General features: G+C 38.8%; 5 protein-coding genes and 2 long non-coding RNA genes across 9 annotated transcripts in view; 5 read left to right on the top strand and 2 right to left on the bottom strand.

The window, feature by feature from the left end:
• Window positions 1-1,954, bottom strand: part of LOC108270238 (syndecan-1) — an 11,707-nt gene extending 9,753 nt beyond the window's left edge. The window contains exon 1 of the mRNA XM_017476710.3: window positions 1,769-1,954. Within this exon, the coding sequence (XP_017332199.1) occupies window positions 1,769-1,834 (66 nt within the window). The 5' untranslated portion in view covers window positions 1,835-1,954. The remainder of the gene's footprint in view (window positions 1-1,768) is intronic.
• A 3,201-nt stretch (window positions 1,955-5,155) lies between these two features.
• On the top strand, window positions 5,156-7,976 carry LOC128633604 (uncharacterized). The gene is made up of 4 exons (XR_008397038.1): window positions 5,156-5,341; window positions 6,064-6,182; window positions 7,076-7,125; window positions 7,856-7,976. It is a non-coding gene; the product is annotated as an uncharacterized LOC128633604 (long non-coding RNA).
• Window positions 7,977-21,794: 13,818 nt separating this feature from the next.
• LOC108269470 (b(0,+)-type amino acid transporter 1) lies at window positions 21,795-33,032 on the top strand. Of its 2 annotated transcripts, none has more exons than XM_017475382.3 (6): window positions 21,795-22,568; window positions 30,174-30,307; window positions 30,407-30,536; window positions 31,639-31,763; window positions 32,175-32,262; window positions 32,460-33,032. In XM_017475382.3, exons 1-6 carry the CDS (start codon window positions 21,870-21,872, stop codon window positions 32,688-32,690), a joined length of 1,407 nt encoding a protein of 468 aa, XP_017330871.1. In that variant the 5' UTR covers window positions 21,795-21,869; the 3' UTR covers window positions 32,691-33,032. The 2 variants fall into 2 exon arrangements, with proteins under 2 accessions (XP_017330871.1, XP_017330872.1); XM_017475383.3 differs by lacking the exon at window positions 21,795-22,568 and adding an exon at window positions 25,118-29,256.
• A 674-nt stretch (window positions 33,033-33,706) lies between these two features.
• Window positions 33,707-37,319, top strand: LOC108270314 (b(0,+)-type amino acid transporter 1). The gene is made up of 6 exons (XM_017476879.3): window positions 33,707-34,481; window positions 34,739-34,872; window positions 34,998-35,127; window positions 35,279-35,403; window positions 35,823-35,910; window positions 36,920-37,319. Exons 1-6 carry the CDS (start codon window positions 33,738-33,740, stop codon window positions 37,148-37,150), a joined length of 1,452 nt encoding a protein of 483 aa, XP_017332368.1. The 5' UTR covers window positions 33,707-33,737; the 3' UTR covers window positions 37,151-37,319.
• Window positions 37,320-37,842: 523 nt separating this feature from the next.
• LOC108270315 (b(0,+)-type amino acid transporter 1) lies at window positions 37,843-44,527 on the top strand. Of its 2 annotated transcripts, none has more exons than XM_047157793.2 (6): window positions 37,843-39,440; window positions 39,836-39,969; window positions 40,087-40,216; window positions 40,469-40,593; window positions 41,025-41,112; window positions 42,910-44,527. In XM_047157793.2, the coding sequence occupies exons 1-6, from the start codon at window positions 38,730-38,732 to the stop codon at window positions 42,997-42,999; spliced, it is 1,278 nt and encodes a 425-aa protein (XP_047013749.1). In that variant the 5' UTR covers window positions 37,843-38,729; the 3' UTR covers window positions 43,000-44,527. The 2 variants fall into 2 exon arrangements, with proteins under 2 accessions (XP_047013749.1, XP_017332369.1); XM_017476880.3 differs by having other exon boundaries at window positions 42,750-44,527.
• Window positions 44,528-44,667: 140 nt separating this feature from the next.
• Window positions 44,668-46,450, top strand: LOC108270316 (rho-related GTP-binding protein RhoB). The gene has a single exon (XM_017476882.3). It carries the CDS (start codon window positions 44,811-44,813, stop codon window positions 45,399-45,401), a length of 591 nt encoding a protein of 196 aa, XP_017332371.1. The 5' UTR covers window positions 44,668-44,810; the 3' UTR covers window positions 45,402-46,450.
• Window positions 46,451-48,005: 1,555 nt separating this feature from the next.
• LOC128633573 (uncharacterized) lies at window positions 48,006-68,876 on the bottom strand. The gene is made up of 2 exons (XR_008396992.1): window positions 67,720-68,876; window positions 48,006-48,130 (listed from the first exon to the last, which is right to left on the bottom strand). It is a non-coding gene; the product is annotated as an uncharacterized LOC128633573 (long non-coding RNA).
• Window positions 68,877-72,089: the final 3,213 nt, after the last annotated feature.

Genomic DNA, 72,089 nt, shown 5'->3' with positions numbered 1-72,089 from the left:
AGACAAGTTATTATGAGACAGACGAAAGAGCAAAATCATAATGAGAGAGAAAAAAAAACAGCTATAGATAAAAAGAAAGAAAGAAGAGAGAGAGAAGAAAAAAAAAAAAAGACCACAGTGGTAGAAGTACCTGTCCTTGAGAGCAAATGGGTGTATGATCTTCACTTGCAAACCTTCTCATTTCGTACCAGAGAGCCTCATGAAAAGTTTCTCTTTTTTTTAAAAAACAGGCTCTGTTTTCATAGCAACTAAGAAAAAAACAATCCTAGAGGCCAAGAAAACCAAACATGCTGAGCGGGCATGACAGACAAGAGGAACTAATGGCCTGGATAATGGAGTGCCTGGGTGTGTTCAGTTTGTCTTTATGTTCCTTAATGTTTGCTGCAGATAAAACCTGGTGGCCTGCTCGTTGTTAAAATACACTTCACCCAACTACTGTACGTCATAAAACAGCTGCTAATCCCGGATCTCAGGAAATGGTCATGTAAAACAAGAGACAAAAGGTAGTTCCTGTGTTTTTTCCCTGATAAGCACAACCTAAAAAGTACCAACCCCTCATACACTATTGTAGAGGGTTTACAAAGACATACAATTTACATAGTCACTCTGATGAAGCTTGGAGACTTACAGTAGTTTTCTATAGAGTCCTGTATATTCCTTATGCTTTTGCCATCATACCAACCCTGTAATTCATGAATTGCATGTCCCAGTCTTGTATTCTCTGGACACATGATATTTAAGACAACCCCAAGTGTAAATATGGGACAACGTTACAAAAGGCAGAAATCTCTGCACTTCTTGAATTCAATACAGTAACCGAAGAAGGGGAGCAACCAAAAATGGGCTGTAATTCTAAAAATAGCTGTAAGCTCGTGCTTAGCATAATTACATTCTCCGGCAACCATGGTGGGACAATATGGCAAAGCAATTTGTTTAAAATCTCAACAGAGCAGACGCGGAGTGAAAATCCATTTACATCTACAAGTAAGAGAAGGAGCAGTCTAATTAAGGCTTGGCTGAAAGCAATAACCATCCATAAAAGCCCCCAAGCCATTCAAACCTTCCACTTGCAGCATTCCTGATTGAGAAGTCATGCGCAAATGCTTGCAAGGTGAGAGCAGTGCAGTTTACCACACAAGGAAAAGACATCCGAGATTGCAATCAAACTGCTTTCCTCTGGTACTGAATCTCAGCTTTTCCCCATGAAGATATGAGATAACACAGGAATCTAACATGCATATAAAAGATCTGATATCCAGGTTCTTAAAGTGATCAGGAAAGAGGATTGGGAGGTTTAGGCTCATGGCATTCAGAGGCTGAAAAGATCACATGTAAAGATGTGAAACAATGAAGAAGTGCAGGTTTGTTTTCTGAGCGCGTGGCCTAACTGACCTGCGCGTGCCTACTGCTCTTCCTAATACACTTACTTACCTGTTCAGAGTAAACACGGGTAGTTTCGCGAATACAAAATAAAACTAAAATTGTTTCTAACACAGAAATTACGAGTGGCCCGCCCGGTTCAAGTTTTCGAGTTGTTCTTATTACTTTTCACTGTTTAATGAAAAAAAAAAGACAGAAAGAAAAAAGGGCAGAACAATTCCCAGCGTCACAACACTGAGCTCGAGCGCTGAACCATGCTGTATGTGCCACGTGTGAAAACAACGCATCACAGACAACAATGCCACGCAAAAGAGGAAATCTGTAACAAGAGATGGTTCAGACTCCGTGTAAATGCCGAACGCGTCGCTTTAATTCACTTACAACTTACCGACTGAGCAACAGGTATCCACAAGCAGAGGCACACAACAAGCGCGGTTACACGGCGAAGCCTCATTTTCACACAGCGACAGCGTGTTTTCACGTCGATTCGCGGAGAGACTGAACTTCTAGTACGAACAGAGTTACACTCAGAAAGTATCAAACACCGACAAGAGCACTAATAAAGCGCAGGCTCGATGAGGGAGACGCAAGACTCCGCCCACCTTCCCACTCACCCAAGGTGAGTGCGGATATGGCTCCGCCCACTGACAAATATGGTCACATCCTCAAACACTGTATACTGTATTGTATTTGCATTTATATTTATGGCATTTTGCTTATCATGTGCGACTTATAGAAGTGCTTTGTCGTCTCTATCAAAACATATCCTCATGCTTGTTCATTAGGTCAGAGCTAAGTTTTACACTGTGAGATTACATGAGTCTTTTAAGATTTTTACTTGCCACAATGCAGGATGTGTGTGTGATTATAAGATGATCCTGTAATGATAGACCTGCTGTTAAAGACCTGATGTCATCAGTCTCATCAGTCAGAACGACTGGGCTGAACATTTCTGAACAGTTCTTCAAAGTGATCTAGGAAGATCATGAGATCATGTGTATTAGCATGTGTATTAGCATGTTTTGTTTATGTTTTGCCATTGCCACTAGTGTGTTTGTAGATATATCATAAATTGCACCTAATCCAATCCCTAGAAGATTACAAAATTACTGCAGACTTTCCGCAGATTTGGGCGAAGACGCTTCATGTAACTTCATCACAACACGCGTTCAGGCAAAGCCCTCTCTGATTCATGTGCGTCGAACATGAGTAGAGCTAAAAGGCCTCATTTACCAACAAACATCACTGGGTAAGGCCGTGCAAAACAATTTCGGGCAATTGCAATTTTGTCAATTCAAGTAGTTTTCTGTATAAAGAAAAAAGCAGCAAGTTGCATAACAAATTTTGAAAAATGCCACAGCAAAATCAAGCGTTTTTGGCTGCAACAATAATAATAATAATAAAAAAACTCTGGATAAATATAGGACAGAACACATTTTGGGCTAAACTAACCCATCAGGTTTTTCAACCCAAAGACAATGGGTTACTTTTATTTCATAAATGGGTTAATATTTTCAGGGTTATTTTTACCCTTTGAAAATGTCAAATATATCACATTATGAACAAATGTGTCAACATGGTATCTCCTTTATTTATACACAAGAAGGTATTCAGAAATGTATTGCTAGAGCTGCTACAGTGGTGTTTATATATAGACTTTGAAGTAAATGATTCAAATAAGTCATATATTTAAGACAAAAACATCAGATTTTGATCAAAGGAGGCATTTAAAATATCCAAAAAAAAACAAGTAACCAACTTACGATCCAGTGGGCATTACAGACAAGTAAGCCAAAGCTAACGAAGATAGCGGTGCATTTAGTGTCATGTAAACTGGATTGTTATCGCACTTTTTTTTTTTTTTTTAAGTGTACAGTAATGGTTTTATGGATAAATATTTCTCCAAATAAATCTAACAGTCTGTCCGTGTATAAACCACTACCTCCACCTTAGGCGAATTCAAATAGTCCGTGCTGAGTTGTTGAATGCTGAGTGGAGCATTGGGCACAAGGCTGGGTACACCCTGGACAGATTGCCAATCCATCGCAGGGAACAATCACATACACATTCACACACCCATTCACACCCAGACACTTTTTTCACAATCATGCATGTCTTTGGACTGGGAGAGGAAACTGGAATATCCAGAGGAAACCCCCGCAGCACACTCATTGCAGGCTCATTGCATGGCTAGAAAAAATAGCCCAGCATTTTTTTTTACGTGTACAGACATATGTACAGACATACATATGCTACATTTAATCTATGGTAAATTTTTCAAATTTGTACTGCTGCTTCATCTGCTTATTATAGACTACTCTCCTATGTCTACAGATGACTGCTCAGACACTAAACACTGCACACACCTACTATTTATTTGACTGCTTTTTGCACTCTTGTTCACACACTGTGACTTATCTTCTTATGTATACAGGTGCATCTCAAAAAATCTGAATATCGTGGGAAAATCTTTTCCCATAATTTAATTAAAAAAGTGGAACTTTCATATATTCTAGATTCATTACAAATAAAGTGAAATATTTAAAGCCTTTTTTGTTTTAATCTTGATTATTACGATTTACAGCTCATGGAAATCAATAATCCAGTATCTCAAAATATTAGAATAAAGAACTTTATCCATCCATCTTCTCTACTGATTATCCTTCCTTCAGGGTCACAGCGAAACCTGGAGCCTATCCCAGGGAGCATCAGGCACAAGGTGGGGTACACCTAGACAGGGTGCCAATCCATCACAGGGCACATTCACACACTATGGACATGCAAATCAGCCTACCATACATGTCTTTGGACTGGGGAGGAAACCGGAGTACCCGGAGGAAACCCCCCCCCCAGCACGGGGAGAACACGCAAACTCTGCACACACACAGCCCCGGTGGGAATCGAGCTCCCGACCCTGGAGGAGTGAGGCGAACGTGCTAACCACTAAGCCACCGTGCACCTAATAAAGAATTTATAATCGACCTTCTGAAAAGTGCACTCAATACTTGGTCAGGGCTTCTTTTGCACGAATTACTGCCATAGGCGGATTAATCATATAGTCAATTGGGAACGTGCCCAGGGGCACCAAGACTTCGGGGGGCACCAACTTAATCACCAATACAAAATTCAAAGTCTAAAAATGTACGTAAGCACTAGCCTATTTCTTTAAGACTTGAGTCCCGCATCTGCGCCGAGTGAGCGCGCTGCGCATGACACGAGACACGTGATTGCGCGAAAACGTGATTCTTGGGCAGAGCACCAAAAAAGCCGAGAGGTAATGGATAAGCGGCAGCATCTAAGTGGCAGTGCCGAATGAAAAATAAAAAAAGATAAAGAAAGAATACAGTTGCTTAAAAATACTTGATAACAGAGAGTTCTATTATTTTTTGGCGTTCTGCTCTATAAAGACAACAAGGTGTCATGTTGGTTTTATTAAAGTTGCTTTAAGTGCATTAAATAACCTTATTAAATGTGTTTGTGTCAGCTTTTATATGAAATTCTTGAATATAACAAAACAATTCAGTTAGAATAATAAGAAACGTAATGTTTTAAAAATAAAAATCTGATGCAAATTATTGACAAAATGAAATGATACTTTTAAATATGAAACCAAAATCGCCAGTAGGTGGGGTCAAGTCATGAGTCATGAGATGAGTGAATCACTGAATCATGAATTATTCATTGAACTCATTGGTTCAAAATGCTGATTCACTTTGGAACAAAGAATGTTCTTTTATTGCGTGCGGGGAGGGGAGGGGGTGGTTATTGCCCAGGGGCACCATCCATATGAAGTCCTAATACGCCTATAATTACTGCATCAGTGCAGCGTGGCATGGAGGCAATCAGCCTGTGGCACTGCTGAGTTGTTCTGGAAGCCCAGGTTGCTTTGATAGCAGCCTTCAGCTCATCTGTATTGTTGGGTTTGATGTCTCTCATAGATTCTCTATGGGGTTCAGGTCAGGTGAGTTGGCTGGTCAATCAAGCACAGTAATACCATGGTCAGCAAACCAGTTACTAGTAGTTTTGGCACTGTGGGCAGGTAACAGGTCCTGCTGGAAAAGGAAATCAGCATTTCCATAAAGCTTGTAAGCAGACGGAAGCAGGAAGTTCTCAAAAATCTCCTGGTAGACGCTGCATTGACTCCCGAGTTGAGAAAACACAGTGGACCAACACCAGCAGATGACATGGCACCCCAAATCATCACTGACTGTGGAAATTTCACACTGGACTTCAACCAACTTGGATTCTGTGCCTCTCCACTCTTCCTCCAGACTCTGGGACCTTGATTTCCAAATGAAACGCAAAATTTACTTTCATCTGAAAAGAGGACTTTGGACCACTGAGCAGTGGTCCAGTTCTTCTTCTCCTTAGCCCGTGTAAGGCGCTTCTGACGTCTCTGGTTCAGGATGAGGACGAGACTTGACACTAGGAATGCGACACTGAGACATTTCTGTATTATAAATTCTTTATTCTAATATTTTGAGGTACTGGATTTTCGATTCCATGGGTTGTATGCCGTAATCATCATGAATAAAAACAAAGGCTTGAAATATTTCATTTATTTATGTTATGAATCTAGAATATTTAAAGTTCCACTTTTTGAATTAAATTATGGGAAAAAAATGAACTTTTCCATGATATTCAAAATTTTTGAGATGCATCTGTTTATTTTCTATTGCACAGTTGTAGAGTACCTGAGGCTCACAACAAGCATTTGAATATACAACTGCCCCTGACATTTTGTGCACATGACAAATAGACCTGAAACTATTGGTGGCTTTAAGATGAGCATCATAGCAGAGGTAAGAATCTGAGATTATAATGATAAATTTCTGACACTGCAAGAACGTTGTCATCTCCTGTCTTTGATTGCAGTGGTACTAAATCAGCCACAACTGAACACATCACATTCTGGGTTCTAAGATCAATGACTAGAGAATTCTTTTATGACATGTGATGCGACAGCAAAATAAGGCCAAAAGTCATACAGTGTAAAGTTGGCTTTAGACGAAGATTGTAGAACATTTTAGGAGGCACTTATGCAGAAATCTAGATAACTCCAAACAGTTTAAAATCTTTTTTTAAGTTTTTATCTGCATAGCTTCTTGACATCACTTAATGGTTAGCAGGTTAGTGGTGACAAATAAAATGGATGGGTAATCCCATTAAATTACCTTAATTATGGAACATAAATGTTGTTTGACGATACTAACCTGTATAAGCAGCAATATCTAATATAAGCTTTAAACATTAGAAAAGACTCCTCTATAAAGGTTTTAAAATCCCTTTACTGTTGCAGTTCAGTGCCATGATAACTAAAGTGATGTTTTACTCATTCAAAACTATATATTAGAATATATAACACTGAAACATCAATAATAATGTAATGCTTTTTAATCTTCTATTATGTTAGTGCTGTTAGAGATGAAAAAAATATTTATTAGTTCCAAAGATTCCAAGGAAGATTGTAATCTGACTGACTGAGGACGTGACTCTTGCTATCCAACCAACAATCATAACTGTATATATGAGAGTGCCAGGACTCTGGGTTAGGTATTCTGACTGTTAGATTGGTAGATTGTTTGATTTGATAAATTTGATATGATTTTTTTAGTATGAATTCAAAAATGAAAATTTCAGATTTGAGGTACTTTATTCAGCAGACAGATTGATTTGATTTTTTTTTTTTTTACAGGAAAGATATTTTGCAGTGTTAATGGCTAGAAACATGATATACTTGTACTGGTAGGTGGTTTCAAATCTAATTATGGATTTCTAGATATGTGACATTAAGGAATAAATCTAATTTGTACTGTTGGGTGAACAAACTCATACATATACAGGTACTTATCCAATGCATGGCCCGTATTTCACTACTGCTACAATGGATAATAAAAACAGGGGTGAGTTTCCCAAAAGCATCGCAGAACAAATGTCATTCTTAATGGTCGCATTTCAATGAACACTCTCCCTCCCAATTAGGATGACCTTAACTTTGTTATGCTTATGGGAAACTCAGCCCTGATCATAATTCATGTGTGCTATTTTATTTTCATAACACTCAAATGCTCATTGGCATATCACTGCTGGCTCCTCTCCTGCACGCACAGATCTTGGCACAGAAGTGCCAGTAATGGCTGACAAAACTAGCAAAAACTCTGCATCTGGCCTTCTTTTGGTCTCTAGCTGAGTTTTCTTACTCTGTTCAGCACTTTGGTCAGCTTTTCTGTGTTTAAATGTGTTATATAAATAAAATTATTTAATTACTTTTCTAATCATGAACATCATTTAGAGTAAATGATGATGACGTAAATGATGTCTTTGAGATGAAGGCTAATTTACTACTGTAATGGAATGACTCACAAACACTGTGTCTTTTATTACTGTTCATAAAATATAGATCATGGTGTTATTGATTCTTTCACAGCAGAGGTCCATATACAGTGATTAACATACACGTATCTCATGCCAACAGGAATGTCAAGTGTCAAGCAAAATTGCACTTGAGCAATATCTGAACTGGGGTTTGTAGCCGTGGTTTCAGGAGCAGTGGACACTTCCCCTTCCCTTTGGAGGTGACAAAAGAGAAAGCAAATGTGCTGCCAAGAGCTACAAGGCACAGTTATCTAGTGCAGATAAACATGGTGCAAAGTACAATTCAGCAATATAAAATAATAAAGAGAATCCCAATACTGTGCAACACACAACTTTGAGTAGTGCCATAATTTAAGGTGTAAAAGAATCTTCACTGCACTGCCAGAGCTAAATGACACTGTAAGAGCACAGTACATACAATTCAAGGATAAAAATAAAATGAAAAGGAGAGAAGCTAAATATCACACAACATGCAACCAAATGTAACAGTCACATACTAAGGCATAAAGCATCAGGGAACATACAGAGCATGTGAGTGTATTAGAATCACAGTTGGTAGCTTGTTCCACCATTAAGAAAAGTATTTGGATGGAGTCCTCAAGTAATGGCAACCACAGACATCATTTGCAGACAGTAGTGGACAGGATGGAATATGGACATAGGGTTGAATTGTGTATGCTATTCCAGTGACGTCCCTGAAGACAAGTATGAATGTTTTGTGTGTTTGTGTGCTGCATGAAATAAGATTGTGGTATATTTTAGGAGTCTGTCAGCCAGCTGTGTTCATGTGAGGTTGTGGCATCTGACACATTCCTCCCCTCTATGAGTAATCATCTTATCTGGTGACTGTGGTTAAGCTTTTTGGCTGAAAAACATTATGAGGCACCTTATTAAAGCATAGTTTGCTGGTACATACCACGTTTTCAACTAAATGGCTTGAAGAGTGATTGCAGAACTGTAATCTGAGGGAGAACTTTGAGAACTTGGGCTGGAGTTCTGACTGGCTTCTGTGCTTCTGCTGAGAGCTAGACAGGCAGGCCCCCTGAAGAGTCTTGGGTAGGAATTGTTGAATAGTAGGGAGGAGACATAAAGGTGGTGGGTGCAGCCAATTCAACACAAGAAGAAAAAGAAAGAGAGAGAGATTGGAATTAATAGGAAGTGAACTGGGAGGAAGGTGAAGTTTCTGATATGGTATTTTCACAAACTTCAGTTGTTTCCTAACTCATTCATTTAGAAGAGTGGCAGGAGGGAGAGGAGGAAGGGGAAATGACTTTGAGAACTTCGGCTAGAGTTCTTGGCAGGTTCTGCTTTACGCTAGCCAGATCCCCAAAGAACTCCAAAGTAAACAACTATATTGCAATGCTGTACTGTGCAGGTCTTTTTCAGAGGTCTTATATTTTGGTCAAAATGTAGCTGTATTGTGTCTAGAACAGTGGTCTTGGAACCCCCAGGGCTCCATGAGGCAGAGTCAGTGTTCCATTTTTTGTTACAGTGGTGGAAATCCCAGACATTATCAAAGTTTCTATCTGCAAAAAGATGGAAAACCCCTGGTATCCTGGAAGTGTGATTTGGAAATCCTTGCAGGAGGTGTGAAGAGACCCAGTGAGGAAGTTAATTGTAACCAGATAGACTCATCAAGGGGAAGGGTAAAAGCCAGGACCTGAGTGGTTGCATAGGAAGTGCATTAAGGTCAAAAATGGTGGGCTGTCCTTATAGACAATGTGAGTGGTTGATCTATTATCAGTATCTAACTTGCTTAGCATACTCTCAGTGCAAAGCATATTTATCAAAGGAAACTAGATAAAAGACAAAAACATACACTGGCATTACACTGCTTGGAGAAAATTTGTATTTATATGTTTATTCGTTGTTTTTTATAAGGATTTTTCTGTTCATCTGTATGAGGAGTTCATCTGTTCGGATCCCCTGAACTTCTTACACTAACAGTGAATTAAACCTCCAGTCATGTTGGTTTTTACTTCTGCCACATCAGAATCTCTTGAACACCAATATTCCTGTAAAAATCACCACTTAAAACTACTTGAAAGTCCAACATCTTTACTACTCTCTCTGTTGGTCAAGAGAATCTCAGATTTTAAAGCATCTGATAGTAAAATATGTTTTTTTTCTTAATCATTTTAGTCCAAAATTGCACCCACAATGGCCAACTCAAAGAAGAGTTATCCAACCACTTAAACCCATGACTGAGTTATTTCCTACTTAGTGCCACTATCATTACTGCATCCATATACTGTATTATTTCACTCACTAGTCTGTTTATTTTCTCCTTAGTATTTGGAACAGTGCTGCAGTACAGTAACAGACCATTTCTGCCCAATGAATTGAGTTACGATTGAAGGCATTTCAAGATAAACTCAGCAAGGCTCCGGGTTAAGCATAATTACCACCTGACAATCCAATGAAGAATGTTGCTGAACGAAGACTTTTACAAGGCTTCGTATTTTTCGTGGAACTTGTAGGAAATGATGATTGCACAGCTGAAGTCATATCATTTCCCATGTAGCCGGACGAAATCAGTGTCTTTTCCCTATGTGGTCAGCATGATTACACACTGCATCATCGTTTATGGTATGGGTTCCTGTCTGGAAGTTTCTGCTGACTGGACTGTAAATGTGGAATGAATTTTGTGCTCTTTGTCTGAACAAAATAGTTAGTACAGAAAGCAGAATCCATTCTTGATTTAAGTAACAGGTAAAGTAGATACTCTATAACATATATTCACAATTCTGAATAATATTCCAAGGTACAACATTAAAAAAAAAAAAAATGACCACAGAATAGGCATGCACATATGTTTGGAGACACAGAAAAAAGGCGGTTTTACGCTACACATCTATAAGTCTTGCATGTGTCAGTGTGACAATAATTGTGGTGAAGAGGCTTTCATATTGCTCCATGATTCCCACAGGTTGCTGCCATGTGGCTTTGGGTTTTCATTCTTAATGAGGGATCCTGCACAAGATTTGCTGGAATGTAATTGGGAGCAGCTGGCTGTTGATCTGATGTCTGCGTCTGCCTCATGCCACACTAAAGCTCTGTCAGCTCAGTGATGTGGGGCTTGATATGACTCTGAGCCAAAATTCCATTGAAGCATTATACACTTAAAATGCTGGGCAGTACGATAAATAGTATCCTGGAACATTTAAAATGCCAGTTATAGCAATAGATTAAACAGATAGATAATCTGCATTTGGCCTATACAGTACATATGCCTAGTTAATTCTTTTATATATATATCTCTCTCTAATCGCAAATGTCTAATTTCAAATACAATAAGGAAAATGACTAAAATAAATTATAGGAACACTTAGATTACGGAATAGATTCTAGCACAGAAAATAAACCACAAATGGAGCTTGTTTTGTAATTGAAAATAAAAGAATCCTATATAGTATATGTAAACTGTAATACATTGGTAACTCAGTGAATATTGCTACAGACAGAGAAATATCTCTGAGTCTCTCCCTCTCTCTCTCACTCTGTGTTATAACATGTCTTTGTTACCCTCATGTGCATGTGTTTGAACATTTCATTTATGTCACGTAACACCTTCATTATGTGTTTGAGCTCTATAGCAGGCTGTGGCTGGCCAATAAATGTAATTCCATCCATACAGTAATTTAATCAGTGTGAAGTACAGTGATAGACAGGATTGCAAAACACATCCTGGATGTCAGGCCTAGTTTGTAATATCTACAGTAAACTGAACAAGTTACTTTGTATATAAGCCACAACAAATGCAATATATCAAAATAAAGATAGCACAGCTGCAGCATTTTTACAGGTAGTTGATTAATTACTAATCACTAAGCCAGCTGTCAAATTGAAATTGAAATTGACATATTTATAATTTTCTTAAGTATTATTAAAATGGAATATTTGTACTTACTTAATTACTTTTTTTTACTACATACATTTTTATTTAGACTTTCAAATCAGTACTTCTCATCCAGCCCATGCCTGTACAATATATATATCAATTGAATGAGCTAAGTTTAGCATCCAGTCATTTCAGTTTAATATTCAATCATTTCAGTTTAGCGTCCAATATAGGTCCATCCATCGACCCATTTTCCATACCGCTTACTACGGGGAGCCTGGAGCTTATCCCAGGGAACTCAGGGCACAAGGCAGGGGGACACACAGGATGGGGTGCCAACCCATACAGGGCACAATTGCAAACACATTCACACACTAGAGACAATTTAAAAACGCAAATCAGCTTATAACGCATGTCTCTGGACTGGGGAGGAAACCAGAGTACCGGGAGGAAACTCCCGAAGCACGGAAGAACATGTAAGCTCTGCACATACAGTCCAGAGGCAGGATTCATACCCCCAAGCCCAGAGGTGCGAGGCAGACGTGGTACCAGTAAGCCACCGTGCTCTCCCAATAAAAGTCATTAATGTAAAAAAAAGTATATATATACAGTGCATCCAGAAAGTATTCACAGCTTTTCCCTTTTTCCACATTTTGTTATGTTACAGCCTTATTCCAGTATGGATTAAGTTCACTATTTTTCTCAAAATTCTACAAACAATACCCCATAGTGACAACGTGAAAGAAGTTTGTTTGAAATCATTACAAATTTATTAAAAATAAAAAACCAAAAAAGCACATGTACATAAGTATTCACAGTCTTTGCCATGACACTCAAAATTGAGCTCAGGTGCGTCCTGTTTCCACTGATCATCCTTGAGATGTTTCTACAACTCGACTGGAGTCCACCTGTGGTAAATTCAGTTGATTGGACATGATTTGGGAAGGCACAGTTAACAATGCATGTCAGAGCACAAACGAAGCCATGAAGTCCAAGGAACTGTCTGTAGACCTCCAAGACAGGATTGCATCGAGGCACAGATCTGGGGAAGGGTACAGAAACATTTCTGCAGCATTGAAGGTCCCAATGAGCACAGTGGCCTCCATCATCCATAAATGGAAGAAGTTTGGAACCAGCAGGACTCTTCCTAGAGCTGGGCGCCTGGCCAAATTTAGCGATGGGGGGAGAAGGGCCTTAGTCAGGGAGGTGACCAAAAACCCGATGGTCACTGTGACAGAGCTCCAGCGTGTCTCTGTGGAGAGAGGAGAACCTTCCAGAAGAACAAGCATCTCTGCAGCACTCCACCAATCAGGCCTGTATGGTTGAGTGGCCGGACGGAATGCCACTCCTCAGTAAAAGGCACATGACAGCCCGCCTGGAGGCACCTGAAGGACTCTTAGACCATGATGAAACAAAGATTGAACTCTTTGGTCCGAATGGCAAGTGTCATGTCTGGAGGAAACCAGGCACCACTCAACAACTGGCAAATACCATCCCTACAATGAAGCATGGTGGTGGCAGCATCATGCTGTGGGGATGTTTTTCAGCGGCAGGAACTGGGAGACTAGTCAGGATTGAGGGAAAGATGAATGCAGCAATGTACAGAGACATCCTTGATGAAAACCCCCTTCCAGAGCGCTCTGGACCTCAGACAGGGGGTGAAGGTTTATCTTCCAACAGGGCAACGACCCTAAGCACACAGCCAAGATAACAAAGGAGTGGCTACAGGACAACTCTGTGAATATCCTTGAGTGGCCCAGCCAGATCCCACACTTGAACCTGATTGAACATCTTTGGAGAGATCTGAAAATGGCTGTGCACCGACGCTCCCCATCCAACCTGATGGAGCTTGAGAGGTCCTGCAAAGAAGAATGGGAGAAACTGCCCAAAAATAGGTGTGCCAAGCTTGTAGCATCATTCTCAAAAAGACTTGAGACTGTAATTGGTGCCAGAGGTGCTTCAATAAAGTATTGAGCAAAGGCTGTGAATACTTATGTACATGTGTTTTTTGTTTTTTTTTTAGTTTTTTAAGATTTCAAACAAACTTCTTTCATGTTGTCATTATGGGGTATTGTTTGTATAATTTTGAGAAAAATAATGAATTTAATCCATTTTGGAATAAGGCTGTAACATAACAAAATGTGGAAAAAGTGAAGCGCTGTGAATACTTTCCGGACGCACTGTATATTAAATCTTGGCAATTCTTCACTGGCCATGACTTTCTCATGCTACAAAATATAGTTAACACTATAACTCTATGTCTTTGAAGATGGATAAGCCACTGGAATGCAGTGTTGAACTTGAGGGTGAGCTTGGCACTGTCTCTCAGTAAAACGTTTCAATATGCTGGATTAAGCAAGTGCCTATAAGGCTTGAAAAGCATGTTGAGGTAAGTTTTACAAATTTGCTAACATTAGCTGGCTATATTTAACTAAGTTGGCTAGCATTCTGTTACTAAAATGCCAGCTTGTCTAGCATTGATTCTTGTAGATACTGTAACATAATTTGCTAGGCAAGAAGTTTAATTATGCTTTATGGTAAATATTGTTCTTAACATAAGAAGCATATTTTACTTCTGATATTTTATTTCTCACAAAAATGATCAAAGGACATTTTTATATTCATAACTGTTTGCTAATGACGCCCCAATAAAGTTGACAGCAATGAAGGCAAACAGGAAGTGAGCCTGTATTTCAGCAATGCATTCTTGTATCAATACTAAGGTAGGGCAATTTAAGATCACGCCCTAAAGGTGAACAAAAAGTGCATTAGTGATGTCAAGCACTGATGTTGGGTGAGGAGCCACACTGTGGCTGCTTTGCCTCCTCAAACTGTGTTATGCAATATAAACATCATGAGGTTTATAAGGTGTGTGTAACCAGTGCCACCGGTTATGTACAACGGAAAAGGGTACAAGGAAGGCATTTAATAATAAAAGACATGAATGTCTAAATCAGTCACATTTTATCAGGCTGTTAATATATAAGGGTGCATATTTAAAAATAAGATGGGTGGTGAATTTACTTACAAATAAAACGTGTGATGAATTTTTACCACTTTAATGAATAAATGTGCATTTCTGTTATTTATGGTTTTACTGGGACAGACCCAGATGGATCTGCAGCACCTTCTCAGCTGTATTTACAGGATATGGTACAATTATTGATGATATTGACTTTGAATATTTAAATGTGAATCAAGCATTTTCCCCCACTTAAAATGTTTATCTCAAACAATTCCATGCCCTCAGCACCTGCAAGTTTGATCCCACCTGCCTAGATCAATACTAATGAATCTGACTGCTGAATCTGTAAACTAGTTGTATGAGGACATCTTCTGGAAGAGCAAGTCATTACAATATACTGACTTCAAGTTAGTTCATTTCATGCTGATCTACAATTTACAGTTTAATAATGATCATTCAAAAGTCAACACAAGTAAAATGTCTTATGTATTAAACATGATATAAATTGATATGGGTTTTTTTTTTTTTTTTTTTTTTTTTTTTTTTTTTTTTTTAGATTTTTGATAGATAATCTGTGATAATTTGTGGTATATATATCCATAACTAGGTCTTTAGCTCTGGTGTGGAGTTTCTTAAAAATGTAGGTGTTTAGCAAGACTATAAGTAGTATTGCAGTACTGTGGCTACAAAGCTACAAATCCTGAAGGTTAATATGCCACGCACTTTATGACTGCCCATTGATTAGAGCCAGTTGGAACTGTAGCAAGAGACATACTTCAGTCTGGAACTGAGGAGAATGATGAAATGGGCAGCTGTAAAGCGTATTTCTTTGAGAGTATCAAATATATTTAAGAACTTCTCAGATTGCTAGTTTGTAGATGCCACCTCTTATATGATTCTAAACTGTTCAAATAAGTTACTGCTGGTGTGAAGTACAATAAAGTCAGAAGAACCTGACATTATGTCAGATTGACCTGTAAAAAGCTACAACTTTCTTAGCGTTTTTGATTGATCAAAGTAGTTATTCATTAACAAGCTTGTGAAAAAGAAAACTGTTTGAACATCTGTTCTTTTATAACACTTTAACCATAAGTCTAGACCAAAAGGGAAATAGGACAGAAAAAGTTACATGAGTGGCCAGAGATGTAAATGTAGCTTCTCCTATGCAGTGGATAATACTGAATAGATGGTTGAATTGAAATGTGGCCTTAAGCCTGTAATTATTAACTGATGTATTAGTAGGTGGCGTAGTGTGCACTATAACATTATACAGTGTCTGTAAAAAGTAAATCATTTGGAAATACTATTCCGTTGTACATCTAGAGACATGGCCAACACACCTAGAAAACTTCAGCTAAAATCAGAGGTGGGACTAATGGGAGGAGTCTCCCTCATCGCAGGGGTCATGATCAGCTCAGGGATCTTCATGTCCCCACAGACTGTGCTGCGGAACATCGGGAGTCCTGGAGCTAGCTTGGTGATCTGGACTGCTGGTGGCGTGTTGTCAATGCTGGGAGCACTGAGCTATGCCGAACTGGGAACAGTGATCTGTGAATCTGGAGGTGAATACATTTACATTCTACGCACTTCTGGCAACCTGATGGCCTTCATTTTTGCCTTTACATCCCTCTTGGTTGTGAGGCCAAGCAGCATGTGCGGACTGGCGTTTAGCTTCGCCCACAACGCTGTTGCACCATTTTATTATAACTGTGTGCCTCCAACCCTGGTAGTGAAGTGTGTATCTTCAGAATGCATTTGAGGGGACCAACTATAGCATTGATGTGATTGGAATGGTTTTCTATCAGTGTCTGTGGGCCTATGATGGATGGAGTGTTCTAAATTCAGTGAGTGAAGAGCTTAAGCATGCAGAGGTAACTATCACATGCAATATAGTGAAGTGACAAAATCAAAGGAAAAACTGTAGGTAGGTAACTTGCTGGAATGGTTTGGTTCCACTTGTTCTCTTAGAGCACAGGTATCAAAGCCACGGTCTGTGTAAACTTGCAAAAAAATCACATAAAAAAACATGAATAACATTTATATGTGACAATATTACTCATTATTTTTGATCTAGTTCTGCACTTGCCACTGTGCAGAACGTGTTAACTCATGTCTCACAGGGCTGAAGCACTGGTTAAAAGTGATCAGGGTAAATAATCTGATGCAAATCAGACACACATCTGAAATGATTCAGAAACACATCGAGTGAAGGAAGTGTTGTATGCAGGAATTAACTGGGAGTGGGTGGGGTGGTGGGGGGTTGGGGGATGAGTAAAATCACTATAATCTGACCTGTACAATGATATAGATAAGTGTGATGGATCGTCAACCAATCTTAACAACGTAATTGGTAACGTTGCCATAAGATAACTTTATTACAGTTCACCTAATAGCTTGCCTTTTACAGTTGAATAGAGTCTAGATTATTGGTGTTTATCAGTAGAATAGATCAAATGTTTTTTTTTAAAAAATGAATAGCCTTAGATTATGGTCCTTCAAGCGCAAAAATGCTCATGTGTCCAGAATTTGAGTTTGATACTTGTGCCTTAGAGGAAAGTATCACTGCAAATTAATACAAATTTATTCTGACTGTTCACTCTGTTCCTACAATGAAACATTTGTATCCTCATGGCAGTTGTATCTTACAGGAAGACCATCCCACAATCCTAGTAAATGCATAGAGAGCCATAAAGAGTCAAATATTTCAAAATTTCAAATATAACTATCTAAATGAAAGTGAAAAGATTCTGTATAGCAGTGCCCTGCATTTTTCATTGCATTCCCTGATTTAACCAAGAATTATGGCTTTTCCTGAGTCAGTATGGGTATATTCAAGCAGAAAAAAACATTAAAAGCTATGAAGCAGCGGTACTCCAAGATTAGTCTTGGAAACTATTTCTATATGTATCTGAATTCCACTGATGAACAACAAAGAGCATCACAGACTTGAAACTACATAAGGTACAGATTTTAACAGCTAAACATTCAGCTCAACAGTGATAATTAGACTTATTAACAAAGTTGAAACCATAGTTTATATAATCATCACAATTATGTGGTTGATTATATATTACTTAAAAAAATATTGTACTAATCCTATGTAGCAGATTTCAGTAGTGATGACCTCAGCCCGCCTGTACAGCTGAGGTCGTCGCTCAGCCCGCCTGCTCCATGGCAACTAGCGTTCCCCCCTTCCGCTTCGAGGAGACCCACGCTCCTCTACCTGGCCGCACGGGGGACGTCGCTCTGCCTTCCAGTTCAGCTGAGGTCGTCGCTCAGCCTCCCTGTCCAGCTGAGGTCGTCACTCAGCCCGCCTGTACAGCTGAGGTCGTCGCTCAGCCCGCCTGTACAGCTGAGGTCGTCGCTCAGCCCGCCTGTTCAGCTGAGGTCGTCGCTCAGCCCGCCTGCTCCATGGCAACTAGCGTTCCCCCCTTCCGCTTCGAGGAGACCCACGCTCCTCTACCTGGCCGCACGGGGGACTTCGCTCTGCCTTCCAGTTCAGCTGGGGACGTCGCTCCAGTTTCATGCTCTGCCGAGCACGTCGCCCCATTTTTATGCTCTGCCGCGGACGTCGCTCTGCCTTCCTGCTCGGCCGAGGACGTCGCTCTGCCTTCCTGCTCGGCCGAGGACGTCGCTCTGCCTTCCTGCTCGGCCGAGGACGTCGCTCTGCCTTCCTGCTCGGCCGAGGACGTCGCTCTGCCTTCCTGCTCCGCTGAGGACGTCGCTCCTTTTCTTCGCTTCTCTCAGTGTGTCGCTCCCCCTTCCTGCTCCACGGAGGACATTGCTCCTCTCCCTGGCCTCACGGAGAACCTCGCTCCTCTCCCTGGCCTCGCTGAGAACCTCGCTCCTCTCCCTGGCCTTGCTGAGAACCTCGCTCCTCTCCCTGGCCTCGCTGAGAACCTCGTTCCTCTCCCTGGCCTCGCGGAGAACCTCGCTCCTCTCCCTGGCCTCGCGGAGAACCTCGCTCCCCCCTTGAGTCTCATGGAGAACATCGCTCCCCTCTCCTGTCCCATTGAGGACGTCGCCCCGCTTTCATGCTCCGCCGAGGACGTCGCCCCGCCTTCATGTTCCGACGAGGACGTCGCCCTGCCTTCATGTTCCGACGAGGACGTCGCCCTGCTTCCCTGCTCCTCCGAGTACAGTGCTCCGTTTCCCTGCTCCGCCGAGTACAGTGCTCCGTTTCCCTGCTCCGCCGAGTACAGTGCTCCGTTTCCCTGCTCCGCCGAGTACAGTGCTCCGTTTCCCTGCTCCGCCGAGTACAGTGCTCCGTTTCCCTGTTCCGCCGAGGACGTCGCTCTGCCCTCATGTCCAGCTGAGGTCGTCGCTCAGCCCCCCTGTCCAGCTGAGGTCGTCGCTCAGCCCCCCTGTCCAGCTGAGGTCGTCGCTCAGCCTCCCTGTCTAGCTGAGGTCGTCGCTCAGCCCGCTTGTACAGCTGAGGTCGTCGCTCAGCCCGCCTGCTCCATGGCAACTAGCGTTCCCCCCTTCCGCTTCGAGGAGACCCACGCTCCTCTACCTGGCCGCACGGGGGACGTCGCTCTGCCTTCCAGTTCAGCTGAGGTCGTCGCTCAGCCTCCCTGTCCAGCTGAGGTCGTCGCTCAGCCCGCCTGTACAGCTGAGGTCGTCGCTCAGCCCGCCTGCTCCATGGCAACTAGCGTTCCCCCCTTCCGCTTCGAGGAGACCCACGCTCCTCTACCTGGCCGCACGGGGGACTTCGCTCTGCCTTCCAGTTCAGCTGGGGACGTCGCTCCGTTTTCATGCTCTACCGAGCATGTCGCCCCATTTTCATGCTCTGCCACGGACGTCGCCCCGTTTTCATGCTCTGCCGAGGACGTCGCCCCGCTTTCATGTTCAGCTGAGGAAATATCTCAGCCTCCCTGTGCCATTGTGGAAGCCGCCCGGCCTCCTGGTTTTGCTGGGGACATTTTCTCCAGGGGGCCAGGACCACCAGATGAAGGACGTATGATTTTGGGCGCTCCGGGAGTAGCGCCCTTGGGGGAGGGTTCTGTCACGTATCAAGAAACTCTGGACTCCACTTCCCATCAGCCACTGCACTGCTCTAGTTGTCACATGACCACCTGCACCTGATTCACGTTTTGGTTAATGAGCACTCATGTGTATATATAGTCCTGGTCTGCACTGTGTGCTTGTCTTTCATTGTCTTAGACCGCTGTTTTACATGTTTCTTGATCGTGTTAGTTTATGTTTAGTTTTGCCACAGTATTATGCCAAGTAGTCTTAGATTCATGTTGATTATGTGTCTCAGTGTTCTGTTTCATGCCACAGTGTTTTGTCAAGTTGTCTTAGTGTCTTTGTTTCTTAATACGTTGCTTCAATAAAAGTCATTATCTGCACCTGCTTCTGGCTCAACCTCGAATTGTGACACTTTGACCATGGTTGTTGGTGCCAGCAGGGCTGGTTTCAATATTTCAGAAACCGATGATCTTGTGGGATTTTCCTGCACAGCGCTCTGTAAAGTTTACACAAAATAATGCAAAATATTTAGGGAAGTGGTGGCTCAGTGGTTAAAGGCTCTGGGTTACTGATTGGGCCCCTGCTCAAGCCCCAACACCGCTAAGCCAGGGGCAGTGTATCATGCGCTCTGACCTCAGCTTCCTTACAAGCTGGGATATGTGAAGAAAGAATTTCACTGTAATGAATATGCGACAAATAAAGACTTCTTCTTCTAGTAGCCAATGAGTGGTAGTTCTTTGGCAGTTCCGCCGGTAAAATGCCCAATATGTCGAACCTTGGGGCAGATGGGCTAATGGGCAGTTGAAGACAGGGTGAAGTTTTTCCAATCTTTAATTGCCCAGTTTCAGTGAGCCAGTTCCCACAGTAGCCTCAGATTCCCTTTATTGGCTGACTAGAGTAGAACCTGATGTGGTCTTCTGCTGCTGTAGCCAAACTACCTCAAAGCTTAAAGTGTTGTGCATTCTGAGATGCTTTACTGCTCACCACAGTGGTAAACAGTGGTTATTTGAGTTATCAAAGCATTCCTGTCAGCTTGAAAGATTCTGACTATTCTCCTCTGACCGCTGTCCTCAATTTCTGCCCAGAGAACTTGGGTGTTTTTTTGTACCTTTTTTGGACCATTCTGTGTAAATTCTAGAGACTGTTGTGCGTGAAAATCCCAGGGGATCAGCAGTTTCTGGAATACTCAAAGCAGCCCCTTTGGCACAAACAACTATGCCACATTCAAAATCACTTTGTGCTGCCACATGATTGACCGGTTCATCCAGATAATTCCTCTGTGCAAAAATATGATAATAGGATAAAAAAATGATAAAAACATGTTAATATGATAAAATGTTTCAAACAAATACAATTAAATTAACACGGTGTAACTGGTTTAGTTTCCGTGGATGAAATGTTCATGAATAAACATTTAAACCAGTTATAAGCAATACATCACAGAGTTGTGCACATTTCGTATTTGAATGATTTTATAACAAGCCATTACTGCTGAAATCTGCTACATAGGATTAGTACAATATGTATATATATATATATATATATATATATATATATATATATATATATATATATATATATATATATATATATATATATATATATATATATATATATATATATATATATATTAAAAGTAATATTTAATCAGCCATGTAGTTGTGATTATTATATCAACTATGGTTTCAACTTTGCTTAAGTCTAATTATCATTGTTGAGCTGAATGTTTAGCCTTTAAAATAATACCATGTAATACCATGATAATGCCCTTGGTTTTGAAATGGGCACATATGGGTGTGGTGGTCAAATGTCCACAAACATTTGGCCATATTATACTCTTCTACAGTTCTAAACATGTCTCAGACTATAAAATATCTAATAGATAACAATTTTTCAGTCTTGATTCACATCAGGATATGATATTATTGTGTAACTGAAGTAATATAATGTTTTAATAGTTAAGATTAGTATGATTATCTTGTTAAAAAAATAAATCAAGGATTTTGCCATTGTTGGGACTGGTGATTTGAGAACAAGCTTGTCAAAGAGAAAAGACTTGTAAATCTTTGTACTTTTGTAACACTTTAACTTTAAGTACCGAACAAAGGGGAACAATATAACACAAATAGTTAAATGAGTGGCCAGAGATACAAATATAGCTTATCCTTTAAGGTAGATAATATTGAATAGAAGGTTGAGTTTGTGAAATGTGATCTTAAGCCTGTAATTATTAACTGAGGTAGTAGTAGGTAGGGCAGTGGTTACTACAGTATTGTACAGTGTCAGTAAAAAGTACATCACTTGGAAAGGCCATTCCCTAATACATGTACAAGAGTCATGGACAACACACCTAGGAAACTTCAGCTAAAATCAGAGGTGGGACTGTTGGGAGGAGTGTCCCTAATCGCAGGGGTCATGATCGGCTCAGGGATCTTCATGTCCCCGCAGACTGTGCTGCAGAACATTGGTAGTCCTGGAGCTAGCTTGGTGGTCTGGGCCGGATGTGGCATTTTATCAATGCTAGCAACACTGAGCTTTGCCGAGCTGGGAACCGTGATCCGTGAATCTGGAGGTGAATACATCTACATACTACGCACTTCTGGCAACCTGATGGCCTTTATTTTTGCTTTCACATCCCTCTTGGTTGTGGGGCCAAGCAGCATGTGTGGACTGGCGCTTAGCTTTGCCCAGAATGCTGTTGCACCATTTTATTATAACTGTGTGCCTCCAACACTCTTAGTGAAGGCTGTAGCTGCTTGTAGCCTCTTCATCTTGACCATAGTGAACTGCCTGAATGTGCGCTCTTCCATGGCTATCACCATTGTCCTCACGGCAGCTAAATTCCTTGCACTGCTGGTTATTTCCATCGGTGGTGTTGTTTTGCTTATTCAAGGAAACACTGGTAATCTTCAAAATGCATTTGAGGGGACCAACTACAACATTGGTGTGATTGGACTGTCTGTCTATCAGTGTCTATGGGCCTACGATGGCTGGTGCACTCTGAATTCAGTCACTGAAGAGCTCAAGCGTCCTGAGGTAATTATCACATCCAATACTGTCATGTGTGTACGGAGTTTGCATGTGCTCCCTGTGCTACGGGGGTTTCCTCCGGTTTACTCCCCAAGTCCAAAGACATGCACGGTAGGCTGTGTCCAATGTGTCCATAGTGTGTGAATGTGTATGCGATTGTGCCCCGTGATGGATTGGCACGCTGTCCAGGGTATACCCTGCCTTGTGCCCGATGGTCCCTGGGATAGGCTCCCGGTTCCCCGTGACCCTGAAATATAAGCCTGACCCTGAATAGAAAATGGATGGATGGAATATACTTCCAGTGCATGTATTAAATTAAAATTTACACACATAATGTCTTTTGACTTTGTACTTAGATATGAATAAATATGAATAAAAATTATGTATGTATTCATAAACAAATATATTTAAAAAAAAAAATAGGTAGGGAATACCAAAATAAATACTTTATTGCAAAGCCATGGTTGGCAATTACAGCATCAAGATATCTAAGGTAAGAAGTAAATGGATTCTTGTAGCACTGTGGTTCAGTTTTGGCCCATTCCTCTTGGCAAATGGTCTTCAATTCCCAAGGTCAATAGGGTCCCAAATATGGACTCACAATGTCAAAGTCAAGAGACTGACTAGGCCATGCAAGCACATCCACCTTCATTTTTAGAAAATAGATGTTAGTTATTTTGGCTGTTTGTTTGGCATCGATGCCTTGCTGAAATGTCTATCTATTCCTCTAATATTTAGTCCTCTTGGATAGGATGATCTTTCCATGACTGTTCTCACGGCCTCACTACTAACTACTTCATTACTAGGCTTTTCCTCCTCTACTTTGTGCAGAATTCAGAAACTATGCCAGAGAGCTTTACTTGTGGCCTCAACATGATCAGCAACACTTTTGTTTCCACCGACTGGTTTACTGAGTGTCAAAACACACTGGCAGCTTCTTGAGCAAGTGAATCTGCTGTCACAAATGGGTGGCAAAATTGACCACGCCCCCACGTATGCTCTGACTCTGTAACATTTGCCACAAAAATGGCAGCAGGGACAACATTCATTAACATGCAACTAAATGTGTCTCATAAATATTTAAATGTCTTTTGTGATCTTATGAAAAACCTGAAGAACAGTATAATGCAAGTATTCACTGTTTCACATTATTTAGTACTTTGTATTATTTATACTGTACTGTGCAAAAGATGATTTTAGGCACATGCAAAGAAATGCTGTAGAGCAAAGATGCCTTCAAAATAATTAAATAAAATGTTTCTACATTAAAAATATACAGTAAAGAGCAGTTAACGGTAAATGTAGTAAATGAAACAAAGTCAATATTTGGTGTAATTAAAAAAAAAATTGTAGTCTCTGGTAGTATTAGTGCAGTTTTATAAGGAAACAAGCTGTAAGGTTTATTAAGCATCTTGCAGAACCAGCCACGGCTCTTCTGGAGACTTTGGCTGTCGCATTTTCTTCTTATTTTTGTAGCAAATCCCAGCAGCCTTCATTATGTTTTTTGTCTGAAAAGTGTCTCTTATGTTATACGCTGCTTTATTTAATGACATACAAACATTTTTCTGTAACATTTAATTTTGTGCTAGAAAACTAATGTTTGGGAATCTAAAATATATTGTGAACTGACTTGATAATGTAAAAGTAATAAAATAAAATAAAAAATCTATAACAAAGTTTGTACTAAAAAAAAAGTAAGGTGTCTAAAACAGTACTGTATGTCTACCAGGATTAATCATTATTTGATGTTTTTATTACTTTTTTAAAATCTTGATTCATGTTAGGTTGTTAGTTAGATGTTACTGTGTAACCTTATAAGGTAAAGTAAGGTTTTAATAGAGAGTCAAGTATGATTATCTTGTCAAAAATAAATAAATCAAGGATTTTATCAATCATACAATGAAATGTTCGATAACTAGCCCTTGTTAACCAGAAGAGACTGGTACTTTTATAACACTTTAACTTTAAATACTGATCAGAGGGGAAAATACAACACAAGATGTTAAATGAGTGGCTTGACATAAACACAGCTTCTCTTACTCTGTAGGTAATACTGAATAGAGGGTTGAGTTTAAATGTAGCCTTAAGCCTGTAATTATTAACTGTCTGGCTCTCAGCTTTGCTCAGGCCACTGTCACACCCTTCTCTGAAGACTGTGAACCTCCAACCCTCTTCCGTAGCTGTCAACAAAATCCTTATGGCAGCTAAATTCCTTGCACTGGCAGTGATTTCCATTCTTGCTGTAGTGTTGCTTATTCAAGGAAACACCAGTAATCTTCAGAATGCATTTGAGAGGAACAACCATTAAAATATTAAGCATCCTGAGGTAACGATCATATGCTATACAGATGAATGACATATTAAAGAAAAAATAGGTGGATTACTTATATTGTGAAGGCTTTTTGCTGGCATGAATTGGGTGTACTTGGCCCTTTAGAGCAGGGGCAAACTCATTCTGTGTGGGATACATCAGCATTTTTGTGAGCCCTTGAAGAGCCATAATCTAGTCATTAAAAAAAAAAAAACTTATATATATATATATATATTGTTCTATCAATGAACGCCAAAAACTATAAGCGTTGAAAAGCACAAATCTAAGAAAATAAATGCTAGCACAAACTCTTCAACGGTAGGCAGTCTTAGCTGAATTAGTTTTAAAAGGGGTGATTTTCTTTTCAATTTTTGGTTTCAGATTTCCTGGCTAAAAATCTTTGTGTCCCTTTAAATTAATTTCTCGGTTAATTTGTACTTCCCATTGTACGTTGATGAGTTATATTTCTCCTCTGCTAACTGCCAGGGTGGCATATAACATCTGGATGTGTGCATGTGCACATATATCGCATATTTCAACAAAGTCACATAGTACTGTATAACTCTTTTTCCTTGATGCCTGCACTCATGTCTGAATATTCAAACACAATCTTGAGATGTCTGCGTAGCAATTTTTGACTATTGTCAGAGAGTCTCACAGTGAGTCTTCTTTCCTTTCTTATATTACAAGCATTATTTTAAATGCTGCAAAGCAGCATAGCACCTGCCAGCCTTCAGTTGTTTATATCCATAGTATGCTGTACTGCTTTTCACTTAGCAATCAGTGTTTCTATATTATGGATATTCAATTCTAGCAGACTCCAGCAAATTTAATTCTCTCTCTGTTCTGTTGCCAACCTTGCCCACACTACATGAATATTATTTACCATATAGTTTCACTGAGTTGCTTCGCACTTTGTTTATAAGCATGCTGGTATACTTCACCTTGGATAGTTTCTGATAAACTGCACAATTCCCTGAACAAAACAGTACCTCTCATTTTTCCTGCCAGAGTTATTCTCCTAATATTAATACTCCTGAAGACTGTTCCACTCTTTGGTTGGTTCTGCTTATTTCCTGGTTAATGCAGCTAATGTAACTACAGCAATAATAAAAATCATTTTGTATTGAGAAGTCAGAATGATTATGAGCTGCTTTGATTTTAATTTCAATTTATGGTTACAAATTTTCAGACTAAGCATGCTTGTGTTCATGCAGACTCTGAATCTCTTGGAAAACAGTGATGGGCTATCTGCCCAATGCCATCTTAAGGACACTGGGTCTAACTCAGACATGTCCTGTATTGACTAATGACAGTGCTGACACATGTGCTTGCTGGCATCGTTTAATCCTGGCTCAGAGCTGAATCTGACTCTGGCTCATCAGTCTAAACAGCCTGTTGCTTGTAAATGTCCAGTTCCAGTGACAACACATAAGCAAGAAGCCTAGAAAGCATTCTGAGTCTTTGAACATTGAACTTCACCATTCTTGATAGGCCCCCAGTTCACCAATGCCCAGGCTCCATGGTGTGTCTTCCAGCTAATATTATGCATTTTGTACAGGTTGGCCTTGGACATATGCCTGCTGTTGATGTTTTTTGTTGCATTACTGGTGGTTTTACTGGATGAAGCACTACATCCAGATGTGTGCAGTACTGAGTACAGCTGCACTGATGACTCTATGGTGTAAACTTATGATATTGCATCAGGTATGGCATGAACTGGCATCTGGGCCAGTATATGTGAATACGCTCTACAAACTTTATATTCAACTTCAGGTCTGTTTGGTACAATCCATTCCGACCAAAAATTTGCTGTTCAGACCTGCAGAACCTACCTGCCTGCTGGAAGTAGGCTACTTTATTTATCAGAAGTCAGATTGGAGGCTGTTTTCCACAAGAGAGATCAACACCATTGATGCTTCCCTCACATGATGAGCTGTCTCGTACTGCTCTGGTCAGGGGTACTGGGGGCAGGTGGCCTCCTGGTTTAAGGTGCATCAACCAGCCTGAATTGAGAGCTGAGAAGACATTGTGCTGGTCAACATACATCCAGGGAAGTTTTTCTACAATATTGTGGTAGCCCAGATCTGTGAGAAGTTTATCCAGGCACATGTAGACACATGTAGACATCACATGTAGGCACAGGTAGACAGCCCTCTGGCATAGGATGCTCTAGCCCATGGATAGCCTCATCACCTGATATATGACTTTCCTCCTTTACTGCTCATTTTTCCCACTTGGCAGGATGCAGCAACTAGGCCAAAAAACTTTACTTCTGGCCTTAAGATGGGTAGCAAGACCTTTTTTGCACTGCTACTTTCCATGGATTATGGTCTGATTCCAACACGGTGTAGATACTGAATGTATGCACTGTCTTGACAGTGTATCCACCACACCACTTTACAGCCCTGGCATTTGAATTGCTCTCAGTGTGGTTAGATCCACCTGAGAACATTTTGCACAAGATGCCAGTAATAATTCCACCTATTAAATGTAAGTGAGTGATTTGTGTAGGTAGGTGAGTGGACCAAGTATGTCTGTGAGATACTTCACTTTTAAAGAAGTCCATTATTAAAAAAGCCTTTACTTTAATAAGTGCTGATAATTACCAACTCATTGCGACAATTATCATAAAGTCAGTCTGGATTGCCAGGAATTCCTCTGCTTTCAATTCGATACCTACTAGTTTGATCACAAAAGAGCCAGTGCTGACTTTAGATTGCTGAATGGATATACTAGCTATATGATGACATCTTAAAGACTGGTATGTCATTACAAGATATTGGCATGACAGTTATTCCTTGTTTGCTACGTACCATGTCATATTAAAACCTCATTTTGTCCTGAAATTATAATTACATGCTACATGTATAAAAATGTTACCCTTAAGTTTAATGGAAATGTGGCTTTTCTAAAGACAGCACTTGATTACATTTGAAGTTTAGCAAGACTGTAAGGAGCAAGTGTGTTTTTAAAAGTTTTTAGATAACAGATCCTGCAAACCTTCAAGGTTAAATGCCAGCCTCAATCCATGAGATTAAAGTTAAAGCAATAGAAAGCCTACAGACTGGAACTGACGAGAATGCTGAGAAGAACAGCAGCAAACATATTTCAAAGATTAAGCTAACAAAAAAATTATTTTATGTCTTATCTTAAAAAAATTAAGAACAGTGCAATGCAAGTATTTATTATTATGTGATTCACTGAATTTTTTAGTTAAATATCTAGATAGATTTTTAACCCTACTCATTGTTACATTATTTGCTCAGTCTTGATCAGGCTTAAATGTTACTCTGAAGCTCGTAACCTTATGAAGTAAAATAAGGTTTTAATAGTTTGACTACTATGGATACCTCGTAAAAACAAAATCCTTTTGATGCTGATAAAATAATTAGAAACAAGAGCTTGTCAAACAGAAAAGACATGTGTAAACATCCCTAATTTTATAACACTTGTGACCTAAGGAGGAAAATATTACACAAGATGTTGAATGAGTGGCTTGACATAAACACAGCTTCTCTTACTCTGTAGGTAATACTGAATAGAGGGTTAAGTTTAAATGTGGCCTCAATCCTGTAATTATTAACTGACTTAATTGCAGGTGGGGCACAGTGCACATATCACCCGGCAGTGTCTGTGAAAAGTATATGCACTGGAAATCCATCTGTTAATACACATATAGACATGGACAGCACATCTAAGAAACTTCAGCTAAAGTCAGAGGTGGGACTGATAGGAGGAGTGTCTCTCATTGCCGGGGTCATGATCGGCTCAGGGATCTTCATGTCCCCGCAGACTGTACTGATAAACATCGGGAGTCCTGGGGCTAGCTTGGTGATATGGGCCTGCTGTGGACTGTTGGCAATGCTCGCATCACTGAGTTACGCTGAGCTAGGAACAGTAATCCGTGAATCTGGAGGTGAATACATCTATATAATACGCACTTCTGGCAACCTGATGGCTTTTATTTTTGCCTTCACCTCTGTGCTGGTTGTGAGACCAACCAGTATGACTGGACTGGCTCTCAGCTTTGCCCAGAATGCTGTTGCACCCTTCTATGAAAGCTGTGCACCTCCGGATGTGGTGGTGAAGTCTGTAGCAGCTGCTGGCCTCTTAATCTTAGTCATAGTGAACTGCCTGAATGTACGCTTTTCCATAGCTGTCACCACAATCCTCATGGCAGTTAAATTCCTTACACTGCTGGTTATTTCCATCTGTGGTGTGGTGTTGCTTATTCAAGGAAACACCAGTAATCTTCAAAATGCATTTGAGGGGACCAGCCAAAGCGTTGGTGTGATTGGAATGGCTTTCTATCAGTGTCTGTGGTCCTACGATGGCTGGAACAACCTGAACTCTGTGACTGAAGAGCTTAAGTGTCCTCAGGTAATTGTTATCTTGATAAAGAATGATAAAGAAACATGACGAGGTAGATAACAGCAGTCTTGCTGCATGTAATCCAAATGGTGAAACAATGCAAAATAAGAAAAGGTGGCTTTAACAGTGGTGCAGATGTAAATCATGTTTTACCATTTAAGAGTGTGACAGATGATCTATTACCACATTCTGGTGTGGAACTGTGATTCTCAGGTCAAAAATGGGCAATTCTGTCTACAAAGCCTTCTACATGTCTGCATATCAGTGAAATATACAGTAGTTTGAATTCCCTTTATGTTTCTCAGCATTCATTATTCCATTGTCCCTGAGCACTTCCCTACCATTTTGATTGTAATGTCCATGATAAAGCCCCTTCTGTGTCTCACAGAATCCAGCAGACAGATTTCATTGTTCTCTTCATTGTGGTTTTGGGGCGGCTGTGGCTCAGAGGGTAGAGCAGGTTGTCCACTAATTGTAGAGTTGGTGGGTTGATTCCTGGCCCACGTGTCTTCATATGCTGAAGTGTCCTTGGGCAAGACACTGAACCCCAAGTTTCTCCTGATAGCAGGCTAACACCTTGCATGGCAGCTCTGCTTCCATTGGTGTGAATAGGTGAATGAGAAACAGTGTAAAGCACTTTGTAGAACCGCTAGAGACTCTGGTCTTTCACAGAATGGTCTAATCTAAACTTTGTGACTGAAAAGTTGAAAAATCCAGAGATGAGATCTGAGATATTTTGTGTTGAGGATCTGTTTTTACAGAATACTTAATTGTTACAAATATGCATTCATCTACAGCAAAATGTTATTCTATCATGATTTAAGGAAGCAGAAACTTATTTGAAGGCTATCTGGAAGTCAGTTAGTGATTATTATTTCGGTAAAAGATGTACTGGATTCTAAATTATGTATATCCATATGTGAAAGGTAAATCTCCTCCGGGCATTGATTATTGCCATCCCGATGGTAACACTCCTCTACTTGCTGGTCAATATCAGTTATCTGGCTGCCATGACTCCAAGAGAGATGATGGTATCCAGTGCTGTGGCAGTTACTTGGGGGTAAGTTGTTTTTATTTTTCTCTGCACATAGAAAAATGGCATGGCACACTGAGTAGGTTGCTGGTCAGTGATTGAGCAGCATTTTGTCTCTGAAAACAGCAATAAGGTCCTGGGCAGTTGGGGCTGGGTGATGTCTACTGCAGCAGCACTGTCATCCTTAGGCTCTCTGAATGGATCGTTCTTCAGCGGAGGACGAGTTTGCTTTGTAGCTGCCCGAGAGGGTCATATGGTAAGGACAAGAGAAAAAATATTATTTTACCTTCATCCTTTTAATTACAGCAACCTGTTTTTCAGGTAACACACTCAATGTTAAATTTTGGAAAGTCTGTTAAGACAGTTCTCACTTTCACTCTTTAGAATGTTGTCAGGAAGCCAAGTCTACTGCAGTATTTAGGTTAGTTTCTGAGGCAATGACTACATTTACATGCACATCAAATTCCATTTAAGGTCTATATTTGGGTTGCAGCCATATTCAGAATATGATGTTTATATGTGTACAGGCATCTGAATATTCCTGTATACAAGGTTGTTGTAAGTATGCCTGAGTTGCCATACATAAATACCTAGGCTACAACTAAGCATCTCTTAACACCCAAAATTTCTTGCGGACTGAGCATACACATATATCTCCTTTCAGTGGATTTTCTGAATAAGGTATTCACATGTAACAAATTTCCAATTGAAACAGGTGTATTCCAGGGGTGGGAATCGGAATTTGGGGAAATTGTCTTAATCTGAATCGGGTGATCGGATTGCGGCGTTTACACGATTTAATGCTAATTAGAATATTGCCAAATTCCCATTAATGTCAGAATATTGATGTGCATGTAAACGTAGTCAATGTTTCTGGTTTTCATTCATTCATTTTCAGTAACCGCTTATACTGGTCAGGGTCATTATGGATGAATAGATAATGGATCCTATCCCAGGAACACTGGGCATGAGGCAGAAATACACCCTGTATGGGATGCCACTCTATCAAAGGGCACCATCACAAACACATCCATATTTACATTCACATCCACATCCACTCATTCACACCTATGAACAATTTACAGTAGCCAGTTCACCTACCAGTATGTTCGTTGGGAGAACATTTAAAACAGTAATCCAAGATCAGGATGAAACCCTGGAACTGTGAAGAGGCAATGCTACATGAGGCACTACCATGCCATTTTTTAAAAACTAGATTCTCATGTATTATTTTAGTTTATGAAAATGTTGTTGTATAGTATTAGTTTATTGAATAAATGCGCAGACCCCAAAAAATGTAAACCATTGTTATATATATATATATATATATATATATATATATATTGTTGCTCTTTCAGCCTAACATCCTGGCCATGGCCCATGTGCGGCGCCTCACTCCGTCTCCAGCTCTTATCTTCACCACCATCATCTCCCTCATTGTGCTCATTCCTGGAGATTTTCAGGGCATAGTAAACTTCTTCAGGTCTGGATGACATGTAACCTGCACCTTCACTGGCAATACAAGCTTAATACATAATTATCATTCACGCATTATTCACGCAGTGTGAGCATGGAGTGTTTTGAATGGTGCGATGTTTTTACAACCTTTTCGTCCAATCACGTTATAAGTTAAAGTGTACGCATACAACATTATTGCTGTTATGTAAAGTAAATAATGTGATAGGAGCTATCTCTGCATGATAGGAGTTATTATAAATATTGTATTGTAAATACCAATACAGCAATATAAAAACACTCGGCTAAGCTCCATGCCTTTGAAGCATCTGCACTATGAATATTTAGTTAATTTGGGTTTTGTATATGAAGACTATTTTTTTAATGCACGAAAATATCTTCGTACTGTATCTCTAAATCAATTTCATTTGATCATCAGCTTTACAGCCTGGTTCTTCTATGGAGTTACGATATCAGGGTTACTCTACATAAAAATAAAATTTCCTGAACTTCCTCGAGCATACACGGTGAGAGAGTTTCACATGATTGTTACACTATTACGGATGTGAAAATAAGGAAGATACTTTGTCTGCTAATTAAATCATGAAAGAATACATACACATTCTGCACCACGACACAAGCTTAAACTTACCAAAGAAAAAAGCTACTCTTTCTCTTTATTTCTTTAAACCTTTGCTATTCTATTTTTATATGATCTCCTCAGGTACCCATTTTTATCCCTATCCTGGTGCTGCTGGCAGCTGTGTTCCTGGTTCTAGCACCCATCATTGACAATCCTCAGCTTGAGTACCTGTATGTCACCCTCTTCATCCTAAGTGGAGCTTTGATTTATATTCCATTCATTCACTTTAAACTGTGTCCAGGCCTGCTGGACAAACTCACAGTGGTCCTGCAGCTCTTCCTGGAGGTAGCACCAGCTGACAAAAATGTATAAAACAGCATGTCAGACTGGGAGGCAAAGCATTTTGGCCTCTTGGTCAATTTTTGGCCCTTAATGTTCCCAAATCAATGTTTCACCAAGTTCATCAGTCAGTTACAGCTTACACTGTTTAAGTTTTTATCAATTATAAATTTTGGCTGAGTCTTTAAAAGCATTGCATCACAAAGATTGCTATTAAATGATAGAGCAAGCATCACACTAGATACTCATTGTACTGTATTAAGATAATCTTAACTTTATTATACTTTTGAGGAAATATGCTTACATTCCTATGTTATTAGGAATTCCTATGTTATTGGGTGTTTTTTTTTCAAACAAATAAACAGGTGGAAACTGCATGATTCTGTTTGTGTTATTACATGAGATCACTGAAAGGTAATTAAGTAAATTCACCAGATCCGTTTATGTACTAAGTCCTTGATTGGATGGTCATTAATGTTCCCATAACAATGTTTCACAAAATTCAAAACGGAGTGTTTATATTTCTTAGCATTCATCATTTTTGGTTGAGTTTTCCAAAAGGCTAGGTCTAGTATTTCTAAATACACATAGGTGGCCAGATATTAGGTTTTCAGATGTTTTTTAGTTTTTAAGAATTAAAATAATATCAAAATATTATCAGATTCTTTTTCTGGCAAGAAATGTGATACAGTAAGGCCTTTAAATGAGTAAAATAAACTTAATAAAATAAATAAATAAATATAACTTTACCAATCAAATGTGTATTCACAACATTTTACAATGCCCTTAAATTACATAACTGCCCTTAAATAATGATGGTTTAAATTTATGTCAAATTACAGTACTGGAGCTCAACTCCAATTCACATGAAACAAAAGTGAGAGAGCTCAGTTCCCTTAAGCTCCCTCCCACAAGTTAACCACTGCTAGTAACTACACAGATAAATTAACATAATTTTCAAGGTTGTCCTAAAACTTCTGCACCGTAAACCAAGCATTCTTAAATGTTAATATTTAATCAGAAACCTGTTGTACTTAGTATCTTATTACCCATGATTCACATACTTTCTTGGACTGCAAGATGTATAGCTCATTTTCACTCACACCCGGCACCATGACAAGCAGCGAGCACAAAGGGCTGAAGCTGAAGCGGGAGGTAGGGTTAATTAGTGCCGTATCTCTGGTCGCAGGCACTATGATAGGATCGGGGATATTTATGTCCCCTCAGTTTGTGATGGCCAATGTTGGAAGCCCCGGAGCAAGCTTGATCATCTGGGCTGTGTGTGGCCTGGTGACTCTATGTGCTGCGCTCACTTATGCAGAGCTTGGTACCATCTTCAGAGAATCTGGAGGAGATTTCATCTACATCCTTAAAATCTACGGACCCTTACCTGCATTCTTTGTGGCATTCACATTAATAATTGTGCGGAAGCCAGCATCTATTGTGGCTATAGCCTTGAGTTTTGCTCAGTATGCCGTGGCTCCTTTTTATCCAGGCTGCATGCCACCTACGTTGGTGGTGAAATGTATAGCAGTGGTGTGCATTTTGGTGGTGGCTACCGTAAATATGCTGAATGTTCGCTTTGCCATGGCCATTCAGGTTATCTTCCTGGTGGCTAAAATGGTGGGTCTGATGGTGATCGTTATTGGTGGAATAGTTACCATGGCCCAAAATGGCCTGGGAAGCCTTGGGAATCCAGACATTGTCTTTAAGGATACAACTTTGGGGCTCAGTCCCATTGGAATGGCTCTGTATCAGGGACTCTGGTCTTTCTCAGGATGGTCTAATTTAATCGTTGTGCTTGAAGAAGTGAAAAATCCAGAGGTAAGTTGCATGAGATTTTGTGTTGATATGATATACTTGACACACTTGACAAAGTAGATCTTTAATGTCTCAAATGGTTCAAATGGTATATTTAGTTGGTAAATATGCACCCTTCCACAACAAAGTGTCAAGATATTCTCTAGTGGAAACAGAAATCTATTTCTGCATGAATGATTTTTTTTTGTACATTTTTAAGACTTGTAAATACTAGAAAAAAATATTTGTACTGAATTTAACATTGTATCCATTTGTGAAAGGTAAATCTACCCCGGGCATTAATGATTGCCCTTCCAATGGTTACCATCCTCTACTTGCTGGTCAATATCAGTTATCTGGCCGTCATGACTCCTAGAGAGATGATGATGTCCAGTGCTGTAGCAGTTACTTGGGGGTAGGTCATCACAGTTTGCACTCACAGAACATGATGCATGTAACACAACAGCACAAAATTCATGCATGTATGATATTTTTTTAAAAATGACCCACTGAAGATCACCATCTTCTCTTTGGTAACAGCAATAAGGTGCTGGGAAAATGGGGCTGGTTGATGTCTATTGCAGCAGCATTATCTTCCTTTGGCACGCTGAATGGATCGTTCTTCGGTGGGGGACGAATTGCCTTTGTAGCTGCCCGAGAAGGTCACATGGTAAGTACTTATAAAAACTTTAATATTTAACGTATACCTTTTAAAACTAAACTAAGACCCTCTTATTTATATTTGTATCAAGAACACTTTAAAGTCTGTCCTAAAATGTTATATCCTAAAATGTTTTTCTTTGTTTTTTTTGCTCTTTCAGCCTAGAATCCTGTCCATGGCACATGTGCGACGTCTCACTCCCTTTCCAGCTCTCATCTTTACCACCATTATCGCCTTCATTGTGCTTATTCCTGCAGATTTCCGGGGCATAATCAACTTCTTCAGGTATGGATAACAATAATTCAATATATTTCTTATTATGTCCACTTAAAGGGTACCAAATGTATTATACGCCTTATAATATACCCAGAATGCTTAATAGTGCTTCTGAATAATAAAATTAATTTAGTGTGCAATAAATGTGCAACAAATATAAGCATACAACAGTACTGCTGTTGTGTAAATCATGTGACGGATGAAGAACACATGACAGAATTGATTATATGAGCTGTCTGTCCATAATAAGAGTTGTTATTGTACATGTGAGAAATACAGCAATATCAAATCATTTGGCTGAACTCCACATTTTTGAAATATCAACAATATAAATATGTATTTAATTTAGATTATGCATGTAATGTGATGTAATAAGTTTTATTGCATCAACCTATTCTTTCTCTAATTCCACTCCATTTGACCTTCAGCTTCACATCCTGGATCTTCTACGGACTTACGATATCAGCACTACTCTATTTCAAAATGAAAAAGTCAGATCTTCCTCATGTCTACAAGGTGGGAGATATTCACATGCCCAAAGCTCCCTTAAACTGTGGCCTAATATATTTTTTTTATTCCTATATGATGATGTGCAAATAATAATAAAGATACAATGTACAACATACTATAGTGCAATGTTTCTACAAAACATTGGCTGCAAAATTATCAGCAGCTGTACAATTAATACTCTGTGATGCCTTCCCTGGAGAAAATAACAGCACTAAGTCTTTTCCTGTACTGTCTATGTCAAAAATTCCTCCCATCAGTGTGGCTTCTGTTTACATTCTCATGTTCCCTTGTATTGACTTGAGTCTTGTCTCTGCCCCATCCTATCATTGGTGTTTTCCAAAGTGTGTTCTAAATTCATTGCTTGATTAGTTTGTCTATTTATTCCCTCCTATGTCTTTGTCTCATCACAAAATCATATAATTAATATATGTATCTAAGCTATGTTCACCTACATTTCCTTGTTTTGCATTCTATTTAGTTTTGTGTATTGAACTTGCTTGTATTCTCATTTCTGATTTCTTTTTAAAAAAAAATTCTGAGAGCGGATTTTCTTCCCAATTTTGGTCTAGCCAATTCCCTCCCAGTAACTAGATCTCCCTTATCACAGGACACCTACCAACCTTACTTGTAACAGCTTGTTCTTATGAAAGTGAAATGTTTTTGTACACATTATGGAAATTTAGTAAATTTAAGAACAAACTGTAAAATTGTAATTAACTGATTTTTATGTTGAAATTTCTTTGTTTTTTTTTTACCCATGGTAATGGATTACAAATGTTTTATTTGTTTTTATTTATTTATTTATTTATTTATTTTTTACATACATTCAACCTCATATTTGCATGCCAGTGAAACAGGACATCCTTAATGTTCCTAGGAACTGAGGACAATTTGTATTTTGTCAACATTTATTCAAAACTTTTCTTTAGGGTGGTCAACAGTTTCGGTGTAAATACAATTTGTATGCATGTTAAGAAGATCTTTAAGCCCTTGTGTTTTTATATGATCTTCTCAGGTACCCATTTTTATCCCTATCCTGGTGATGCTGGCAGCTGTGTTCCTGGTTCTAGCACCCATTGTTGACAAACCTCAGCTTGGGTACCTGTACGTTACTCTCTTCATCCTAAGTGGAGCTTTGATTTATATTCCATTCATTCACTTCAAACTGTGTCCACACCTGCTGGACAAACTCACAGTGGTCCTACAGCTCTTCCTGGAGGTAGCACCAGCTGACAAAAATGTATAAAACACCACATCAGACTGGGAGGCAGAGCTTTTTAGCCTCTTGCTCTGGTCAATATTGCGCCCTTAAAATGTTTTTTCATGATTTTATTACCGGTGTATTATGCATGGTGAGCATTTAGAGTCTGTCTTAATTGTAGAAGAAGTAATAAATGTGTGCATGTTTGCTTTTATTATTATTTTTTAAAATCATGCAGTCTTGACTTATAGTGCAAGTAGAAACCTTATTGCTTTCTAGTCTACATAAACATTTTTGCCAGATATAATTTAAATTTCATGATAAACATATACATTTGCACTTCTATAAATATACTTTACAGTATATTATAGTAAATACAGTGCATATACAGTAAATACTTAGTAAATATTTAAATAAATTTACTAAATATACTTTAGAAACAGTTAACTTTTTTTAATCTTTTATTAACCTTTTATCTAATTATGTATTAGAAAATAATAAAATATTATTAAATGAATATTTAGTGCTCTGATCCTTAATTCATTTCCTTGCGTTAGTACCAAATTACAGTCAGGAAGAAGTAGGGAAGTAGGAATAAAGTCTCAATAGACAATATTGTACATTGCTAATAAATTAATATAAATCAAAATGCTAGTTGCCTAGTTACTGCTTTTCTATCAGGTAATTTGTCATGTCTATGATTGCAAAACATTTTGCAAATCTAGTATAAACTATAGTTGTAATATCATTTTCCTATGTATTTTTGTATTCGCTGTCTGATTCACATATACAGTGGCCACCACACTAAAATTCTTTTTTCATGACAAAAAATAAACAGAAGTATTCATGTGGTGCAGCGAACTGACATCAAAACCTTCAAAGGACAAAAGAGTAAATATATTTCGCTTTAATTTGGACAAAATGTCCTTGAAAGTCCCAATAAAACATATCCATTTAATAGAGCACCCAATGCAAAGCTGTTAGTTTCTGAACTAACAATACAAATTGTGTGACTAAAATTTTGTGATTACAGTTAGCTGATATAACTGTTACATTATAAACTTATAGTACATAAACTATTTCTACACTTCATTCAGTCAGTCTGTGCATTGCTTGGCAAGTGCAAAGCTCTATCCTGCTGTGGCTTCTTTGAGAACTATTTTAGTTGGTGGAGCAAAAATAAACAAAATATTTAGTCATACTGTATCTGAAATATCAGTTATTCAATGTAAATTTCTTGTTAATATTGCATGCAATATCACACTCGCAATTGTGCTGTCTTACTGAATATCAGCATGGCTGTGAATTAGGCACAAGACCACCTTTAACAGCATTCTTATATTTTAGCACTCTTGCTTGTGCGATATAGCTTATTTATAGTACTGGAGCACAGCTCCACATGCCATTCGCATGAACCAAAGGTGAGAGAACTGCTTCCTACACAGATAAAATCCTTGAAGCATAATTTTCAAGGTTGTCATAGGACTTCTGCACAGTACCGAACACCACACTGTCATAAATGTTAATATTTAATCAGAAATACTTTGCACTTAGTATCATGATTAACATATTCTCATAAACTGCAAGATGTATAACTCATTTTCATTCACACCCAGGAAGCACCATGACAAGCGGCGAGCACAAAGGGCTGAAGCTGAAGCGGGAGGTAGGGTTAATTAGTGCCGTATCTCTGGTCGCAGGCACTATGATAGGATCGGGGATATTTATGTCCCCTCAGTTTGTGATGGCCAATGTTGGAAGCCCCGGAGCAAGCTTGATTATCTGGGCTGTGTGTGGCCTGGTGACTCTATGTGCTGCGCTCACTTATGCAGAGCTTGGTACCATCTTCAGAGAATCCGGAGGAGAGTTCATATATGTCCTGAGAATCTTCGGACCCTTACCTGCATTCTTTGTGGCATACACGTTTACAATCGTGGTGAAGCCAGCCGGTATTTCGGCTGTAGCCTTGAGTTTTGCTCAGTATGCCGTGGCTCCTTTTTATCCAGGCTGCATGCCACCTATGTTGGTGGTGAAATGTATAGCAGTGGCATGCATTTTTGTGGTGGCTACCGTAAATATGCTGAATGTTCGCTTTGCCATGGCCATTCAGGTTATCTTCCTGGTGGCCAAAGTTGTGGGTCTGATGGTGATCATTATTGGTGGAATAGTTGCCATTGCCCAAAATGGCCTGGAAAACCTTGAAAATCCAGACATTGCCTTTAAGGGTACAACTTTGGAAATCAGTACCATTGGCATGGCTCTGTATCAAGGACTCTGGTCTTTCGCAGGATGGTACAATTTAAACTTTGTGCTTGAGGAGGTGAAAAAACCAGAGGTAAGTTGTGTAAGATTTTGTGTTGATATACCTAGTTGGCATAGTATATTTTATACTGTATATTTTCTCTATCTTTTCAAATCTCTATTTGATATAGTATACGCAGTCAGCCTTGCTGTTTTTTTTCCTACTGCCCGACTAGTTGGTATCTCCCCACAGGAGTGATGAGTCTATACAAATCCGACCAGATAGTGGGATTACAAATCAATTCAGTATACAGGTGTCAAAGTGTAAAAGCAATTTGATATTAAGTGTTGAAAGGGTGGTGACCAAAGATATGCTCCAGAGGAAATAGAAATCCAAGTTGGTGGGACATCTAGAACTGCATAAATGATTATTTTGTAAATATCAACAAATTACTGTACTTAATTTTACATTACGTCCATTTGTGAAAGGTAAATCTACCCCGGGCATTAATGATTGCCATCCCAATGGTTACCATCCTCTACTTGCTGGTCAATATCAGTTATCTGGCCGTCATGACTCCTAGAGAGATGATAATGTCCAGTGCTGTAGCAGTTACTTGGGGGTAGGTCATCACAGTTTGCACTCACAGAACATAATGCATGTAACACTTCTGGAACAGCATGAAATTCATGTATAAAAAATGACCCACTGAAGATCACCATCTTTTCTCTGAGAACAGCAATAAGGTGCTGGGCAGCTGGGGATGGGTGATGTCTATTGCAGCAGCATTATCTTCCTTTGGAACACTGAATGGATCGTTCTTCAGTGGAGTACGAATTTGCTTTGTAGCTGCCCGAGAGGGTCACATGGTAAGTTAAAAGTAAATTAAACCTTTAGTATACATTTTTAAAAATACACTAAGAATATTATTATTATTATTATTATTATTATTATTATTATTATTATTAATAGTAGTAGTAGTATTTTAGTATAGAAGCTATGCATCTTTTCCTCTTAATGACCTTCTGATTTGAACTTGTGCATCAAATACACCTCAAATGTCTGACCTAAGATGTTACATCATATGATGTTTCTCCCTTCATGTTTTGCTGCTCTTTCAGCCTAGCATCCTATCCATGGCCCATGTGCGACGCCTCACGCCCTCTCCAGCTCTCATCTTTACCACCATTATCGCTTTCATTGTGCTCATTCCTGGAGACTTCCAGGGAATAATCAACTTCTTCAGGTATGGATAACAAGAAACATTTGCAGCTTCACTGACAGTACAAGCATAATACATTTATTATTATGTCCACTTAAAGGGCACAAAATATAATATTTGTCATATAATATACGCAGATCAAAATGTTTATTGCCTCTTAAAATATATTAATTTAGTGAGCAATAATTTTTTTTACCATAAATTATAACCATACAACAGTATGTTGTGTAAATGATATGACTGATCTTGATATGACGTAAAAAAAAGATGATGATAAGAGCTATCTGTCCATGATAAGAGTTGTTTTGAATGTGAATAATACAGTGATATCAAGCAATTTGGCTAAACTCCATACCCTTGAAACAGCAACAATACAAACAGTTTTTATTTTAGTCTATACATTTAATGATCAGTTTTATTTATCACCTGTCCTTTAATTCCACTCTGACCTTCAGCTTTACATCCTGGTTGTTCTATGGAGTTACGATATCTGGACTACTCTATCTCAAAATCAAAAGGTCCCATCTTTCACGTGTATATAAGGTGAGAGAGATGAAAAATAATTTCATTCTTATATAAGATGGATGTATATTAAAGACAATGTATATTAAAGATATGAGAATACTTGCATTCACATTTACAGTCATAACTGCTTCATAAAGGAACATCTATACATCTCCTCATTCATGCAATTATTCAATCAGCCAATCATGTGGCAGCAGCACAATGCCTAAAATTATGCAGATACAGGTGCAGAGCTTCAGTTAATGTTCACATCAGGCATGAGAATGGGGGGGTGTTCTTAGGCACTTAGATTGTAGCATGCTTGCTGGTGCCAGACAGGCTGCTTTTAGTGTTTAAGAAACTGCTCCTCATCTGGGATTTACCAGCATGACAAACACTAGAGTTTACACAGGATGGTGCAAAAACATTCAGTGAGCAGCAGTTCTGTGGATGGAAATGTCTCGTTGATGAGAGAGGTCAGAGGAGAATGGCCAGACTGGTTTAAGCTGACAGGAAGGCTATAGCAACTCTTCACAACCGTGGTGATCAGAAAAGCATCTGAGAACACATAACACGTTGAACCTGATGTTTGATGTGAAGATTAACTAAAGCTCTTGACCTATATCTGCATGCATTTATGCATTGTGATGCTGCAACATGATTGGTTAATTGGATAATTGTATGAATGAGCAGGATTATAGGTGCTCCTATTAAAGTGGCAGGTGAGTCTGTGTCCTTTAATATATCTACATAGACTTTGGCTGCTGCACTTACAGTACGTCTGTCTCTGCAAATCTCTGACAGCCTCAGTCGTGTATTCATCTGAAAAGTGGTCTATTTCTTAATATATTCCTTTCTTCAACCACATACAAAAAATACTCCTTAAATTTTTTTTTAAATAAATTTGTGGATATCCATAGTTTGCTGTTTTCCACTGATACTATAATGTAAAAGAGATAAATGTTTGAGATAATTTTATACAATACTTAATGGAGACCTTAGACTTTACCCAATATTGCTAAATGTCATGAAAGCAAGTAAAAATGAACATGTAAAAAATATAACGAGTACATTAAGTATCAATTATTTTCAACCATTTTCTTGTGGTCATAATTGTGTTTAATGTTTTCTAACCACATGTATTTATATATCATTACTTGATTTGTGCAGGTCAACAACTGTGTCACTTTTGTATCGGAATTTTTTTTTTTTTTTTTTTTTTGGTGTTTCTCATGTCAATGGATGACAAAGGGAATTTTACACATGTGCAACCTCATTATATATATATATATATATATATATATATATATATATATATATATATATATATATATATATATATATATATATAGGAAAATAGGATATGGCTAAAAGCAACAACAGAGTTCCTGAGGGACTGAGGGCAAACATAAAATAATTTTTTTTTTTCAAGAATGACAATATATTTGACTTTGATATAAAATATTCATTTGTGGTTTCAATAATTTTGCCACATATATTTTGAGAGTAAAAAATATTATTTAAAAAAAAGTAGTTCTGAGAATGATATTTTGTTAGAACAAAGGTAAATAGTTTCTCCTAATGTCTGAGTGAAAGTGTTATTGTGTATAATGTTCATGAAGAAAAAGCAGAAGAAAAATGAATGAAAGAATAATGTCTGTGTATGGTTTTCTCAGGTACCCATTTTTATCCCTATTCTGGTGCTGCTGGTGTCTGTGTTCCTGGTTCTAGCACCCATCATTGACAATCCTCAGCTCGAGTACCTATATGTGACCCTCTTCATCCTAAGTGGTGTTTTAATTTATTTTCCGTTCATTCACTTCAAACTGTTTCCAGGCGTGCTGGACAAACTCACAGTGTTCCTGCAGCTCTTCCTGGAGGTGGCGCCAGCTGACAAAAATGTATAACACATTGACACCAGATTGAGAGGCAGAGCTTTTCAGCCTCTTGCTCTGGTCGGCATTGGCCCTTTATAACTATTTGTAATATTTCTATTGCCACTGTATTCTGAATGCTGAGGATTTACAGTGTCTCAGAACTTGGGCATTTTGTGAGTTTATAAAATCAATAACATGCTGTATTTATATACCACTAGAAATAGGCGTAAAAGAACATTTCTAATTGAATTTCTTTACTTTTATATAGAATATATACATTTCTGTTTGTAAATTATATAATTTGTCATTTTTCCATGTAGATAGAAAATAAATAAAGCATTGATAAGCAAAGAGAAAACAGATTCATATAATTTTAAGTAGGCTACTTACTTACTCAAAATGCCAGTGTTTCCAATTAACAGCTGCAAGATCACATGTCAAAATAATCATACCAAAATCACCTCAGACCAAGACAAGAAAGAACCCTTTAAAAGCAGTACATTCACTACCCTCTTTTCTATGAAGTCCTGCAGGATTCCAATGAAACACACAAGAATAAAATTCAGGTTTGTTACATTTATAATTTTTCTTTCAAAAACAACTAGATAGAGCCCAGATTACATTTTACATTTCATTTACTATTATCAGCTGATATACTTCCTCGCCAGTAAAGGGTTATTATGACTTTGAAGTAATCTAGCTATACATTACGTCTGTGCTGACAAGCTTATAATGACAAAGAACATTTGTTATGTCATTGCCACCGTTTGTTATGACAACAAGACTCTTTGAAACTCCAAGCCATGTCCTACAAGCGCAATCAAAAGCCGTCACAGCCACAGGGCGCAGTCCATTCATTGTCCACCGCGTCAACGGTAAGATGGAAGTCTATTTGGTCTAACATCTCGCGATATTTCTAATGCTCGACGGGAATTTGCGTTGCTGGAGAAACAAAAGCAGCCAAAAAAGAAGCTCCCTCTGTTTTTTTTTCCAACTTCTTTCTTGGGTCGCTTATACGCACACACATACTAACTAACTAACTAACACACACACACACACACACACACAGGGCCGTAGCTAGGGAGTTCTAGCTACATAAAGTTGTTGTTGTGGGCCCCACCGTCCTCCACCCATATAAAATACGGCATAAGATACCGTATGGGCATGGAGGCCCACATCTACGGTGCCAAGTAACCTAATTGGGATTTCTAACAAAATAACAAAACAGAGCACAACACAAATACAAACTAATAAAATAATAACAAAAGACAAGAAATAAATAAAATATTTAAATAAAATAAATGAACCAAATGTAGCAGCAATGTAATAAAAACGTCACTTAAATTACTCATTGTCTTAATTTTTGATGAAGATATGCTACTCCTTAACATATTATTAAATAAAACTAATAAATGTATCCATCCAAGATAAATGAGTTGTATTATATATTATATATAAAAGTAATGTTCTTGTGAAATGTTTATCTTGTTTAAGAACCTTTATCTTAGGTTAGCGTGCAAACACGCATGCGCAAGATAAACCACAGGCCAGTCACTTCTAGTCCTCGTGGCGAAAGAATAAACCCCGCCCTCTTTGCTGACTCAGCCAATCAGAGCGCGTGTTTGAAACCATGAAGTCATCGTGCTGCTTTCCATTGGAGTGCTATATTAAGAAAGCAGTGAGGTTGCTTTATAAAGAAGTTCTGCCCAGCAGCTGTTCATGAGAACACTGTGGTCAAACCTGGGCAGAGGAAGTGACTGTGTAGATTATAGTTCGGCGTGATTGAAGCCTAGATTTATATCTAGGACGGTTATTTAGTGATTACTTTGTCTTTGTTTTCTGAGTGACTGAAAGAGTACAATGGCTGCTATCCGAAAGAAGCTGGTGGTGGTCGGGGACGGCGCGTGCGGCAAGACGTGTCTCCTGATCGTGTTCAGCAAGGACGAGTTCCCCGAGGTGTACGTGCCCACGGTGTTTGAGAACTACGTAGCGGACATCGAGGTGGACAGCAAGCAGGTGGAGCTGGCGCTGTGGGACACGGCCGGCCAGGAGGATTACGACCGGCTCCGACCCCTCTCCTATCCGGACACAGACGTCATACTCATGTGCTTCTCTGTGGACAGCCCTGACTCGCTGGAGAACATCCCTGAGAAGTGGGTTCCCGAGGTCAAGCACTTCTGTCCTAACGTGCCAATCATACTGGTGGCCAACAAGAAGGACTTGCGCAACGATGAGAATGTGCGCAATGAGCTGGCGCGCATGAAGCAGGAGCCGGTGAAGGGCGAGGACGGGCGCGCCATGGCTGTGCGCATCGGTGCCTACGACTATCTGGAGTGTTCAGCTAAGACTAAAGAAGGCGTGCGGGAGGTGTTTGAGACGGCCACCCGCGCCGCGCTGCAGAAGAGGACGAGACCCGCTCCGGGCTGTGGTCAGTGCTGCAAACTGCTCTGAACTGGTTTCACTGAACTCTTCTGAAAAATACCGAGAAATCACGACGTGTCCTGCTCCGTCGCTACACGAACGCACACGCAGAACAGCAGCTGTTGCTGTAAAAATGGGCGCGTCTCTTTTTTTTGTGAAGAATAAAGTACCTCTAAAGCCCATTGAGGGGGAGAGGGAACACTGAATTGCCCCCTTGCTCGTTGCATTATGGGATCGGACGGCTGGAGTTGAATGGCAAACCTATTGGTCTACTGCAAGTCCGACAATAGACAATGGGGTTTACAGCTATGAGCAGCCTTCCTAAATATTTACAGGGTCAAAATTGAAGCCTTGGGTTATCCTGCTCCCAGACATGACTACACAGAGAGAGAGAAGGAGAAATGTGTTGCTTACACTGAAACTGTTGCCATGCAGTGCTCCAAAAAGCTTGGAAGAAATGCATGAGGATGCATGGAGAATGGCTGGAGTGGGGGATGTGGGTGGTCAGGGCTCAGGCCTGTGTTTCATTGTGCTTTGCTCAAAATTCAACTTGCTTTTAATCACAGCCAGTGGGAACATACTTATATAATATTATATTAGTGCATTAAAATGTTGCCATAGTGATCACAATATATACACCATGGCCCAAATTTGATTTTTTTTTTTTTTTTTGGGGGGGGGGTTAAATTTGTGCTTGGTTACAATGCAGTCCAAATGCACATACCATTTAAATTATTGTTTTGCTAATCTCTAGGGAGGTATTAAATGCCAGGTCTACAATGATCAGCATAATCCCAGCGCACTGAAAGAAACTGCCTTTTTTTTTTTTTTTTGCTGTTTTAAAAGAATGAAAAAGAACATTGTACAAGCCCTTATCTTCGAGTTTGATACCACCAAGGCACACAGCTTAAGAGGAGATTTACAATAAATGCATATTTTCCACTATTTAATGTCTGTGGTACTTTTAAGTTTGGTTTTAAAATTATTTTCATGGTTCATGTTTACATAAACCCAGCAAGTATTTGACATGACTGATTGTTTTACAGAACAAATATTAAATGTTTCATGTGTATATATAAGTATGTGTCTTGTGTTTATGTGGACGGAAGCCTTAAGGCTTAATTTTCTTTTCTTTTTTTTTTGGAATCTTGTGGTTTTAACTGTATAACTGGTTTTACAGTAATAAAATTGGAAGTGAAATAAAACAAGGGTGGGGTCAGATGCGTTTGAGCACTATGCCATTTAAGATTCATTTAACAGTAGCCAGTCATTTAAATATGTTATTTCATAGCTGTACATGCATTTATACACCCAGATGTCACAGCACAAAATATATTACTGTCTTTCTCTCCACATAAATTTGTGGTTTTGATAAAAGCTAATGAGGTAAACTGTACATTATTGAGCCAAGTATTTTTCCCCAATTTTGAGGAATTTACTATCTATTATCATACCCTTAAAAAAAGTTGAATAATCATACATGTTAGTGTATGATAATAGCCTTTCTTTATTGTTCTTTATAAAACCTCTATTAAATGAAGCAAGAAATCCATAGCAATATACTCACCCAGAATAGATAATATAAGGACATAATGCAAAATGTGGCTTTGGGACAGAATAAAATATTTGAGTATTGGATCATATGAACAATCATTTTAAGTTAACACTTCTTTACTTTTGGACAAGGTATAAACAACAGTGTTCTTATCAGCTAAATTGACTTTATATGTCTTTTACAACTACTCCTGCACCAGCATTTACACTTCACATGTTTTGTGTGATAAGCATATATAAAAATATAATATAAAAATGGGGGCACAGTGGCTTAGTGGTTAGTATGTTTGCCTCACACCTCCAGGGTTGGGTGTTTGATTCATGCCTCCACCCTGTGCATGTGAAACTTGCATGTTCTCCCCATGCTTTGGGGGTTTCCTCCAGGTACTCTGGTTTCCTCCCCCAGTCCAAAAACATGCACTGTAGGCTGGTTGGCATTTCCAAATTGTCTGTAGTGGGATTGTGCCTTGTGATGTGTTGGCACTCCATCCAGGGTGTCCCCCGCCAACATCCCCCAGGTCCCCTGGGATAGGCTCCAGGCTCCCTGTGACACTGTAGGGTAATTGGTACAGAAAATGGATGGATAATATAAAAATATTGAGTTGTTAAAGTGAGATATGGTATCCTATTTTAACTTTGAAGTGTTTGGTGTGTCTAGTTACACTTAAAGTAAAATCATTTGATGCTCAAGATGTCTTGAGTTTTTCCCCCCACACAAAACACATTCCCTAGGGCTATAGTAGATGTGAGACCTCCTGCAGACCTTTACTCATCAGATTTAATCAACATTTGAGTGTTAAAGCTGATACTTCCGCATTGCTAATTTGGTGAGCAGTTGTTTGTGCTCTCCTCAGCCCATCCCTCACCCCTCATCCTCGCCACATTCTACAGAGGAACTATTGAGAGCATCCTGAGCAGCTGCATCACTGTCTGGTTCAGAAATTGCACCTCATCAGATTGCAAGATCCTGCAGCGGATAGTGAGGACAGCTCAGAGGGGTCTCTCTTCCCTCCATCATAGACATTTACACCACACGCTGCATCCGCAAAGCCACAAGCATTGTGGATGACCACACACACCCCTCACACGCTCTTCGCTCTCTTACCGTCTGGAAAAAGGTAATGATGCATTTGGGCCCTCACGGCCAGACGGTGTAACAGCTTCTTCCCCCAAGCCATCAGACTCCTCAATACTCAGAGACTGGACTGACACACACACACACACACACACACACACACACACACACACACACACACTCTGAACTGAACACCATCCCACTCCCATTGTAATATTTGCACATTCCTGTATTGACTCTATTGCATTTTTGCTACTAATGTACTTATAAAAGATATTTAATTTATTGTCACTATTATACACTTTCCTGTTTGCTACTGTAATAACTGCTATGTCCATATTTGGTATGAGCTAATCTGCTGAATACTCTGTCATAGCATGTTATGTTTACATTTACACCTTTTAAATTATATCCTTACTCTTTGGCACCTATCTTCTGTTTTTTCGGACACGTTCACATTAAAACTGTGTATTGTTCGGAGCTACACTGTCACTTACATTATCACTGTGCTTATTATCCTGTTTTAGTAGTACTGTACTGTCTTGTGTTAGAACACGTTTGCATGTGCACTTTATGTAAAAATGTGTAGATCTTATTCAGTTCCGTGTCGTCTCATGTGGTTAGTGTGCTGTTTTATGTAGCACCATGGTCCTGGAGGAACGTCGTTTCGTTTCACTGTGTACTGTATCAGCTCTATATGGTTGAAATGACAAAAAAGTCCCTTGAATTTGAACTTAAACTTGAACTCATTAGCACATGAAAGTTCAGGGTTGCTCTTTAGACTATTTTACATGCCCAGGCTCGTTTACCATGCTTAAGGCCAAATCACAGTTGCTTCAAACATGTGGAGAACATTCTTGCAAGACACTGAAGGTTTTCATCCTGATGATGCAACTAATATAAATATAAAATACAATACAAATACAGTGTTGGTGATGATGATGCAACATTATGACCTAGAAATGCTTTTACATTGTGATGCCACTTTTGTGTTGTAACAGGCATCATTATTTTTCCATTTGTAAATGTGGAAATTAAAACAATGTAACAGACCCAACAAAGGAAAGGGTGACAAATCGTATCCACCCTATAATAGGATACAATACTCCCTGATATGATTTCACCTCTTTGTATTCTTATTACAATAGCAAAAGATAAGTACATTTATTGGGTAAAGGAAAATAAAATGGTATTTACATGGTACTTTTTTCCTTCCTGATGCCAATACTGACCTGAGAACTTATGCTCAAGCTCATCCTTATCATGTGATAACATATACAGTATATAATAAGTAAGGAATAAAATATCATGGAGCATGCTGTTAAGAAAATAATCAACGATTGGGTGGTGTAATGTGGCCTGATATCCCAAAGTATTCCTGGTATTCCTCTTATTCCAAAGCAATTTGCTAATATCCACTAAATAAATTAGTTCCAGTACTCACATTATGACAGGTATAAACAGTTGTTCCCTTACCAGCCACTGGCTGTCACTCTCTTGAAGTTAGTACCCACCCAGCAAAAACTCAATGAAAAGATGTTGAAAAGACAATTTTGAAGTCTCAACAACGTTGGTTGAAAAGTGAAAGGTGAAAAGCCGTCTTTTTCGGGCTGTTTCAGAGACATGAATTCAACCTAATTTCAACCATGAATTTATGATTTTATATATATATATATATATATATATATATATATATATATATATATATATATATATATATATATATATATATATATATATTCATTCTATTATTATATCATTATATTATATTCATAATTACTCTCAAAATGAGACACTTGACAAAAAGTACCAATAAAGTATTTATTGACATGCCAGATACATATGCCAGACCGTCCAGGAGCATTGTCTGGGGAAAAAAAAAAAAAGCCCTTTAAAATTTTCTTGCAAGTCTTGAGTCGTAAAAGCCAGACAACATCAACAGACTTTCATGCCACACCACCACAGAGCCGTGAGGAACTTCAGTCCATGGAAACAAAAAGAGGGAATTTCATACTAAACAGGCTGTAACTTTAGAACTAATCAAATTAATCCAGATGTTCATCTTGGGATAAATTTGGATCAAATCAGACAGAGTAAACAAAGTCCAATTTTCAACAACTATTTTCAGCAAGTAGAACGTCAAACTCCCCCCGCCAATACTCACCACCTTCTACAGACAGACGATAGAGAGCCTCCTGACCAGCTGTCTCACTGTGTGGTACGGGAACTATACAGCCTCCGACAGCAAGACTATAAAGCGAATTGTGAGGACAGCTGAAAGGATCATCGGAGGCTTTCTACCCACCATCGACACCTCACTCAACAACCACTGCATCTGCAAAGCCATCACTATTGCGGACGACCCCACTCACCCATACCATGAATTCTTCACCCTCCTGCCATCTGGCAGAAGGTACCGAGCACCCATGCCACCACCAGCAGACTCCACAACAGTTTCTTCTTGAGGCAGTCAGATTACTCAACAGATTACTGCCTCCAAACGCTCACCGGGCTAGTCAAACACCTAACCCAGTATGACTCACTGTGTACCATTGCACACCACACTTTACAAAGCTGCAGTAGTCACTTTTACATTATGAAACTCATTTTTACCGTCAATACTGCTGCTACACTTGTGCTGCTACATTAGTTACTATAGTTTACTGCCCATGTTGTCTGCATTTATTGCCTGGCAATCATCTCATACTGTTGTGTATTTGCACTTTACGTCATCTTGCATACTGTTCTGTGTTGCACCATGGTCCTGAAGAAACAACATTTTGTTCCAATTTATACAAGCTATACAGAGGAATGGCAATAAAAACTCACGTGACTTGACTATTTTGGGGCTAAATAAATGCCAAAGTTCTGGTGCCTTGGTGGGTAAGACAAAAATGCAGCTTGTCACATTATTGAGAAACTGTTCCCAGTTATAGTGCACCATCAATGAAACTACCGGAAAACTTTAAGTTACAGCTTTACCTCTGAATGTTACATAGCACCTAATTGTATACGCCTTCCAAGAAATTCCATATAATTTTTTTATTGGAACCACAGTGTAAAACGTCTTGTTGCTGGGCAGAATCACCAGAGTTGAATAAAAAATGAAATAAAAATAGATGACCTACTTAATGCTGTTGAGTGCCAGTTGACTGATCTATTATGCATCCTCCTATCAGTAAGAGCAGTTAGAGCCTGTCAAGGCTTTTAAAAACACACAGAGCTACATCCTTTATATTGGAAGTCTGATTACTGCATTTTTTCATCTGAGCAGTATGGAGTGTAGCATTTTCTTCCTGAAATCTTTGTATTCTCTTGGGTGAATAGGGGGCAAAAATCTAGGCCATCAAAGAGAAGAGGCACATGGATAGAGCTCAGGGGAGGATGATGGGATAGCTCAAAGGGAAGTGTGTGGGCTGACTAGTTTGGTTGGAGGAAAGGGTGAATTTATTGATTTATTCATGTATTTTAGCCTTGTTTATTTTGTTGTCTGTCTCTGGGCCATATGTCACTGGGGTACTCATCAAAGCGAATGCGGGGAAAAAAATCGGCTACAAAGAGTTAGTCTGCAAATCCAAATCCCATAGTTACACAGGAATCATACAACACAAATTAACTGATGGGAGATCATGTATTTGTGCATAGCAAGTGCAAAATAGGCACAGAATATGACCGACAATATTAATATATATTTTATTGTACACATACACACACACGTGCGTATAATCATATAGCGTTTCTATCCTTTGTTGTATTTGATGGAATAAAGAGCATACATAGTGTTGTGTGTATTTTTCCAAAGGGGAAAATACCGATTTTACACAATGACAGGATATGAGCTGTAGGGGTGAAATCTTCACAAATCTGCTGCAAGCACCAACAAATGACAGCTACACTCATCACCTAATATTACACAGGAAACCTGCAGGAAGCACTTAGAGATGAAACCTAAAATAAAAGTCTGACGAGAGACCATTGTTCTGAATCAGCAGCACCATAGAGGAGGTCTGATTACTTAATCCTTATCCTACATTAGTACACTTTTCCACAGTGTTAAGATACAGAAAAAGTAAGCACAGCCGTCTACATACCTTCAACAGTGTCTATTTGTGCACAAATAGAAAACAACACTGGCCACACAGTGGGCTATAGCTAGTCCACCAATTTAATAGACTATAATAGTTAGCTTAGCTGAAGTTATCTCTGTAAAGTATTTTTAATGTTAATAATTTGCCAAGCTTGCTAGCAAGCTAGCCAAACCTAAACTAAGCATTATATTAGCTAATTCAGTAACTAAGTTCTAACAATCTTGCTAGCAGTAGGTTACGTAATGATAGCTAGCTTTCTAGCAAAAATAACTACTGACCATAGCTTTATCCTGGTCAGAGTGGCAGTAGATCTGAAGTCTATCCTGTATTTTTGGTCACACTAATTGCAGTTTATCCAGCTTTCAAGACACTTGTCTAAAAGAAAATGGGACTGTTTTCATAGGTGTTTTATAGCCAAAATAGTTGCTAGTGGCGAATGGACATAACTGAGAGATTTAAGTGTATGGCTTTAAGTGTGACCATGCAGATGTTAATAACTCATGAATTTCAGTAATCCCTTTTGTAGAGAAATCCATGCCCTTCAGCCCGGATAAAATTCTCCATATATAAAATATACAATTCTGCCTGAGTGGTCAAAAAAAAAACCCAAAAAAACAAACAACAAAACCAAACCCCCCCCCCCAAAAACAGAAGTGGAGGTTACGTAACTTGGTTACAGAAAGTGACTTATGTTCTTGATTATGTTTAATTCTCACCTTTTAGAGGTTTGGCATTGAAAAGACAAAGACCCAGACCTCCAGTTAGACCTACGCAAATGACATTTCTCTATAAACAGGAAGCATCATTCAAAACAACTGATGTCACTTCAAGCTCAGTCCATCTAGACAGTCGTAATTGTTTGTTAGTCATATTTGTACAGGACTGGTGGACAAGAATCAGAGACAGTTGCAACATGCTTGAGTAAGCACAGAGATAGAAAGAGCTGGAGGAACTGTACAGCATTCCCTGGTGGATGGGAGTTCGGGGAAGAGTTCTGATCTGTACGCTAGATAAACACTTCTTCCAGCCAAATCTGTGCTCTGAGGTCATTGGCCTAATGAATGACTCACTTGGGAAGGTCTCCAAGCTTGTTTGTTTCGAGACCAAGCAAGAACAGAGCAATGCCAGTCACCACTGTGTAGTATTTTTTTTTAAGTCCATTCCTGTACTCAAATGTGTGTGTGTGTGTGTGGAGGGGGGAGAGATGAGCAAGATACACAAAAGCCATGGTACATTTTTTGGTGAAGTGTTTATAACACTTTAAATAGAAAGGTTGCGAGAATGGGACCCTTGGGGTATTAAGCTTGGAATTTCCTGCTCTTTATCATGTGTGTTCAGGCAAGGTGTGATAGTTTGCAAATATTTACGCATGTCCATGTGTGCATGCTTTTATGTCTGTGTGCTTTTGTATTAAAATCACATATCTATGTATTATTTTTCAGCTCTGATGAAGTAATTTACTGAAAATGATATCATTATCCATATCGATATGTCTAACAAATAAACATGGTGTTTCTGATCTGCATCCATTCATCGTAATACATTTAGTAATGTCTATTTTACAGTTTGTACCTTCAGAGAATGTCAAATGTTTAATGTGGCTGCTGATAGCTTGCTAGGACAGGTTTATAGGATTGATTTATAAAGGGCTGAACATTCCAGAGATTTATACACCAACTCCATGGAGGAGGAATCAAAAACGCCCTGTCTCGGATACAGCGTTGCTGATTAAAACATAAGTCTGCAAACACATGACTGAACCTGGGGCAAGAATCTGCACAGTGTTCTTCAATAGCCCTTCTGAGTGGAGTTGGAACAAGCTTTATCGGAGTCTGGGAAACAGCCAAAATTACTGCATGACTGAAGGAGATGTTCTCAGGCCTGATTAAGATACTGACAAATGAATACATTTTCTTCCCTTTTTCCTTTGCGATAATGAATGATCAGTTTCAGGGTTCAGCATTGTGATTAGAAAATAGATAAACCTCTAAAAATAGCACAAATTTGAGTCATGGCTAGGGGTGGTATGGTTTGAAACTTTCACATGGCTTTCACAAAGAGGGAGTGGCTGTGAGGAAAGGCAGTGCTGAGCAAAAAAAAATAAAAATAGCATTTTATTAGGTATTATGTAAAGGTGAGTGGTAACACCATAACAACCATAGTGTTAAAGGAACTGCTAAGCTTCATAAAGCATTAATGATTTATTGAAACAGGGTATGAATAGAGGGTTATGTATCTAGCTGAAATGAGTGTCTCATAAATCTAATTGAATCAACTCAGAACAGTTCTGGCATTGTTACATTTATTGAAATCATGCTTCTGTGTTTTAAAGAGTGTCACACATTCACTTCACCAACAAAATAAAACTAGCTCTTTTGCTTGTATTTCCTCATTTGTAAGTGGCTTTGGATAAAAGCATCTGATAATTGAATACATGTAAATGTCAATGTAATTGTAGCTCTCATTTTCAAGTATGCCAGTTTTTTTCTTTGAGAACATCCAACACATCTATCAACAAGATTAATTTCACCAATGTGATACGTGTACCAAGCTGCTCATTCTCAGTTTGTTTTGCAATCTGAAGAGACTATCTGGAAGACGGATATGGATGAGCAGTGTGAAAGGTATTTTTGTCATAAAAACACATGTGCAGTTAATCCAGCAGTGGTAGACACTGTTAAATGAGTAATGTTGATGGATCCAGTCTGATCTGGTTTGTTGAAATTACAACACAGCTACTTATCCACTTTGCTGAGCTCAGAATCAGATGGCTGGAATCTTGTTTACTAATGTACACTACGCGGCAAAAAGTATGTGGACGCCTGACAATCTTCCCCAAACTGTTGCCACACAGTTCAAAGCACAGAATTGTTTAGAATAGCTTTGTAAGCAGTAACATTCAGATTTCCTGTCACTGGAACTAAAGGGCCTAAACTTGTTCCAGCATGTTGTACCTGTGCACAAAACAAGGTTAATGAAGACATGGTTTTCAAGGTTGGAGAGGAAGAACTCGAGTGGCCTGCACAGAACCCTGACCTCAACCCTGCTGAACACTTTTGGGATGAATTGGAATGCTGACTGTGTGCCAGACCCCCTCATCTGACATCAGTGCGCAAAATTCACTAATGCTCTTGTAATAGAACAGTCACAAATTCCCACAGCCACTTTCCAAACTGTAAGAGAGAGCCTTCTTCAAAACATTTTCATTATAAACATATTTAACTTGTTATAATTTAGTTTCAAACAGCTTGACTTCAGGATTGTTGATATGTAAATAAATATTCATGTGAGAAATCTATCAGATATCGGAGTGGTTAAATTCTGGAAAACAGCCAAAGACAATGATGAAAAAAAACATTGTTTACCAAAACGGTAAAAAATTGGCAAAATTATTTTGCCAATAATATTCTTTGACATCTGCAAGAAAACAAATATAAGTTACCAAAACAATGTGGAAATACTTTCTAAGAATGCTTTGGCATCTGCCTAAGATCATGTTGGGTAAAGAGCCAGTTTAACAAAAGCAGCAGTAAATGCAGTCAGTCTGCCTAAAGGTGCCTACAACCTTGCTAGCTAAGTGTCATTTCCTCAGACAAAGAATAGCACACTTTGAGCATGTTGTTGCAGAGCTATCTGCTGTAGTGAAATTGACATAAGCCTAATCAAAATGTCTACGATGCTCCTGAACTGATTATCATTAAAACCGAGAAAAGCTCTAACACACTCTGTATGACAGAGGGCAAAGTTTTTCAATGTGACCTAATAAAAAAGACAAAAGAAAAGAAGTGACTAAATTAAACAGTGATTATTTACTCAATGTTTGCGTGAGCAGATGTCGGTTGAGTGAATAGATGAGAATGAGCTTGTGTTTGAATGTCCCGAGTGACTTCTACCTCAGGTGAAGAGACAGAGACTGACATGGATGATGCTGATAATCTCAGTGAAAGAATAATAAGTGCATTATTCTTTCAAATCTGGCAGTAATGTAGATTAGGTTATAAATGTAGATGTGGAATGAAATCTTTAAATGCAATTTCTCTTTTTTTTTCACTTTTGGGTGCAACTAGACTTTAAAATGCTTTAACCCTGCAAAAAAGTGAATATTCATATTTCAGTTCAGTTTTTAGACCTTTTTATAGTTGAAATTTAAGGTCACCACACACATTTTTCTCACTAATCATAAACATGTTTGAACTTCGTTCCTCAGACACAGTAGAGTGTCTACACTGGCCTATAGGCCTGGCCTACATTTTCGCATTACTCATGGATGAGCTTGCTCCCATGATTCACAGCTTATTTGTCACACACCAGTTCAGATCCATTCACGTCTCAGCCGCTGCTTCACCAGAATACAAAAAACTCATTACAAAACACCCAGTGAGCTTTTGAGGCCAGTCCTCTGCTTTTGTTCAGTTTCAATGCGATTCCAGTGTCTTTTTTGCCATGACAATGCCTCATTCATCAAATTCCTCTCATTTCATACAGCTTAGCCTCTTTTGCATACATAAGAAATGTAAAGTGTGGAATGCTAATCTGAAGTTGCAAGAGGTTCAGTGTCAGCTGAATGAGTGTACTATCAAAAGAACAAGGCTAGTTAATGGTATTAGTCAAAGAGTACATTAGCTCTATCATCAAACAAATTACAGTAGCTATATTTACTATATTTACCATGCCACTGTTTTCTGAATGCAGTGTTTTCCATTAGTGTTCTAAACTTATCAATGCAATCATCAGTTTGAGATTTGAAAAGTTGTAATGCAGTATTAAACTGATAGTGATGTTGGGAAGTGTTACTCCTGTGAGGTCTCTCTCTCTCATTTCTTCGGTAAGTGAACTGACCTACATCTGTCTGTCTTTAATGAGCTCTGCTAGTTTTAGACTCCAGGCCTGTTAAAGTGAACTGAACAAAAAAAAGGGTCCATGAGTCATGTCGAGATTCTGTGCATGTGTGTTGTCTGGAATAAATTGAGGAACACTCCTTGGAGCATGCATTCAGAGAGTGTGTGTTTATGTCCCTTCATTACTATGCATTACATTGCTTCAGCAAGACTCATACCATTAAATCTATTGCTTTGACTGTGTGTACAATGTACAGAATTGTGTTAGAATTCCTAATACACGTCGGTATATTCACTTGGTGATATGAAGAATCACAGTTCCAGTTTTTAGTTCGTTGATACGTACATTGTAGATATACATTTACTAATTTGGCAGACACCCCCCCAAAAAAGCAACTTACCTATCGATCTCGTGCATCAAGGCTGCATCAAGACTTTTCACACACTTGTCTGATGTGACCTGCACTATATTCAACACCTGCTAGGACAGAAGCTGCCAATTTAGGTGAAACACATAGGTGAAAAACATCTTAATCCTGTGAGAAATTTATATACTTGTGTTAATTTTTAAACCATTGTTGTGGGTGTTCCTGGTAGTAGTCAGTTACCCTGAATCTTCAAATCTTCAAAGTATCTTCAAAACCTTTCACATGGACTGACTCCTCTCTACCAAAACATCATTTAGTAAAGCAAAAAAAGTTATACAATACCAACTGGGCCTGTGTGAAAATGTATTTGCCCCCATAGTTACTAATTCCTCAAATCTATGAAACTGCAGTCTTAATGGGGTTCAGCTGGATTAGACACAACCAGGTCTGATTACTGCAAACCCTGTTTAATCAAATCAACACTTAAATAGAACTTTTTCAACAGCATGAATTTGGTTAAAAGGTTTTACCCAGTAACACACTATGCCAAAATTGAAAGAAATTCCAGAAATGAGGAGGAAGAAGGTGATTGAAATACATCAGTGTGGGAAGGGTTACAAACCTATTTCAAAGTCTCTGGGACTCCAAAGAACCACAGTGAGAGACATTATTTCCAAATGGAAAAACTCAGCATAGTAGTGAACCTTCCCAGAAGTGACCGACCTCCCCAGATTCCTCCAAGAGCACAGTAACTACTTGTCCAGCAAGTCACAGAAATCATAAATACTTTTTCACAGCACTGTACACATATGAATATACTGCATAGGGGCAGTGGTGGCTTGGCAGTTGAGGCTCTGGGTTACTGATCGGATGGTAAGGGGTTCAAGCCCCAGCACTGCCAATCTGCCACTGTTGGGCCCTTGAGCAAGGCCCTTAACCCTCTCTGCTCCAGGGACGCTGCATCATGGCTGATCCTGCGCTCTGACCCCAGCTTCCTGACAAGCTTCACTGTGCAATTTCACTGTGCTCTACTGTATATGTGACCAATAAAGACTCATTATATCTGTTATTAATATATGGTACACCAGATGACAGAATATATGCACACCAAAAGGGGGTGTTCTTTGGCACTAGATTCATGCCGTCAACTTCATCTGACCAACTTGTTCTTGAACCATTGAAGATCAAAATTTTAGAAATGTTGATTAAAAAAATAAAATAACATCCTCACAAATGCTGAAGGTTTGGGAACAGTGTGTTTTTGACTAGTACTTTGTTCTATTGTTTTACTGTTTTTTTCTTCTTCTTTTTTAATCCTTGTGAAAATAGCAGGGTGAAGATGAAAAATGTACTCATCAAGTGTAATTACTTTTTTTTCACCTGCTACTCAGAGTTTAAAAATGTCCTAATTATATTTTAAAGTTATGTACCATTGCTTTTTCCTATAAAACACACTAGTGAATCTCAGAAAACAGAATAACTCTGCTACATATTGCTCACTGTCATATAAACTCTGAGAGCAGTTACAAGGTAAACCTTTATATTATGTCTGACCAATATTTCAGTGTAAATCGTACCTAATGCAAATAGCAGCTGAAAGACTGACTTGCCAGACTTGGTTTAGGTGGGGTGTGTTTGTGTTGCACTGCCTTTCTGTGTGCTACATCCTAAAGAAAGAATTAACCATGCCCTCTGATCTTATTCATCGTATCCGTGTATTCTTCAGGAGTCCATGGCACACATGTATTCTATTGTTTGGTGAACTGCACAGCAGGAGTCAGGCTGCGGTACTGGCATCATGTACACCTTGTATTTTCCCCTGTAGCTGCCCTGTTAGTTCCTGTATCTGCCCAGTCTAAGTACATCATGTTCACTACTGTCAGACAATGTCAGACAAACAGTGAAGCAGAAAAAACATGATAGATTAAACCTTCATCAGCTATTGGGGGAATTATTTTGTCACTTTTCAAAGAATTCAGAATTATTAAAAGAATCCACACACAACCAAATAAACTACTAACAGCATTAAAGCAGACACCTAAATGATTAAACGGTCGTTAGTATTCAGAGTAAACTGAACTTGGTGTGTGTGTGTGTGTGTGTGTGTGTGTGTGTGTGTGTGTGTGTGTGTATCAAGTGCTTTTTTGGTGACTCCAATAGTGTCACATTTCAAGCTCAGATGAGCTTGACATACCATTGTGGTGTAGAGAGGCACCTCTGCGGTCAAATTATGAGGGATGAATCTGAACCCACGTCAAACAGACTTACTGTTCATACACAGCACAAAGTCACACCACACACGCACACAAACACACTGAAAGTGATGGTGCTGTTGACCCCTTTAGAGATTTCCTTATATGGGGCATAGCGTGATCCTACCGCACATTTCCTGTTCTCAAAGACTGCTATCGTAACTGGCACAAATTCCACACAGACAGGAGACAGACAGAAAAACAACAAAAGGTGATCATTCAGGGAATGAAAGATCCCTGAAAAAATAAATAAATAAACAAACAAACAAACAAATAAATATATATATATTAAATATAAATATACAAATACAAATATATATATATATATATATAAATATACACACACACACACACACACACACACACATATATACACACACACAAGCACAGTGAACATTTATAGGCTATAAGGGAGCTGATTATATGCTCTTATGATTCACTGCACAAAACAGTCCACAGTCAAGGCCACTAATATTTATAGATCAAGCACAAACATATGTTTAGCGAAACTGAATGGTTAAAATACAAAACATTTCAACCAGAATTATTCATTAATAGATTGAGGATTATATTAATTTAATTAATACCTGGAAAGTGGATCCATCCTTCTAAATAAGGGGCGTCCAAACTTATCCACAAAGGGCCGGTGTGGGTGCAGGTTTTCAATTAAATCAAGCAGGAGCCACAGCTGATTCCATATTTTTAATGAGTTGAGCTTGGCTTTTAATAGACTCGGGTGTGAAAACCTGCACTCACACACCGGCCCATTCTAGATAAGATTGGACACCCCTGTAATAAATAAAACTCAAGTGTGGGGCATCAGCAGCTTGGAAATCACAGTGATTTTACTTTACAGCATTAAAGAATTAATTAAGCTCTGTGTGACAAACAAATAAAATCAGTGTGTAATATCTAATAAGAAAAAAAAACATAATTACAATTATTGTTAGACTGGATCCATCCATCCATCCTCTACTGCTTACTCCTTTTCAGGGTCACGGGGAACCTGGAGCACAAGGCAGAGTACACCCTGGACAGGGTGCCAGTCCATCGCAGGGCACAATCACATACACACTCATTCATACACTACAGACGCTTTAGACACGCCAATCAGCCTACCATGCAGGTCTTTGGACTGGGGGAGAAAACCGGAGTACCCGGAGGAAACCCCCACAGCACGGGGAGAACATGCAAGCTCCGCACACACATGGCCCCGGCGGGACTCAAGCCCCAGACCCTGGAGGTGTGAGGCAAACGTGCTAACCACTAAGCCACCATGTGCCCCACTTCTTAGACTGGATATATCATATATTTGAAAAAATAAATAAAATACACTGTAATTCTCTACAATGTCCACAAAACAACAGGCAGTTCTTCTTTTCATATAATTATTCGTGATGATTAATAATGCCTCATACAGTATTGTGCAGGACACAGGTTTCTCTAGTACCTACTATATCTTCTTGAAAATCCTTCTTGATCTGCAAGTCCAATTAAACCTTATTATATTTTTATCTAAATGACTCATAAGGAGAAAGCTCTTGATATGCGGTACCAAGGTTTTGCAACCAGCATTGACGGAACAGATTAAATGCATTGGCCATTGAAATGCATTGGTAAACAGGGAACCACAAAACTGCAATCAATATTCAATTAATATGGCTGCTGCTCTGCTTTGTGGTAGATTTCTCTTGCATATATGCCCACAAAAACATTCAATCTTTTTCAGTGAACTTATACTTAATCCAGAGACACAAAATAGAATCTCTATGGATAACACTGCTCTTGTTTTCAGTTATAAACCAGGATTTCCCCCTCAGAAAGAAAAAAAAAAAAGCTTTTCAAAGCTGGGCCAGAGCGGAAGCGGGCCTCAAAACATTTGTGCCGATGACAGCTGTGGAGTCCAGTAAAAAAACAAAACAAAAAAAAAACAAGCCTGGGTCAGCCATTTCCCAGCTTTGTTTGTAGTCCCACACAGACGAGACTGCCGTTAAATGGGGACAAGCTACAACCATGACGAAAAGAAAGGAAGCTGGCAGGTATTTTGATTTTTAAAAATGCAAATCTAAATTAAGAACATAAACCACAAATTCCATAAAATACTAAATTCATTAAAACTTAAATCATTGTCTGTAATAATAACTGAAATGGCCAAATTTATTTGCAGTGAATGAGAATGAGACGTATTGGAAATTTCTGGTGTCAGGAAACAGGAAGTGGGACCTAACGACAGCTCTCAGAGACCGTTAAGAACACACAATCCAAAGTCATTACCCAAGATAGGTCTATGAAGAATAAAGCAAAGCACTAAGATCCAGCTACAACACTAAGCAAAATAACTCTCAATCATAACTCCCACAAAGCAGTACGTACGTACCTACCTACCTACCTACATAGCAAATTATAAGTTGTAGGTGACCAGATGGTTCGTCTGGCATTTGGGTGGTTGAGGTGGGGTTGTAGTGTCAGAGCTGCATTGATTTGATTTTAATCCCTTCAGTTAAACTGACTTTATATTCCTATAAATAAAGCAGATGCTCTGACTACTTCTGTCATCGGTTCTTTTATGTTTTATATAATATGAGACATTAATTACACAAATAGGGTCATTTCTTATTTTCAACTAAAGTCTATAACCTATAATAGCATTTTCCCTTTTTAGACTCTCTTATTGGAATTGAGTGTAAGCTCATGAAATTGTAAAGCACCCACTAAGGTTCTTTACACTGAATATAACATTACATATACCAGGAATGAAACAGTTGCCGAATTACTGGAACTAATTAATTGCTCACTTTAGACAAGTGATAAGGAAGTTGGAAAATGACTTATCAGGTGGCAGCTGGTATGCCACTCTGACCAGCTCAGGTGTTTTTGCAGCTGGTGTGTGATTTGACCGAGTTTTTCAGCAGGGTAATCAAAACTTAATATAATTCCACAGAGAAGAGGAATTATAGAAACGAAAGCTGCAATAATATTAAACTATTACAACCTTGCTGTATGAGAGCTGCACTCTGAATGAACTGAAATTATACAAATGTTTTAAAATTTAACAGGTTTTAAACTCTTTATGGTGTGGCCCATTATCAATACACCATTTTACATGTTGATGATATCTGCATCATCAATTCATTGAGTGAGTATAATTACTTTAATCTTTAAAGTGAAATTGTACATGTATTTTTTCATTATAGAGAGAGATTAAAAAAAAATGTCATATGCACATTGGAATGTATATTTTTTAAATTCACATAAAATTCACACCAAGCAAAGTAGTGTAAGGTGGTTTGTTGAGAAAACACTGTAGGCCTGAACAGAGCTGAAACCTCAGACTGAATACTGATTTCTGTGAAACAGGGAAAAGATAAATGGCATTCCATCCAGGACCTTCAACATGTTATGTGCTTGCCCTTTCCACCACTGCAACTTTATGAGGTCAGGAGGCTCAAGAAAAAAAGAAGTGATCCATTATTCATCTTTTTATTGACCCTTCTTGTGCTAAATAGTTGCTCAGGCAAGAAAGAAGACCTGCAATTCCTATGGCACAGCACTGCCCTACAGCAGCTAATGCTGAGCCAGGCAGTGTGATTTAAAGGCCAAGTGAGCATGTTGAAAGGATCTGATTTCTTTCCATAAGGTTGTGTGTAGCCATAAATGGAATGGACAGAGGTATTGTAATAAATATCTATCCATCTTCTGTACCACTTTATCCTTTTCAGGGTCACGGGGAAACCTGGAGCCTATCCCAGGGAGTATCAGGCACAAGGCGGGGTACACCCTGGACAGGGTGCCAGTCCATCGCCGGGGATTTGCCTTCTTTTATCACTATTAAAACACCAGGTATGAATGTCTGGTATGTGACAAAATGTCTGTGTCATACGGTATATAAGAGAAAAGAAAACAGATGTTAAAGTGAGGAGGTCAAAAACATGGCTAAGATCATAACAGGATGAAAGTCACTATGCTTTACTCTATTTGACTGTTTCCTGTTTTTCTCTGGACACTTTGAAATTCCTCAGGAGTATGTCCTGGTCTGCTGTGTGTAGTCACGTTGGCTAATTTGATAACAAGATGCCTTTGAATACCCCAGAAAGACTATTTACATGTTGCATTCCTGTCTGTTAAAAGTATTGGACAATAATAATGTAGTATTTGCACCGATGGGCCAAGTAATGGCATTAATGATTAACAGATTTATGGCTTAGTTTTTCTTAATCTGTTTTCTCATACTTATCCAGCATATAGAGTCTTAAATATCCCCTTAACCAAAAACTATGCCTAATAATTTACCTACAGATTACTTATTGTATTGTGCCCTGTGATGGATTGACACCCTGTCCAGGGTGTACCCCTCCTTGTGCCCGATGCTCCCTGGGATAGGCTCCAGGTTCCCCATGACCCTGAAAAGGAGTAAGCGGTAGAAGATGGATGGATGGATGGATGGATTACTTATTGTTCATGAGAACCTTAATTTACCTTGGCCTTACTATGGTACCTTGTGGTCTACATTACAGGAAAACTATCATGTGACCAATAATTGAAACTATGTTGTGGCCTAAATGGTCTCCTGATTCTAGTCAAAATCCTCTTAGAGCACCCATCCTGTTTATTTTATCTGGTGAAAGCCAAGCTTTTGGGATTATTTAGTAGGAGCATGATATGCTTATGTAACAGGTCTGACTCTGACAGAAAATAAGAGAAAAGACATTATTCAACAGAGTTCTGTAATTAAATCTATCTTTGCCTTTTTCATTTTGACAACAAAAGCAGCCTGTCTTCAGTCAGCAGCGAGTCTGTTCTTCATCCAGTTTCCTGGTGTTAAGTAGTACAAACGTCCAATTGTTTTTGCTTGGCTGTTATTACTGGACCTGTCTGGGTTTTTTTTTTTTAAAAACATACGTCTCAAAGCATTATGTCACATGGTACACCAGACAAACACCAGTTCACATACAACAGTATTTTCATCTATACTTGCTTGGCATACTCTCATATTTCTCTTTAAAAACTGCAGGGTAAAGCAAAGAACGTCAGAATGCTTTTCAAATTTGAGATATGGGCATAAATATGGACACTTTCATGCCTCATATGGGGCTGTGCTTCAAGACACCACTGGGGCCTCTGCAGGGTCAGAATACAGGAGACTGATACAGCCACTTTAGCATGAAAAGCAGTGTAGGCACAATGCCAAGTGAACCCAGTCTCTCCTCATCCTCCTTCCCCCCCAATAAAGCCTGCTCTTGTTCCCGTTGTGCGGTGAAGCACAGAGATTAGCGCCAGGCTGAAGAATGTTCTAAGTGTAAGTGTTACAAAAGTAGATGCTGTCAGTGTTGTACTTAGCATAGTTTACACATGCCCTCATAACTCTTTTCTGTCTCTACATACAGCTCTAAATCTACCTTGCTTGGTTTCTAAATACACCATTGCTTAATATTCATAAAATTCATAAAAGAATTGTTACCTCCTCTTGGATGGCTGATTTTAATTATTTAGACTGGTGTATATTTTTTTCTATTTAAAACAGAAACAGTCTCACAACTGCTTTGGTGATCTCATGAAATAGGCTTTACAGCTTGAACATTTAACATCCAACATGCTAATTATTGTCAAAGATTTGTAGAGGAGGCGGATGCAAGTGCGGACAATTTATTATTCAAAGTGCAAACACAACAACTGGGTACATGCAAACAAGAACAATAAACCTGAACAGAGGACACAAGGCAAAAACTACAGACTGTAAGAGAGACTGTGACACACACACTACAACACATGAACACCACAAAAACAAAAGCTTGACAATGAGATGCTCAAAAACAGGAACTTATATAGAGGTCCTAATCAAGGTGAAAATGAGTGCGATTGAGACATGTGATGCTGGGGCTGATGGGAAGTGTAGTTCAGCCCCTTTTGGCACTATAACTATGACAATTATTGGAAGATTCTGTGCTTAGCTGGCTAGCTACGTTATGATAGTAATGAATGAATTCATTTTGATTGTTATGATATATTGGCTAAATTGTTAGTAAATGGCAAACCAAAATGAAACTCAGATGCAAACATTTGTGTCGGTGGAAAATGTGAGCTACTTTACTAACCTTTAACTAGCAGTTTAATTAGTCAGTCCCTCAAAGAGTTTGTGATTTTGTGATTGCAGAAATGAATGCCAAATCAAGCAAACGCCAAAATATTCGGAGGAACTTGCAATTTTTCAAAATTATCGTAGATTTTCTGCAGATTTGGGCCATGTCCTCTTTGATTCATGTGTTGAACATGAGTACAGCTAAAAGGTCTCATTTACCAACAAACATCACTGTGAAAGACCGTGCAAAATAATCTTGTGCAATTGCAATTTCTCCAATTCAAGTACTTTTCCAAAAAAAAAAAAACAAAAAAAAAACCTCCACAAGTTTCATCGCAAATTTTGAAAAAAGCGTAGCTATATCACACATTTTTGGCTGCAAAAATTACAAATAAAACAACTCAGTGGACTCCTGTACAGACTAATTAGTAGAAGCGCATGCAGATTTACATTCATAGATTTGTATGGCATGTTAGGCTTTTTTATTCTTGAGTATTAAAAGCAGTTTACTCTAAATATATCATTGCTAATAGTTAATATTAGGTGTTCTGGGGTATTTTGCTTCTGCAGATCTGTCCATAACCCTGATATCACCCTTTTAAATAACACATGACCTAAATTATCCTTCTAGACTGCCTTTGGGTACTTCAGCTAACCAGTAAAAGAGCCTCTTACTGTTTCCAAGCAACTGGATTCCCCCACAGGGACAAATCAACAGAAGGGTCAAAACTGCACCAAATCAATTTTGGTCGGACATCACTAAATATGATTCATATTTCAGGTGCATTGATCTATATTAGGATTCTGCAGAGCTATGCGTAAGCAGTTGTATATCTTGCTGTAGTGAGCAATCAGGAATTAGGCTGTTTGTCACAAAAATGTTTTTTTGGCGATCGTTTCTTAAAGCCTGCATCACTACTTCGAAGGAACAAACACACTGACGATCATTTTGTAAGCATCAGCATGTTCAGAATACAAATGAACATCAGTACACTAGCACTATTGAGCAACATGTTCATTTATTTGCAGCGGTCATCCAAATATATGACACAAGGTTAATATTCCTAACACATGAATACGAGCAGTTTATAGTGGTCAGACTGGATGGCGGCGAAGTGTCTGTACAGCTGGTTCTATAAAGATGCTGTCGTCAGTAGGCTACATAAAACACTGCAACAGCTGCAGTTCATGAAAGTGAAGAAGCAAAGCCTTGAGCCAGTGCAACATCGGCACAAAACTCAATAATAAACCCAATATAACTACTTCAAGGAAGACATATCCGAATTGTGACTGCTAGTACATAGAGTACTTAAAGTGAGTCCAGTAAAGTGAAAGAAAAATATGCAGCTTAATTCAAAATAACTATAAAACCACAGATGAGTTATATGAGTTCTGGACAGTGGTGTACTGTCATAAGTACTGTTATACATGAGAAAGTGAGCAGATGCAGCCGGATGTTCTAAACAAGTCTGGGAGTCAGGCCAGTGAGCGTCGGAGTGACCTGATGTCTGACAAAAGCCACACCAATGCAGCATTAATCACTAAATACTAGTGGGCCTCACTGTCACTGCTTCTGGCTAAACACTTCTGCTAAAGCACAGACAGCCAGTGTATTCCAGCTGAACCACTACAATGGGGATATCATGGGAAACTCTTGGCTGTGTAAGTGATGGACATACATTTGAGCCATGATTAAAAATGCATTCATTTCATTGTTAGGAAACTAAATGTCAGAGCAAGTGACATTTTATTTTAAAACAGACATTATACCTTTCAAGCAAGATATTTCATTTAAAAAAGTAGATTAACCTAACAACTTACTTTCTACAAAATTAAAACAAAACATGTAACTAAAACAGTGTTTGTACACTAGATATTGACTTAGTGAATAATAAAAGTTTGAGCGTTTTGAATGTTTTAATAGTTGTGTGGTGGCCTGGAAAAACTGTCAGGGTGGCTACATTCTGTCCAAAAAACAGGAAACCATAGACTTTTCTATCGATATAATACTGTACATGAAGAAAATAAACCTATTTCACCAAAACAATGGTGAAAAGATCCTGTTAAGTAAACAAGAAGCTAGTTTAACAAACATACCTAAAGATGTGAATTGTAGGTTTGTGTCATGGATATCCCAAAGGAACTCTGGACTTCACATGACCACATGCACCTGATTATCATTCATGTTAACGAGTACTTGTGTGTGTGTGTGTGTGTGTGTCATCATAGTTTGCATTGCACTCTTTGTCTTGCTTTAATTGGTTTCTGTTGCCATGTTATGCTCTTTTGGTTCGTAGGCATTGATTTGTGTTTGTTTTCATTTTCATGTGTTCATAGTGTCTTCTGGTGATTTGCTTTGAATTTTATTAAACTTGAAATCTGCACTTGCATCTCTCTCCACCTTGAAATTGTGACAGAAAGCAAGACCTCAACATGGATGCAGCAGATTTTTTTTTTTTTAAAGTTCAAGAGGCCCTATATGAGGGGGAAAGCCAAGGTGGGAGAAGGAGGGGGAAGCCAATAGGGAATGGCTTGACGTGATGTACTCTGTCATTGGGTATGCCAATGGGGAGCCTTCCAACCAGCTGGAACCAGTATACAGAAAACCATAGTTAATTGCTAGCTACCTAAGTGTGTTTTATTACACATTGAATGTTATGCATATTATGTTTTGATCAAGTTGTTGTTTACGTGCCGAAGCAAAGTGGACATAACTAGAACTGCAACAACTAATCGATTATGAAAATCATTTTCAATGAATCTCATTATCAATTAGTTGGTCTCCGCGGCATGGGGATTTATTCACTATGCTACTTCAGTTCCAAAAACATGCCTTTCAGAGTAAATACTAAAGATGTGTCCCAAAAGAAGTACTATACACTTACACTATGTTCTCTAACATCTAGTGTATGAATTTTAGAAAGGTAATATCATCTCAAATGGAACACAAGTGTTTTTTTTATTAACCGGGAGTGTAAGCTGTTTCCCAGTCAGTGGCACATGACATCATACGCATTTAATGTGACACCACTAGCTTTAGCCGAATACACCAGAGTCAATGCCTATGACTTTCTTCAGTTTACTGTTTGTCAAAGTTGCCTTTTATTCCCAATACGACCGCAGTCACCATTAGACGAATTAGTTGTCAAGTGACTGAGGAAGAAAGTGTATGACCTCCAAGTCCTCTAAGGCAGTGGGCATTTTATATTCAACACTGCGGAGAAGACCGTAACCTGCACACTTTACAAAGTGGAGCTCGTGTAGCACGGAAGCACAACAGTGATGCACGAGCACAAACTTATGTTTATATTCAAAACGCTTCACTGTGTGCATGGGGTTGGGGAAACTGGTGCGAGTTGCTTAAAAGACTGTTTAATTCCAGTTTGCCATTATATGTTGTATTTGTGTGCTTGCAGTGTCAATTCTGTTTATTACAATGGAAGTGATATATTAGTAACAAGGCCTCTTTGCTCCTCACTCATGGTGTAGATGTAGTGATACTCAATGGGAGTGCAAGTAAGATCTGTAATGTCACATTAAAATGGTACGATCAAAAGTAAACATTAGTAAAACAATATGCCTAAAGGCAGTAAGTAACAGAAACCACAAGGTGCAGTGAAAGTGAGTTTTTATTATTAATTTAGGACTGCAGTTTAATTCAGTGATTTTTGTGCATCCATACCCTAGATTAATATGGAATATCTGTGTGTATTGGGTTCTTTCCAATCTTGTATATTTGGAGAAACAGTTGTGTAAGGTTTTAGTCTGAAGTTTATATTTGTAAAACTCTGTTTGTGGATTTTATTTTAAATAAACGAGAAAAAAAATGGTACTGAAAGCTTGCACAACAATTGTTAGTTGCAGCCCTGGACATAACCCTAATTCCATTTGTAAACAAACTAGTTGTCAAATTATTTGTGATGCACACATGCCATTGCTTACACTATAGGCATAGCGGTGGACAAAATATTTGAAATGCTAATGTTTTAATAAAAAAGGGAAACTTAGCCAACAGTGTAACTCCCTTAATATTCAAATATTTCAGCACCAAGATAAAAGCAGTGAACAGTTGAGTCAAGAGTGACAATGAAGCTCCTGTTAATTCAATGCCATGACTGATATTTAACTCAGGAAACTACACAGACTGATGTGGATGATGCTTTAATTAAACTGATCCCCCCCGATTATAAACTTACTGTATAGTCTTTGATGAAGTGAGTGGTGATATGTATTACTTTTACATTTCATTTATTACATGTTAAATTCAGTGCATAGCAGTTGCTTTTATCTGTGTGCTGGTGTTCAGTAGATTTTGAATGGAATCTTAAAATGCAATTTTCACCCTTTTCACGTTTTGGGGTAAACTGGTCTTATTTATAACATTACTTGTGATTGAGACATGTGCAAAAGACAGACGCCAATTTCAGTTTAGGAAATGTTTTCAAAACATTATAAAGTAGATCAAAATGACCATGTGAAGGGTTTTCTGAGGCCACGGCACATTTAATAATACTGCTTATCATGTTAGCATAAACAGGTTGTGGAGAAAGCCAATAAAGCTTCAACAATGGAATATTAGTGACCTGCAACTTTTCACTTTCCATTACACCCTTTAGGTGCTCTACAAGGTTAAAGTCCAGTCTCAGAGAAGGCCATTCTAACACTAATTTTCTTTTTGTAAATTATTCTTTCAAATGGTGGCTGATGTGTTTGGGATTATTTATATATATATATATATATATATATATATATATATATATATATATATATATTTTATTTATTATTTTTTTTCCCCAGACTTCATGTTTTCATCCAAAAATGCCTTTGTACCTATTTGAGTTTACAGATACAATTGTAAGAAAAACAGCTCTGGACTTTAATGTATCCACCTCCTTGCTTCACCCCTTAGTGTTGTTTGGTCAAAATTCTTCTCAAGGCTTTCTCTGCACAAAGAGTCTACCACCAGGTTCAATTTGAACTTGTGTGAAGACAAGACTGTTCTCCAAATGTGTGGTCTTTACGTGCATGTAATTTGGAAAATTTATAATCTTTAAGCATATGACAGCATATTTCAGCACATCATTCTCACAATTTTTAAAAGGTATGTGAGCTTGGTTGTATCTGGTACTCCTCATTAAACTCAAACAATGCTTGATGAATTATCATGTCCTGTCTCTTTGTGGTCTTCCTGGGTCTGCCAAATCACAAGTCCATTCTCCTGTTTTCTTCTTTTTCTTTATAAACCATGGACAATCAGATTTTTTTTTTTCTCTAATCCAATGAATAGAATTGCCTTGTTCATGCAAACAGACAATGCTAAAATACCTCCTACTGTTGCGGTACACTTTAAACAAGTGATCCCGACATAATTTATAGAAGACGTGCAGTAAATTACCTTCACAGGTGCAGACGATAACCTTAATTAAGGGCCTGTTCAAGTGCTGTGCAACTAAGTGCAATTTCTCTAGATTCATTAGTTAAATATGGTAAAATGATTGTTGTTGAACTTTTTATATTGTATCTTCTTTCATTTGTGACCTACACTGCTACTCAACCTCTGGCAGTATCATATGTGAAGACCTGTGAGGAGGTAGATCAGATTGTGTTAGCTAATCCATGAACTAGCATCATGTTAAGGAAACTAAAACACACGTTGCTCAGGTCAAGTGCTACTGGTGAAGTTAGTGAACTGAAAAAGCTCTTATGACTAAAGGCAACAAAAAGCAATGTCTCATTTATTGATCATTTCGGAATGTATTATTTAAAAAAAAGAAAAAAAAAAAAACTTAGCATAAAATTTAGCTTGTTAAAGCTTGGAGGGTAGTAGTTGTCTGTGACCCCTCAGTAAAATAGGTGAATGATGCTGTTGGTAAAGATACTAAGTTAAGACTCTGGGTTACTGATCAGAATGTTGGGGGTTCAAGCCCCAGCACTACCAAGCTGCCACTGTTGGGCCCTTGAGCAAGGCCCTTAACCCTCTCTGTTCCAGGGTTGCCATATCACTGCTGACCATGCGCTCTTATCCCAATTTCCTAACAAGCAGAATTTCACTGTAATGTATATGTGACCAATAAAGACTTCTTCTTCTTCTAAAATGATCAACATCATCTAAGTTTTATCAAGCTGGGATTTAGACCTCACCACAGTACATGTCATTAGCTCTTCCTACACTAACCTACCTGCTCTTTAGTTGATGTGTCAAATGTAGGCATTAAACCAGTGGATGCTGAGTGTGTGATGCTGCTGTGTAAAACAGAACTGTTGGTGCATTGAACACTCAGTTCCTCTCTGCTGCAGTGAGTGGAAGAAATTAAATATAAAATCACTTCACATTTGGAGAGGAATAAAATGGAAGGACCTGCCCAACCTTAAACTATTCAAGCTGTTCTTAATCTAATCAAGCTTTTCTCAGAGGAGTTAGATTGCAGGTTCAAGGGAAATGTCCATCCAGCATCACAAACCTTGCT

This window comes from Ictalurus punctatus, chromosome 9, assembly GCF_001660625.3.
Source record: "Ictalurus punctatus breed USDA103 chromosome 9, Coco_2.0, whole genome shotgun sequence".
Lineage (NCBI taxonomy): Eukaryota > Metazoa > Chordata > Actinopteri > Siluriformes > Ictaluridae > Ictalurus > Ictalurus punctatus.
Note: the sequence above shows the minus strand (reverse complement) of the source record. Positions and strands in the feature narration are given on the sequence as shown.

Bases quoted from the DNA above. Each gene is read 5' to 3' on its own strand.
- LOC108270314 (XM_017476879.3), top strand. From the start codon at position 33,738: ATGTATAGCTCATTTTCACTCACACCCGGCACCATGACAAGCAGCGAG. The intron at 34,482-34,738 runs GTAAGTTGCATG...CATTTGTGAAAG, and splicing joins AAGAAGTGAAAAATCCAGAG to GTAAATCTACCCCGGGCATT. The intron at 35,911-36,919 runs GTGGGAGATATT...TGATCTTCTCAG, and splicing joins ATCTTCCTCATGTCTACAAG to GTACCCATTTTTATCCCTAT.
- LOC108270316 (XM_017476882.3), top strand. From the start codon at position 44,811: ATGGCTGCTATCCGAAAGAAGCTGGTGGTGGTCGGGGACGGCGCGTGC.
- LOC108269470 (XM_017475382.3), top strand. From the start codon at position 21,870: ATGGACAACACACCTAGGAAACTTCAGCTAAAATCAGAGGTGGGACTG. The intron at 31,764-32,174 runs GTCTGGATGACA...TTTGATCATCAG, and splicing joins GGCATAGTAAACTTCTTCAG to CTTTACAGCCTGGTTCTTCT. The intron at 32,263-32,459 runs GTGAGAGAGTTT...TGATCTCCTCAG, and splicing joins AACTTCCTCGAGCATACACG to GTACCCATTTTTATCCCTAT.
- LOC108270315 (XM_017476880.3), top strand. From the start codon at position 38,730: ATGACAAGCGGCGAGCACAAAGGGCTGAAGCTGAAGCGGGAGGTAGGG. The intron at 40,217-40,468 runs GTAAGTTAAAAG...CTGCTCTTTCAG, and splicing joins CTGCCCGAGAGGGTCACATG to CCTAGCATCCTATCCATGGC. The intron at 41,113-42,749 runs GTGAGAGAGATG...TGGTTTTCTCAG, and splicing joins ATCTTTCACGTGTATATAAG to GTACCCATTTTTATCCCTAT.